General features: G+C 45.3%; 4 protein-coding genes and 1 pseudogene across 9 annotated transcripts; 2 read left to right on the top strand and 3 right to left on the bottom strand.

Moving 5' to 3' along the window:
* Window positions 1-32,224: 32,224 nt before the first annotated feature.
* On the top strand, window positions 32,225-41,617 carry LOC100276977 (uncharacterized). Of its 4 annotated transcripts, XR_004855378.1 has the most exons (5): window positions 32,225-32,602; window positions 32,689-32,795; window positions 33,378-33,447; window positions 33,819-33,870; window positions 41,321-41,617. XR_004855378.1 is itself a non-coding variant. In XM_020546510.3 (4 exons), exons 1-3 carry the CDS (start codon window positions 32,466-32,468, stop codon window positions 33,836-33,838), a joined length of 264 nt encoding a protein of 87 aa, XP_020402099.1. In that variant the 5' UTR covers window positions 32,237-32,465; the 3' UTR covers window positions 33,839-33,870; window positions 41,321-41,617. The 4 variants fall into 4 exon arrangements, 2 of the variants coding, with proteins under 2 accessions (XP_020402099.1, XP_008661549.1); XR_002266242.3 differs by lacking the exon at window positions 33,819-33,870 and having other exon boundaries at window positions 32,230-32,602; XM_020546510.3 differs by lacking the exon at window positions 33,378-33,447 and having other exon boundaries at window positions 32,237-32,602.
* A 7,769-nt stretch (window positions 41,618-49,386) lies between these two features.
* On the bottom strand, window positions 49,387-49,995 carry LOC109941526 (heparanase-like protein 3). Its single transcript, XM_020542578.1, has 2 exons — window positions 49,961-49,995; window positions 49,387-49,833 (listed from the first exon to the last, which is right to left on the bottom strand). The coding sequence occupies exons 1-2, from the start codon at window positions 49,993-49,995 to the stop codon at window positions 49,491-49,493; spliced, it is 378 nt and encodes a 125-aa protein (XP_020398167.1). The 3' UTR covers window positions 49,387-49,490.
* Window positions 49,964-52,354, bottom strand: LOC103645024 (uncharacterized). The gene is made up of 2 exons (XM_020546509.1): window positions 52,324-52,354; window positions 49,964-50,575 (listed from the first exon to the last, which is right to left on the bottom strand). The coding sequence occupies exons 1-2, from the start codon at window positions 52,351-52,353 to the stop codon at window positions 50,024-50,026; spliced, it is 582 nt and encodes a 193-aa protein (XP_020402098.1). The 5' UTR covers window position 52,354; the 3' UTR covers window positions 49,964-50,023.
* Window positions 50,138-51,563, top strand: LOC100272527 (uncharacterized; annotated as a pseudogene). The gene is made up of 2 exons (NR_145986.1): window positions 50,138-50,568; window positions 50,681-51,563. The product of NR_145986.1 is annotated as an uncharacterized protein (transcript).
* A 1,952-nt stretch (window positions 52,355-54,306) lies between the features above and the next one.
* On the bottom strand, window positions 54,307-57,318 carry LOC100193780 (B3 domain-containing protein). Of its 2 annotated transcripts, NM_001138866.1 has the most exons (5): window positions 57,132-57,188; window positions 56,928-57,050; window positions 55,810-56,248; window positions 55,370-55,602; window positions 54,344-54,944 (listed from the first exon to the last, which is right to left on the bottom strand). In NM_001138866.1, the coding sequence occupies exons 1-5, from the start codon at window positions 57,156-57,158 to the stop codon at window positions 54,669-54,671; spliced, it is 1,098 nt and encodes a 365-aa protein (NP_001132338.1). In that variant the 5' UTR covers window positions 57,159-57,188; the 3' UTR covers window positions 54,344-54,668. The 2 variants fall into 2 exon arrangements, with proteins under 2 accessions (XP_035818760.1, NP_001132338.1); XM_035962867.1 differs by having other exon boundaries at window positions 54,307-54,944; window positions 56,928-57,318.
* Window positions 57,319-70,877: the final 13,559 nt, after the last annotated feature.

Here is a 70,877-nt window from a genome sequence, read left to right as displayed (position 1 = left end):
CGATTCAAAGGGATCATCCCGTCGACCAGATATTGGGTGATATTAGCAAGGGAGTAACTACTCGTTCAAGATTAGTAAATTTTTGTGAGCATTACTCTTTTGTCTCTTCTATTGAGCCTTTCATGGTAGAAGAGGCCTTGCTAGATCCGGACTGGGTGTTGGCCATGCAGGAGGAACTCAACAATTTCAAGCGCAATGAAGTTTGGACACTGGTGCCTCGCCCCAAGCAAAATGTTGTGGGAACCAAGTGGGTGTTCCGCAACAAACAGGACGAGCACGGGGTGGTGACAAGGAACAAGGCTCGGCTTGTGGCAAAAGGTTATGCCCAAGTCGCAGGTTTGGACTTTGAGGAGACATTCGCTCCTGTGGCTAGGCTAGAATCAATTCGTATCTTGTTAGCATATGCCGCTCACCATTCTTTCAGGTTGTACCAAATGGATGTGAAGAGCGCTTTCCTCAACGGGCCAATCAAAGAGGAGGTGTACGTGGAGCAACCCCCTGGCTTCGAGGATGAACGGTACCCCGACCACGTGTGTAAGCTTTCTAAGGCGCTCTATGGACTTAAGCAAGCCCCAAGAGCATGGTATGAATGTCTTAGAGACTTTTTAATTGCTAATGCTTTCAAGGTCGGGAAAGCCGATCCAACTCTTTTTACTAAGACTTGCAATGGTGATCTTTTTGTATGCCAAATTTATGTCGATGACATAATATTTGGTTCTACTAATCAAAAGTCTTGTGAAGAGTTTAGCAGGGTGATGACGCAGAAATTCGAGATGTCGATGATGGGCGAGTTGAACTACTTCCTTGGGTTCCAAGTGAAGCAACTCAAGGACGGCACCTTTATCTCCCAAACGAAGTACACACAAGATTTGCTAAAGAGATTTGGGATGAAGGACGCCAAGCCCGCAAAGACGCCGATGGGTACCGACGGACACACCGACCTCAACAAAGGTGGTAAGTCCGTTGACCAAAAAGCATACCGGTCCATGATAGGTTCTTTGCTTTATTTATGTGCTAGTAGACCGGATATTATGCTTAGCGTATGCATGTGTGCTAGATTTCAATCCGATCCTAAGGAGTGTCACTTAGTGGCTGTGAAGCGAATTCTTCGATATTTAGTTGCTACGCCTTGCTTCGGGATCTGGTATCCAAAGGGGTCTAACTTTGACTTGATTGGGTACTCAGATTCCGACTATGCTGGATGTAAGGTCGATAGGAAGAGTACATCAGGGACGTGCCAATTCTTAGGAAGGTCCCTGGTGTCATGGAACTCTAAGAAACAAACCTCCGTTGCCCTATCCACCGCTGAGGCCGAGTACGTTGCCGCAGGACAATGTTGCGCGCAACTACTTTGGATGAGGCAAACCCTCCGGGACTTTGGCTACAATCTGAGCAAAGTCCCACTCCTATGTGACAATGAGAGTGCTATCCGAATAGCGGAAAATCCTGTTGAGCACAGCCGCACAAAGCACATTGACATCCGACATCACTTTTTGAGAGACCACCAGCAAAAGGGAGATATCGAAGTGTTTCATGTTAGCACCGAGAACCAGCTAGCCGATATCTTTACCAAGCCTCTAGATGAGAAGACCTTTTGCAGGCTATGTAGTGAGCTCAATATCTTAGATTCGCGGAACTTGGATTGAAATGTAGCATACATGTGTTTATGCCTTTGATCATGTTCATTCTGCATTTTGTTGCCTATTGTGGTGCTCAAGTTGTACAAACACTCCCTGGACCTCACAAGTCCTTTTTGCAAGTGATGCACATATTTAGGGGGAGCTGTGCTACAACTTGACCCTTTGAGACTAACCATGTACTTGAGTTTGGTTGTTTTAGTCTTCAAGGAGGATTGAAAGGGAAAAGGTGGACTTGGACCATGCAAGACTTCCACTGCACTCCGATGCAAAGAGTAACTTTCCAAGTTCATCTTCATACTCTTATTGCCTTTGTGTTCTCATTTGATGATTTTGGTGAGGCAATGGGGTTAAAGGGCCAAGATTGATCCCGTTTTGGTGCTTGATGCCAAAGGGGGAGAAAATAAAGGCCAAAGCAATAGATGGATCAGATACCAGTTGAGAAATTTTGAAAATAGTAGATTAGAGTTTTTGATAGTAGATTAGAGAAAATAAAGGCCAAAGCAATAGATGGATCAGATACCACTTGAGAAATTTTGAAAATACTAGATTAGAGTTTTTGATAGTAGATTAGAGTTTTTGGTTTATCAAAACTCTTTTATTGTCTCTTATGTCAAAAGTTGGCCTCTTGTGGGGAGAAGTGTTAATTGTGGGAAAAAGGTGGAGTTTTTGAAATCCTTGATCAAATTTCTTTGGAAAACCTCTCTTTATGTCGTAACATGTGTGGTTGACTTAGAGATAGAAATTTAAGTTTGATTTGCAAAAACAAACCAAGTGGTGGTATAGAGTGATCCATATATGTCAATTTGAATCAAAACAATTTGAGTTCTTATTTGAAGTGATTTTGTACTTGTTCTACTTGTTTTATGTTGTGTTGGCATAAATCACCAAAAAGGGGGAGATTGAAAGGGAAATGTGCCCTTGGGCCATTTCTAAGTATTTTGGTGATTTAGTGCCCAACACAAGTGCCTAATTGTAAAAAGGTGGACAAAGTACAAATCAAGGATAAAGGTATGTTTCTCAGACTTAGTACATTGTTTTATGGACTAATGTATTGTGTCTAAGTGCTGGAAACAGGAGAAATCCAATTGGAAATGTCTTGGCTCGAGCAGCCAAGAATCTGCTGAGTCTGGGAGCACCGGACTGTCCGGTGGTGCACCGGACAGTGTCCGGTGCGCCAGGCTGGTTCGAGCGAACTGGTCGCTCTCGGGAATTCACCGGCGACGTACGACTATAATTCACCGGACTGTCCGGTGTGCACCGGACTGTCCGGTGAGCCAACGGTCGGCCGCGCGATCTGCGCGGGACACGTGGCCGAGCCAACGGCTAGAAGGGGGCACCGGACTGTCCGGTGTGCACCGGACATGTCCGGTGCGCCAACGGCTCCAGGTCTGCCAACGGTCGGCTTCGCCATTTAAGGAAAGAAATCTGGCACCAGACAGTGTCCGGTGTGCACCGGACTGTCCGGTGCGCCAGACGACAGAAGGCAAGAATTGCCTTCCCTGATTGCTCTCAACGGCTCCTAGCTGCCTTGGGGCTATAAAAGGGACCCCTAGGCGCATGGAGGAAAACACCAAGCATCTCCTAAGCATTCCTAAGCACCAAGACATCGATTCCGCGCCTTTGATTCTTTGCAATAGCGATTAGAGCTCTAGTTGAGTGGTGAACTCGTTGAGTTGTGTTGTGAGCTCTCGTTGCGACTTGTGTGCGTGGTGTTGCTGTGATTTCTTGTCTTGAGTGCGTTGCTAATCCCTCCTTTGCTCTGTGTTCTTTGTGAATTTCAAGTGTAAGGGCGAGAGGCTCCAAATTTGTGGAGATTCCTCGCAAACGGGATTGAGTAAAGCAAACAAAACACTGTAGTATTCAAGTGGGTCTTTGGACCGCTTGAGAGGGGTTGATTGCAACCCTCGTCCGTTGGGACGCCACAACGTGGAGTAGGCAAGCGTTGGTCTTGGCCGAACCACGGGATAACCACCGTGCCATCTCTGTGATTGATCTTTGTTGGTTATTGTGTTTTGTTGAGGATTCCTCTTTAGCCACTTGGCAATTATTGTGCTAACAATTAACCAAGTTTTGTGGCTTAAGTTTTGAAGTGTTACAGGGTCACCTATTCACCCCCCCCCCTCTAGGTGCTCTCACCCCTCTCTATTTATCCAGGAGCTGCGCCTCCTTTGTTTTTCGAGTTTTGTTTTACATCTAGCTTTAGCTACCCCAGAACACGCACCAATACGTGCTGTCCTCTGTGATTCAGAACTCCACCTCGAGTGATATTAAGATTGCTCGCATCTTTTTCTTGTTCGTTCTTCGATTGCGCACAGGAAACGATCTTCGTGATCAGGCCGATCTCGCATCAGCAAGGTCGGTAACCATTGGGAGTTGGTTCAGCGATTGCATTGGCGCTTCGGGTTCGCTCGTCATAGTCGGATCACGAGGGTCTACTTCCACCAAATCGGAATTATCTCCACTCACCGAAAGATCGGGCACTCCAGCTCTATCAATTTCCTCAATTCCTTAGTCCAAGTAAATATTGCATCCTGTGAACTACAAACACAAACACTAGAAAACTTATTAGTTCACGGATTATGTTGTTCATCAAACACCAAAACTCAATTAGCCAAATGGCCCAGGGTCCATTTTCCTTACAATCTCCCCCTTTTTGGTGATTGATGATAACACAACCAAAGCAAGCAAATAATACAAGTATTTGAATGAAAATATGCAATCTACTTGCTAGGATGCATGTGTGTCCCTACAATGTGATATTATGGACTTAAGCCTCCCCCTAACTCCATAATTCACTTACTTCCTATTTTAGGACCAAATAACCAAAACCACTTAAAAACCATTTGTAGATATAAAATTTTTAAATTTGTGGTGTTTGGTGTTTGATATAGTTTTCATTGCTTTGGTCCCAAAACTTGTCCCCCTTTGGCATCATCCACCGAAAAGGAAGACATTAAAAGCATGTAGGATGTAAATAAAAGCTTGCCCTCATTAAGAATCTTATCAGATGTTACCACTTTGAAGAATACTAAATTAGACCACATGGATGGTACGAGTTGAAATGATTACTCCCCCTAAATGAGTGTTCTCTTTAGAAAGAAAATTCTCCCCTTTTTTGAGATGAAGAAATACTCCCCCTGACAGAGATCCTCTACTTAGGAAAAAGCATGTGAAAAATAGAGGTGCAAGACATGATTTGAAAAGACTAACTTCCCTTATGCATAGGTAACAGAATGAGTTAACTACTTATGCATTTTTAGCAACATGGAAGCATATGATATGAAATATAGTCTAATCAAACATTGGAGAAGACATGTAAATGATACTAGATGTAGTCTCAAAAGATACCAACTGAAGGTCAGTGGCGAGCTTGAGAGACATGAGAGTTCTTGGAGATTTTGCAGTGGAAGATTGTTGTCTTTCTCCGGGGACCTTATTTTCCTTACAATGAGACTATCACAAGAAATAGACTTGAAAAGGTGTTAGTCTCAAAGTATTAGATTATAGAGTAACCTCCCCATGAAAGTGTGCATACAAGTTTTGAATACTTGCAGGAGACATGCACTTTGATTTGATATCAAGAGGGGCAAATTATCTATAATCCGAACTTTGGCACATATAAGTTAAATGATACAACTTGTAGAAATCAAAATTTTCAATTGATGCATCATTTACTATGGATTGATATAGAAGCTATGTGCCGTGCTTAAGTAAACATTTTAAGCCATGTAGGTTTGCTTAAGTGTATGAATTGAAAACAAGCAATCCTACCATATGATTTACCTAGTATGCATAATTTAAAACAAAGGTAACTAACAAATGTAATACTAGGCCAGAAAGGTAAACTAGATACAAGGTAAATAGATACGCATATCTAAAAACAAGAAATACAATAAATCTAGTTACCTTAGTCATGGGTAAGACTGGGCGTTCGGGTTACCCGTTTAATTCGGGTCGGGTAGTTCGGGTTTTGTTAAATTCGGGTAATGGAAATTGTTACCCGATAGCAGCCAAGAAAAAACGCTACCCGCAAGTTCGGGTACCCGCAAGTTCGGGTTCGGGTTCGGGTATACCCAATTTACCCGAAATATATAAAAGCACAACTTGTCTCTTGTTGTCTGAATTTTTCTACTAGAATTTATAGTCTAGACTCCAGACACCCAAAGGCCAAACCGCCAAGGCGCCAAAGCACATTACATGTACGTGAATGAAGATACTTAAGTAGTTGAGTACTTGACAGGTGCTAATAACTTGAGTACTTAACAGGTGCTAACATGAAGATACTTAAAAATGCGACATGCAAATGCAAACCACAAGACCGTGAACACATTATACATTCAGACATTCCAGTGAAACAGTCACAAAAACACAGATCCGCAAGTTGTTCTCCAGGGCTCCATTGGCACTTTGACTGGCTAACACTGGCAGCAACCTAGTTGTAGACCTTCAGAAGCGGCCGATGTCTGGCTCAGGCACCACCACGCGCCACCGAGGACGAGGGACTGGAATACTGGAGATTGGAGTAAGGTGCCTGGCGGTGGCGGGCCTGGCGGCTGGCCGCTGGCTTCTTCTAGGTCTTGCAGGTTACAGCGTCACGCTCACGCCTTGGCTAATTGGCTTGGACCATTGGACGCTTCACGCTCATGGGCCATGGCATATTGGCATTTGTGTTACACGTGATGTCCAAGGCCCACTTCTCCACTCCAACAGACGTCCAGACCACCACGGTCCATGGTGTGCAGTCGCAGCCTCGCAAGCGTAGCAGGCCAGCAGCCAGCCAGCCACACTGTGCAGACTAATATGGGTACTTCGGGTACCGGGTACTACTACCCGAAATACTCAAACTAATTTTGGGTAATAGCATTTACTATCCAGATTAGACTTCGGGTACTGCGAGTTCGGGTATTTCGGGTCCAGGTCTGGGTTTTTTGGGTTCGGGTAACGGGTAGCGGGTAATATGCCCAGTCTTAGTCATGGGTGGGAAATTTGGGTCCAAAATTTTTACTAACCCACTTGGCAAGTAAACTTGATCCAGTATGATGTATCCCATGATATACATCCCAATTTTGCCTAGTCTCCAAATTTCCTGAAGACCTTTGGTCCACTCACTTCCCTTTTAGGATCCAAACCTTCTTGGTGCTTTTCATGGTTGAAATTATTTCCTTTGGCACCCAGATGCGTTTGGCCCCCTTTCCTTTGTTGGCTTGCTTGTTGGCCTTGATTGCTATCACCTTTCCATTCTTTTTCTTCTTGATCAAGTATGGTGTAGCATCCTTTTTATTCACCTTTTTGATATAGGTGTTGGAGATTTTGCTTGATGGCTTTTGCTTGAGCTTTTGCCTTTGTTTATCCCTGGTCAACGCCTTGCATTGGAAAGACTTGTGGCCTTCCATGTGGCATAGCCTACAAATCACAGTTTCTCCCTCTACACGCTTGTTCACTCCCGCAGTGGTGTTATCCTGTGGAGGTCGGATTTGTTTGGCTTTGCCTTTCTTGTCATACAAAGCCTTGCCAAGGCGAGCCACTTCTTGCTTTAATTGTTCATTTTCCTTTGCAACCTCATCCAAACATGTTTCTACAATAATATTCTCAACAAGAACTTGGTTGCAGGGGTTAGAATCATCAATTAAATCAAAGCAGGAAGTAGAAGCATCTTTTTTAATTATTTCAGGTATTTCAACTAAAGATGCTGCTGGGATGCTACCAATGTTTTCTAGCTTAGTAGTTAGCTCATTATTATGTATGCTAAGAATTTCCATTTTCTCTAGCAAATTTTCAATAGCTTCTTGGGAGCTAGCTAACTTAGCCTTAAGTTTTTCATTCTTTTTAATAAGGCTATCATCGGTAGCAGTGGATGGAGCACTAGATTCTAATAGCTCAATTTTAGTTGATAGCTCACTATTTAAGTTTGCAAAAGTTTCAAATTTTTCTAGCAAACCTTTGTAATCATTTTGAGAGCTAACCAACTTATTTTTCAAAGTTTTAAGTTGAGCTTTTTGCTTAGTGCAAACATCCTGGAAAAATTCTACGACTTCTGCAAGCTCATCTAGAGAAGGCTTTCCCTCACCTTCATCATCACTACTGCTATCATCACCAGAGGATGGAATGCTTTTGTTACCTCTTGCCATAAGGCATTTGTGTGATGACCGTGATGAGCGTGATGAGGACCGGTGGTTGCGCGTCCTCGGAGGTTCATCTTCACTTGAAGAATCATCCCAAGTTCTAACACTTGTTAGCGCCTTGCCTTTGCTCCTCTCCTTTTTGGGTCTGGCCATATTTGGACAGTTGTCCCTGAAGTGGCCCTTCTCCCCACATGCGAAGCATCCTCTCTTCCATTGCTTTTTCCTGACAATGTTAAAGAGAAGATCCTCGACCTGCAAGGGCACACCCATTAGATTAATCTTGCGGATCATCCTCATTACCTTTCTGACGCGTCGGATTGTTTCTTCGTCCTCGAAGGATGATGTGCATGGTTGATTATCTTCATCATCATCAGTTTCTTCTTCTTTCTCTTCTTCACTTGAGGAACTTGGAGTGGGAGCCTTCTTTTTGCCCTTCCTTTCATCACATGCAAAAGCATATGGCCTTGAGGAAGTTGGCTCCTCTCCCCGACTCATTTTTCGCGACATCTCAAAGGCCGTGATTTTCCCAATCACAATGGTCGGGGTCATATTGCTCAAGTCCTCCATGTTGTGAAGGATGGTGATGATGCTCCCATATCTTTGTTATGGTAGCAGGGAGATAATCTTCCTCACAATGTTCGCATCACCTAGCTTATTAATGCCAATAGAACTGAGCTCATTGATAATTAGATTCAAACGAGAATACATGTCTCTAACAAGCTCATCATCTTTCATAGTAAAAGAATTATACTCATTTAAGACTAGGCAATGTCTTTGCTCACGGACATTGGATGTGCCGTCATGGAGCTCATGCAATTTTAGCCAAATCTCATTAACAGTTTTCAAGGTAAATACTTGATTAAAAGTATCCATGCTAAGAGATTCATACAAGCAATTTTTGGCTCTAGCATTTAAATGAATTTCTTTTTCCTCACTCGTGGTGGGTGTCTCGGGATTCATGAGGGGTTTCATCCCATCACGAGTGACTCTCCAAACACCTAGATCAACGACCTCTAGGTAACAAGCCATTCTAGCACTATAATATGGGAAGTTAGTGCCGTCAAAGTGTGGTGGCCTATGGGTATCCATCCCTTCCTCTAAAAAGCGATGGCTCTTTTAGCGGTGAAGCTAAAGCGTTTCAAATGAGCCAAACCGGCCTTTGATACCACTTGTAGGAAACGGGTGACTTCTAAGAGGGGGGTGAATTAGGACTTCTCAAACTTTTACTAAACTAGGCCACAATTAAATCCCTAGAGCAAAACCTATGCAAATAATCAAACTAGAAAGTGCAATCTAGGTTTTGTCTAAGTGTTGATATCTCTACCGCAAAGGCTAAGCTTAAATCTACACTAAATAAGTATGAATACAAGATTGAAACTTAAATGCTTAATATAAATGCGGAAACTTAAAGAGCAAAGTAGAGAAGCAAACTCTCGTGGACGACGCCGGTATTTTTACCGAGGTATCCGGAACCACGCAAGGTCCCGACTAATCCTCGTTGGTGCCCCTACGCAAAGGGAAGCCCACGCGAGGGCCAAGCACCACGGTCGAGTAACTCCGTAGAGAGCCGCGGGCCTTCTCCACGCGCAAGTGGTGCTCCGCTTCTGGCTCCTCTTGGACGCTCCCCGCCGTCTCCACTATTGAGCTTTCGGCTGAAACGCCGCGGACCTCATTCCCTCCGGTACATGGTGGCGGCCATGACACAAACGCGGTTGTCACGGTCTCGCAAGACTCTCGCCCCACTTGTTACAATTACAATGACTCACGCGAGAGCCGAGGGGTTGTGTGGTTTTACAAAACTCACTCAACTAACTAGGGTTCACCTAGAGCAAGCGCTAAAGCGATCTAACTAACCTAAGCGCTTCGCAAAGCACCTACGCTAATCACCGAGTGATTCTATTAAGCACTTGAGTGTTTGAGCTCTTGGAAATGTGCACTATATGCCTTGGTATGTTGCTTGGGCTCCCACACTAGAAAATGGCCGGTTGGGGTGGTATTTATAGCCTCCAATCCCCAAACTAGTCGTTGGACAGAAAGCACCAGCTTTCTATCGTCGGGTGCACTGGACAGTCCGGTGCACGCCATGTCAGCCGACCATTGGCGCCTGTAGCAGTCGACCGTTGGATCCGATCGTTACCGTCTGTCCGGTGCACACCGGACAGTCCGGTGCCGACTGTCCGGTGCTCCATCGAACAGACCGGTGTTACAACCAGAGAGCGCCTGTCTATGGCCTCTCTGCGCAGACTGTCCGGTTGTCTCACCAGACAGTCCGGTGCGCACCGGACAGGTACTGTTCACTGTCCGGTGCGCCACCAAGCGCTGGCTGACAGCCCTCTTCAAGGTTTCTTTGTTGATTTCTTTGGGCTTCTTTTGTTCTTGAGTCTTGGACTTCTGTGCATCATTTTATGTCTTCTTTTGAGGTGTTGCTTTCCTCAATTCCTTAGTTCAAGTAAATATTGCATCCTGTGAACTACAAACACAAACACTAGAAAACTTATTAGTTCACGGATTGTGTTGTTCATCAAACACCAAAACTCAATTAGCCAAATGGCCCGGGGTCCATTTTCCTTACACAGCCGGTGGATTTCGTCCTTGATTCGTGGGAGGAGATCTGGACGAAATGTTCTAGCTCTTTGCTTGAAAGGTCTAAACCGGACTTAATGGGCAGCCGATGTTCTACGATCTCTCGGCTCAGTCCCGGCATCTCAGTGTAATTCCAAGCAAAGCAATCCGAATATTCTCTCAATAGGCCGATCATCTCACTTCTAGAATCGGTCTCCAGGGTCTTGTTTATAAAAGTCGGCCTTGGAGTTTTACCATCTCCTATGTCGATCTCCTCCAAAGGGTCGGCCGATGTAAACCCCTATCCTAGTTTATCGAGATCTCTGAATTCCTCTATCATGTCTCCCATAGAGGAATCAAACGATCTTTGTGTGATAGCGGACTCTCCGGTCTCGAGGGTCGGATCATCCGTGATACTGTTTTTATGCTGTGGTAGATGTTCGGCCTTAAAGACCGAACCGTTTTGTGAAAGACTGGACCATTCGGCCTCAGAAGCCGAACTGTCCGTGACCAAGGACTCATGAATTTTGTGTGGACTCATAATTTAAACTTCATTTAGGATTTAGCCGATTCTCCATCGGCTCTAGCATTACAGGGATGAAACCCATTTTATCTATACTTATGAATTGGTAATCAGAAAAATCTACTCCTGTAAGACATGTAGCAGTATCATAAGTCCAGAGTACAGGGGCATCGGCCACAGCGATGCAGGCCGATACATCAGCATGTACTTGTTCTACATCATCGCCTACCCATTATATTAACATTTGATGTAATGTAGAAGGTATGCATTGGTTGGCATGAATCCAATCTCTGCCTAGGATTAGACTATAACTTTCTTCTAAATCGACGACGAAGAATGCAGCAGCAAGGGTCTTAGTCCCGATGGTTAATTCAACGGACGTGACTCCCTTGGCTTTGATCTAACTATCAGTTCCAACACCGCTGAGGGTCATGTTGGTTTTGACAAGTTCGTCATCTTGTTTACCTAATTTTCTGTACAATAAATAAGGCATTAGATTTACAGTCGCCCCTCCATCTACCAACATTTTAGCAATCAGTATCCCATCAATGTGACCGCGCACAAAGAGCGGCTTTAAATGGTTTACCGATTCTTTTGGTTTAGTAAAGGCGGCTTCTTTAGGACCGAAATCAAACTGGGCAACAACAGGTTCATCGTCGCCGACAATAGTACAATCGGCGGAAAATGTAATAATATTTACATCCATACCTGGGCGCTCTAGAGAAGCCTCGTAGTCGACTAGGTCTTCTCCCAGTAGGTCGTCCTCCTCCACTGGTGTTGGTGCATCGTCGGAGGCGTCCTGGCGTGGTGTGGACGGTCCGGACTTAGGGGTCGGACGCTCCGCGCCTGGTGCAGATGGTCCAGCCTTGTTAGCCAAGCTGTCTGCCATACCTGCAGGGTGCTGCACTAGTGTTGTTTTATTTTCTATTTTTGTGGCTGTTTGCTTTTCCTCAACGGCCTTTGGTCTCCATTTCTTTTGTGGTGGCGGGTATTGTGGATGTGTGTCATTGAATATATTTTCCGCCTCCTTTTCCTGGTTTTCTTTTGCTCTTAGGCGTTGTAGTTTTTGCTTTTGGGACCGTGTCAATCCCGCTGGGCACCATCGAGACATGGCGTATTTTGGATCGGCTGTTTTGATGGTAGTCGTATCTTCTTTTTTGGCCGATTCCTCAAAAATCATCAACCCTTCATTATCTTCCTGTATGATGACATCTGCAGTGCCTATTTTAATGATATCCTTTTTATTGTTCTTTCGGTTGCTGCAGGTATATGCCCCCTGCCGGATTGGTCGGCCTCTGAGGCCGAGTACTCCGACAATCTTGTTGGGCCTGTGTCGGGTGACCGGATTGAGCGGCGCTCAATCGGTCTTGTACTGGAGGTGCCAACTTGTTGAATACAAATGTTTGGGGTGCCCCCAAGCGGGGTACTGTGGCATCCCAAATGGAGATGGTGGCATGCCCCACATTTGATTTGGTATGTATGGCGGAGGTATGTATGCGTATGGATATGGCATAGGTGGATATGGGGGTGGAGGTGTCCATGTAGGTATGTTAGGTCTCAATTGTACAGTATGACCTTTCATTTCTTCCGATTGGTGGGGTGGTCCAATCGGCCTTACCTGACGTTGCTCATGAATGGGTGAGTGGGGTCACTTTGCTGGCCGGTCACTGGGGCCGGCCTTCTTTTCACATATTTGGACAACAATTGATCGAAAGTCAGACCAGATTTGACCAGCCGACCAGCTGCTTTAAATGTATTTGTTTTCCACGTACCTATCTCTGGTCGTCGTTGTAGGAAACGGGTGACGCCTAAGAGGGGGGGTGAATTAGGACTTCCAAAACTTTTACTAAACTAGGCCACAATTAAATCCCTAGAGCAAAACCTATGCAAGTAATCAAACTAGAGTGTGCAAACTAGGTTTTGTCTAAGTGTTGCTATCTCTACCGCAAAGGTTAAGTTTCAATCTACACTAAATAAGTATGACTACAAGATTGAAACTTAAATGCTTAATATAAATGTGGAATGTAAAGAGCTAAGTAGAGAAGCAAACTCTCGTGGATGACGCCGGTATTTTTACCGAGGTATCCGGAACCACGCAAGGTCCCGACTAATCCTCGTTGGTGCCCCTACGCAAAGGGAAGCCCACGCGAGGGCCAAGCACCACGGTCGAGTAACTCCGTAGAGAGCCGCGGGCCTTCTCCACACGCAAGTGGTGCTCCGCTTCTGGCTCCTCTCGGACGCTCCCCGCCGTCTCCACTATCGAGCTTCCGGCCGAAACGCCGCGGGCCTCGTTCCCTCCGGTACATGGTGGCGGCCGTGACACAAACGCGGTTGTCACGGTCTCGCAAGACTCTCGCCCCACTCGGTACAATTACAACGACTCACACAAGAGCCGAGGGGTTGTGTGGTTTTACAAAACTCACTCAACTAACTAGGATTCACCTAGAGCAAGCGCTAATGCGGTCTAACTAACCTAAGCACTTCACAAAGCACCTACGCTAATCACCGAGTGATTCTATTAAGCACTTGGGTGTTTGAGCACTTGGAAATGTCTACAATATGCCTTGGTATGTTTCTTGGGCTCCCACACCTTCAAATGGCCGGTTGGGTGAAGTATATATAGGCCCCAACTCAAATATAGCCGTTGGAAAGCAGTTCTGCAGCTTTCTGTGGCGCACCGGACAGGTGCACCGGACTGTCCGGTGGTGCACCGGACATGCCACGTGTACTAGCCGTTAAAAGTAGCCGTTGGAGCTTCCGAAGATGGCGCACCGGACATGGCGCACCGGACGGTCCGGTGTGCACCGGACAGCCCATGTCCGCTTGTCGTATTTTGGCCATAACTTTTAGCTCCGAACTCCGATTTCGATGATCTTGTACTTTTTGGAAAGCTTATGAAATTCTCTACATCCCAGAGTTGAAGCCATATCAGTTTGAGCAAATTTGGCACACCGGACAGGCTAGTGTGCACCGGACATCCCATATGCTACTGCAGTTTTTCAGCAATTCCGACTTCGTATTGTGGGCATAACTTTTAGCTCCGAACTCCGATTTTGATGATCTTGGACTTTTTGGAAAGATTATAAAATTGTCTACATCTCAGAGTTGAAGCCATGTCAGTTTGAACAGATTTGATGTTGTGAAACACTTCCAATTCAGTCAGCCCTTCCTCTCAACTTTATCAACTTCACTTTTGTTTTGTAGCTTTGTATCTCACTTCTACTTCTTGATGTGTTGGACTCTTAGCATATATAAAGTGTCTTCAATATTACTTTGTAATGCCTTCTATGAGTCTTATAATGTCTTCTTTGAGGTGTTGCATCCTCAGAGCCTCAGTGCAATCCACTTTGCATCCTGTGAACTACAACACACAAACACTTGGGAAATACATTAGTTCACGGATTGTGTTGTTCATCAAACACCAAAACTCAATTAGCCAAATGGCCCGGGGTCCATTTTCCTTACAATCTCCCCCTTTTTGGTGATTGATGACAACACAACTAAAGCAAGCAAATATTACAAGTATTTGAATGAAAATATGCAATCTATTTGCTAGGATGCAAGTTTGTCCCCACAATGTGATATTGTGGACTTAAGCCTCCCCCTAACTCCATAATTCACTTACTTCCTATTTTGGACCAAATAACCAAAACCACTAGAAAAACCATTTGTAGATGTAAAATTTAAAATTGGTGGTGTTTGGTGTTTGATATAGTTTTCATTGCTTTGGTCCTTAAACTTCTCCCCCTTTGGCATCAACCACCGAAAAGGAAGACATTAAAAGCATGTAGGAAGTAAAAAAAAGGCTTGCCCTCATCAAGAATCTTATCAAATGATATCACTTAGAAGGATATTAAATTAAACCACATGAATGATACCAGTTGAAAGGAACTCCCCCTAAATGAGTGTTCTCTTTAGAAAGAAGTTTCTCCCCCTTTTTAGAGATGAAGAAATACTCCCCCTGACAGAGATCCTCTACTTAGGAAAAATCATGTGAAAATTAGAGGTGCAAGACATGATTTGAAAAGACTAACTTCCCTTATGCATAGGTAACAGAATATGAGTTAACTACTTATGCATTTTTAGCAACATGGAAGCATATGATATGAAATATAGTCTAATCAAATATTGGAGAAGACATGTAAACGATACTAAATGTAGTCTCAAAAGATACCGATTGAAGATCAATGGCGAGCTTGAGAGACATGAGAGTTCTTGGAGATTTTGCAGTGGAAGATTGTTGTCTTTCTCCGAGGACCTTATTTTCCTTACAATGAGACTATCACAAGAAATAGACTTGAAAAGGTGTTAGTCTCAAAGTGTTAGATTATAGAGTAACCTCCCCCTAAAGGTGTGCATACAAGTTTTGAATACTTGTAGGAGACATGCACTTTGATTTGATATCAAGAGGGGTAAATTATCCATAATCCTAACTTTGGCACATATAAGTTAAATGATACAACTTGTAGGAATCAAAATTTTCAATTTATGCATCATTTACTATGGAGAGATATAGAAGCTACGTGCCGTGCTTAAATAAACATTTTAAGCCATGTAGGTTTGCTCAAGTATATGAATTTAAAAACAAGCAATCCTACAATATGATTTACCTAGTATGCATGATTTTGAACAAAAGTACATAACAAATGTAATACTAGGCAAGAAAGGTAAACTAGATAAAAGGTAAATACATACGCATATCTAAAATTGAGAAATATAATACAACTAGTTACCTTAGTCATGGGTGGGAAATTTGGGTCAAAAATTTTCACTAACCCACTTGGCAATAAACTTGATCCAATATGATGTATCCCATGATATACATCCAAATTTGCCAAGTCTCCAAATTTCCCGAGGACCTTCGGTCCACTCACTTCCCTTTCGGGATCCAAACCTTTTTGGTGCTTTTCATGGTTGAAATTATTTCCTTTGGCACCCAAATGCGTTTGGCCCCCTTTCCTTTGTTGGCTTGCTTGTTGGCCTTGATTGCTATCACCTTTCCATTCTTTTTCTTCTTGATCAAGTATGGTGTAGCATCCTTTTTGTTCACCTTTTTGATGTAGGTGTTGGAGATTTTGCTTGATGGCTTTTGCTTGAGCTTTTGCCTTTGTTTATCCCCGGTCATCGCCTTGCATTGGAAAGACTTGTGGCCTTCCTTGTGGCATAGCCTACAAATCACAGTTTCTCCCTCCATAGGCTTGTTCACTCCCGCAGTGGTGTTATCCTGTGGAGGTTGGATTTGTTTGGCTTTGCCTTTCTTGTCATACAAAGCCTTGCCAAGGCGAGCCACTTCTTGCTTTAATTGTTCATTTTCCTTTGCAACCTCATCCGAACATGTCTCTACAATAATATTCTCAACAACGACTTGGTTGCAGGGGTTAGAATCATCAATTAAATCAAAGCAGGAAGTAGAAACATCTTTCTTAATTATTTCAGGTATTTCAACTAAAGATGCTGCTGGGGTGCTACCAATGTTTTCTAGCTTAGTAGTTAGCTCATTATTGTGTATGCTAAGAATTTCCATTTTCTCTAGCAAATTTTCAATAGCTTCTTGGGAGCTAGCTAACTTAGCTTTCAGTTTTTCATTCTTTTTAATAAGGCCATCATCGGTAGCAGTGGATGGAGCACTAGATTCTAATAGCTCAATTTTAGTTGATAGCTCACTATTTAAGTTTTCAAAAGTTTCAAATTTTTCTAGCAAACCTTTGTAATCATTTTGAGAGCTAACCAACTTATTTTTCAAAGTTTTAAGTTGAGCCTTTTGCTTAGTGCAAACATCCTGGAAAAATTCTACGGCTTCCGCAAGCTCATCTAGAGAGGCCTTTCCCTCACCTTCATCATCACTACTACTTTCATCACTAGAGGATGGAGTGCTTTTGTTACCTCTTGCCATAAGGCATTTGTGTGATGACCGTGATGATCGTGACGAGGACCGGTGGCTGCGCGTCCTTGGAGGTTCATCTTCACTTGAAGAATCATCCCACGTTCTAACACTTGTTAGCGCCTTGCCTTTGCTCCTCTCCTTTTTGGGTTTGGCCATATTTGGACAGTTGTCCCTGAAGTGGCCCTTCTCCCCACATGCGAAGCATCCTCTCTTTCTTTGCTTTTTCCTGTCAATGTTAAAGAGAAGATCCTCGACCTGCAGGGGCACACCCATTAGATTAATCTTGCGGATCATCCTCATTACCTTTCCGACGCGTCGGATTGTTTCTTCGTCCTCGGAGGATGATGTGCATGGTTGATTATCTTCATCATCATCACTTTCTTCTTCTTCTTCCTCTTCTTCGCTTGAGGAACTTGGAGTGGGAGCCTTCTTTTTGCCCTTCCTTTCATCACATGCAAAAGCATATGGTCTTGAGGAAGTTGGCTCCTCTCCCCAACTCATTTTTCTCGACATCTCAAAAGCCGCGATTTTCCCAATCACGATGGTCGGGGTCATGTTGCTCAAGTCTTCCATGTTGTGTAGGATGGTGATGATGCTCCCGTATCTTTGTTGTGGTAGCAGGGAGATAATCTTCCTCACAATGTCCGCATCACCTAGCTTATTAATCCCAATAGAATTGAGCTCATTGATAATTAGATTCAAACGAGAATACATGTCTCTAACAAGCTCATCATCTTTCATAGCAAAAGAATTATACTCATTTAAGACTAGGCAATGTTTTTGCTCACGGACATTGGATGTGTCGTCATGGAGCTCATGCAATTTTAGCCAAATCTCATTAGCAGTTTTTAGGGTAAATACTTGATTGAAAATATCCATGCTAAGAGATTCATACAGGCAATTTTTGGCTCTAGCATTTAAGTGGATTTCTTTTTCCTCACTCGTGGTGGGTTTCTCGGGATTCTTGAGGGGTTTCATCCCGTCACGAGTGACTCTCCAAACACCTAGATCAACGGCCTCTAGGTAACAAGCCATTCTAGCACTATAATATGGGAAGTTAGTGCCGTCGAAGTGTGGTGGCCTATGGGTATCCATCCCTTCCTCTAAACAAGTGTCGGCTCTTTTGGCGGTGAAGCTAAAGCGTTTCAAATGAGCCAAACCGGGCTCTGATACCACTTGTAGGAAACGGGTGACGCCTAAGAGGGGGGGGGTGAATTAGGACTTCCAAAACTTTTACTAAACTAGGCCACAATTAAATCCCTAGAGCAAAACCTATGCAAGTAATCAAACTAGAGTGTGCAAACTAGGTTTTGTCTAAGTGTTGCTATCTCTACCGCAAAGGTTAAGTTTCAATCTACACTAAATAAGTATGACTACAAGATTGAAACTTAAATGCTTAATATAAATGCGGAATGTAAAGAGCTAAGTAGAGAAGCAAACTTTCGTGGATGACGCCGGTATTTTTACCGAGGTATCCGGAACCACGCAAGGTCCCGACTAATCCTCGTTGGTGCCCCTACGCAAAGGGAAGCCCACGCGAGGGCCAAGCACCACGGTCGAGTAACTCCGTAGAGAGCCGCGGGCCTTCTCCACACGCAAGTGGTGCTCCGCTTCTGGCTCCTCTCGGACGCTCCCCGCCGTCTCCACTATCGAGCTTCCGGCCGAAACGCCGCGGGCCTCGTTCCCTCCGGTACACGGTGGCGGCCGTGACACAAACGCGGTTGTCACGGTCTCGCAAGACTCTCGCCCCACTCGGTACAATTACAACGACTCACACAAGAGCCGAGGGGTTGTGTGGTTTTACAAAACTCACTCAACTAACTAGGATTCACCTAGAGCAAGCGCTAATGCGGTCTAACTAACCTAAGCACTTCACAAAGCACCTACGCTAATCACCGAGTGATTCTATTAAGCACTTGGGTGTTTGAGCACTTGGAAATGTCTACAATATGCCTTGGTATGTTTCTTGGGCTCCCACACCTTCAAATGGCCGGTTGGGTGAAGTATATATAGGCCCCAACTCAAATATAGCCGTTGGAAAGCAGTTCTGCAACTTTCTGTGGCGCACCGGACAGGTGCACCGGACTGTCCGGTGGTGCACCGGACATGCCACGTGTACTAGCTGTTAAAAGTAGCCGTTGGAGCTTCCGAAGATGGCGCACCGGACATGGCGCACCGGACGGTCCGGTGTGCACCGGACAGCCCATGTCCGCTTGTCGTATTTTGGCCATAACTTTTAGCTCCGAACTCCGATTTCGATGATCTTGTACTTTTTGGAAAGCTTATGAAATTCTCTACATTCCAGAGTTGAAGCCATATCAGTTTGAGCAAATTTGGCACACCGGACAGGCTAGTGTGCACCGAACATCCCATATGCTACTGCAGTTTTTCAGCAATTCCGACTCCGTATTGTGGGCATAACTTTTAGCTCCGAACTCCGATTTTGATGATCTTGGACTTTTTGGAAAGCTTATAAAATTGTCTACATCTCAGAGTTGAAGCCATGTCAGTTTGAACAGATTTGATGTTGTGAAACACTTCCAATTCAGTCAGCCCTTCCTCTCAACTTTATCAACTTCACTTTTGTTTTGTAGCTTTGTATCTCACTTCTACTTCTTGATGTGTTGGACTCTTAGCATATATAAAGTGTCTTCAATATTACTTTGTAATGCCTTCTATGAGTCTTATAATATCTTCTTTGAGGTGTTGCATCCTCAGAGCCTCAGTGCAATCCACTTTGCATCCTGTGAACTACAACACACAAACACTTGGGAAATACATTAGTTCACGGATTGTGTTGTTCATCAAACACCAAAACTCAATTAGCCAAATGGCCCGGGGTCCATTTTCCTTACAGTCGTGGTTTGAAGGTACGCGGTCGTTGCGGGTCTTGAGTATGGCCGGACCGTCCACGCCTGTGTGTCAGACCGTCCGAGATGCGCAGCACGGGTTCCTGTTCCTTTGTCTGTGCTTGCCCCTGAAAGGGAAATGTGCCCTTGGGCCATTTCTAAGTATTTTGGTGATTAAGTGCAAACACAGGTGCCAATATGTGAAAATATGCCCATGGATGGACAAGTTGCAAATCACAAGTAAAGGTATGTTTCTAAGCCTTAGTACATTGGTTTTGTGTACTAATATCTTGTCTAAGTGTTTAGAAACAGAAAGAAGAAGAAGAAGAGAAGACTTGGCTGTGTGCAGCCAAGGGGCTGTTTCGGTCTGGGGCACCGGACTGTCCGGTGCACGGACAGTGTCCGGTGCGCCAGGCTGCCTCGGCCGAAGAGGCCGCTCTCGGTTTTTTCTCCGGCGACTTCGGCTAAAATTCACCGGACTGTCCGGTGTGCACCGGACTGTCCGGTGAGCCAACGGTCGGCCGGGCCAACGGTCGGCCGCGTGATCGGCGCGCGACACGTGGCCGAGCCAACGGTCGGAAGGAAGCACCGGACTGTCCGGTGTGCACCGGACTGTCCGGTGCGCCAGATCTGCAACGGTCGGCAACGGTCGGCTTCGCCATTTAAGGAAACAAATCGGGCACCGGACAGTGTCCGGTGTGCACCGGACTGTCCGGTGCGCCCGACGATAGAAGGCAAGGATAGCCTTCCAGATGTGTTCTCAACGGCTCCTAGCTGCCTTGGGGCTATAAAAGGGACCCCTAGGCGCATGGAGGAGTACACCAAGCATTCCAACAACTCTTCTAAGCACCAAGACATCAATCTCACGCATTCGTTCATTGTGATAGCATATAGAGCTCTTGTGGAGTTGTGAACTCTTTGTGTTGCGTTGCGAGCTCTTGTTGCGACTTGTGTGCGTGTTGTTGCTCTGATTTTCGAGTCTTGTGTGCGTTGCTCATTCCCACCTTACTCCGTATTTCTTTGTGAACTCAATTGTAAGGGCGAGAGACTCCAAGTTGTGGAGATTCCTCGCAAACGGGAAAAGATCAAAGGAAAGAAAAACACCGTGGTATTCAAGTTGATCATTGGATCACTTGAGAGGAGTTGAGTGCAACTCTCGTCCGTTGGGACGCCACAACGTGGAGTAGGCAAGTTTTGTACTTGGCCGAACCACGGGATAACCACCGTGTCAACTCTGTGATTGCTTTCTTGTGGTTATTGTGTTTTTGACTCCTCTCTAGCCACTTGGCATAACTGTGCTAACGCCTAATCAAGTTTTGTGGCTATAAGTTTTGAAGTTTTACAGGATCACCTATTCACCCCCCCCCCCCCTCTAGGTGCTCTCAATTGGTATCGGAGCCGTTCTCTTCAAGAAAGGGACTAACCGCCCAAAGAGATGGATCCTAAGGGGAAGGGAATTGTGATCAACGACAAGGAGAAGGAGTCCTTCGTCAACGAGCCAAGGGATGACAAGTCCAATGACTCGGGCTCGGGCCACAAGCGAAGAGATGGGAAGAAGAAGAAGACAAGACGCATCAAGGAGATCGTCTACTACGACAGCGATGAGTCCTCTTCTTCCCAAAAGGACGACGACTACAACAAACAAAGGAAACCGGTTAATTCTAACTTTTCTTTTGACTACTCTCGAATTCCGCAAAGTTCAAATTCACATTTGCTTTCCATTCCACTCGGCAAGCCCCCACACTTTGATGGGGAGGACTACGGATTTTGGAGCCACAAAATGCGTAGTCACCTATTCTCTCTCCATCCTAGCATATGGGAGATTGTAGATAGTGGAATGCACTTTAATAGTTCGGATAGTCCTATATTCATTAATGAGCAAATCCATAAGAATGCACAAGCTACTACTGTTCTTCTAGCCTCATTGTGCAGGGATGAATATAATAAAGTGAGTGGCTTGGATAACGCCAAGCAAATCTGGGATACCCTCAAGATCTCTCATGAGGGAAATGATGCTACCTTGCTCACCAAAATGGAGTTGGTGGAGGGCGAGCTTGGACGGTTCGCGATGATAAGAGGCGAGGAGCCAACTCAAACATACAACCGGCTCAAGACCCTTGTCAACAAGATAAGGAGCTATGGAAGCACGCGATGGACGGACCACGACGTCGTCCGCCTAATGCTAAGGTCCTTTACTGTTCTTGATCCGCATTTGGTGAATAATATTCGTGAGAATCCCAGGTACACCAAAATGTCGCCCGAAGAAATTCTTGGAAAATTTGTAAGCGGGCGGATGATGATCAAGGAGGCAAGGTACGTCGATGACGCGTTGAACGGTCCAATCCACGAGCCTCAACCCATTGCTCTCAAGGCATCAAGGAGCAAGGAGGCACTACCAAGCAAGGTGGCGCAAATTGAGGCGGCCGGGCTTAATGATGAAGAAATGGCTCTCATCATTAAGCGCTTCAAGACGGTGCTAAAGGGTCGCAATGGACAGCCGAGCAAGACTAAGACCAAGGGGAAGCGATCATGCTTCAAATGCGGTAAGCTTGGTCATTTTATTGCTAACTGTCCTGATAATGAAAGTGACCAGGAAAAGGGGAACAAAAGGGAGAAGAAGAAGCACTACAAAAAGGCAAAGGGCGAGGCGCATCTAGGCAAGGAGTGGGACTCGGATTGCTCCTCTTCCGACTCCGACAATGAAGGACTCGCCGCCACCGCCTTCAACAAATCAACCCTCTTCCCCAACGAGCGCCACACATGCCTTATGGCAAGGGAGAAGAAGGTATGTACTCGCAACTCTACCTATGCTTCTTCAAGTGAGGACGAATCTAGTGATGAGGATGAAGTAGATTATTCATGTTTGTTCAAGGGCTTAGATAGATCTAAGATAGACAAAATTAATGAATTAATTGATGCCTTGAATGAAAAGAATATACTTTTAGAAAAGCAAGAGGATTTGTTGTATGAAGAGCATGATAAATTTGTTGAGGCACAAAAATCCTATGCTTTAGAAGTTAAGAGAAATGAAATGCTTTCTTTTGAACTATCTACTTGTCATGAAACCATTTCTACTTTGAAAGGTGTCAACAATGATTTAAATGCTAAATTAGAAGTAGCAAACAAATCCAATTCTTGTGTAGAACATGTTGAAATTTGTACTAGGTGTAAAGACTTTGACATTAATGCTTGTAGTGAACACCTAGTTTCAATTTCCAAGCTTAATGATGAACTGGCTAGTCTTAATGCTCAACTTAAGACTAGCAAGAATGATTTCGATAAGCTAAAATTTGCAAGGGATGCCTACGCAATTGGTAGACACCCCTCAATTAAGGATGGACTTGGCTTCAAGAGAGAAGCTAAGAACTTAACAAGCCATAAGGCTCCCATTCCCGCCAAGGAGAAAGGGAAGGCCCCTATGGCTACTAGTGCTAAAAGGAACCATGCATTTTTGTATCATGATAGAAGACAAACTAGAAATGTAAGTCATGATGCTTATGATTCATATGTTTATGATTCTCATGCCATGTTTGCTCCTAGTTCCTCTTATGTGTATGATAGAAATGTTACTAGGAAAAATGTTATTCCTAAAAGAAATGCTAATCATCATGTGCCTAGAAGGAATGTTATTCATGCTCCTAGGAAAATAGCAAATGAACCTTCTACAATTTATTGTGCTTTAAATGCTTCCTTTGCTATTTGTAGAAAGGATAGGAAAATAGTTGCTAGGAAGATAGGGGCAAAATGCAAGGGAGACAAAACTTGCATTTGGGTCCCTAAAGATATTTGTGCTAACCTTGTAGGACCCAACATGAGTTGGGTACCTAAAACCCAAGCCTAAATTTGCCTTGCAGGTTTATGCATCCGGAGGTTCAAGCTGGATTATCGACAGCGGATGCACAAACCATATGACGGGGGAGAAGAAGATGTTCACCTCCTACGTCAAAAATAAGGATTCCCAAGATTCAATTATATTCGGTGATGGGAATCAAGGCAAGGTAAAAGGGTTAGGTAAAATTGCGATTTCTAATGAGCATTCTATCTCTAATGTATTTTTAGTAGAGAGTCTTGGATATAATTTGCTATCTGTTAGTCAATTATGTCATATGGGGTATAACTGTCTATTTACAAATGTAGATGTGTCTGTCTTTAGAAGAAGTGATGGTTCACTAGCTTTTAAGGGTGTATTAGACGGCAAACTTTATTTAGTTGATTTTGCAAAAGAAGAGGCCGGTCTAGATGCATGCTTAATAGCTAAGACTAGCATGGGCTGGCTGTGGCATCGCCGCTTAGCACATGTGGGGATGAAGAACCTTCACAAGCTTCTAAAGGGAGAACACGTGATAGGGTTGACTAACGTTCAATTCGAAAAAGATAGACCTTGTGCAGCTTGTCAAGCAGGGAAACAGGTGGGAGGAGCACATCACAGCAAGAATGTGATGACCACTTCAAGACCCCTGGAGCTGCTGCATATGGACCTCTTCGGACCCGTCGCCTATCTAAGCATAGGGGGAAGTAAGTATGGTTTAGTTATTGTTGATGATTTTTCCCGCTTCACTTGGGTGTTCTTTTTGCAGGATAAGTCTGAAACCCAAGGGACCCTCAAGCGCTTCCTCAGGAGAGCTCAAAATGAGTTTGAGCTCAAAGTGAAGAAGATAAGGAGCGACAACGGATCCGAGTTCAAGAATCTTCAAGTGGAGGAGTTCCTTGAAGAGGAAGGGATCAAGCACGAGTTCTCCGCTCCCTACACACCACAGCAAAATGGTGTGGTAGAGAGGAAGAACAGGACGCTCATTGATATGGCGAGGACGATGCTAGGAGAGTTCAAGACCCCCGAGTGCTTTTGGACGGAAGCCGTTAACACTGCTTGCCACGCCATCAACAGGGTCTACCTTCATCGCCTCCTCAAGAAGACGTCGTATGAGCTACTAACCGGTAACAAACCCAATGTATCGTACTTTCGTGTATTTGGGAGTAAATGCTACATTCTAGTGAAGAAGGGTAGAAATTCTAAGTTTGCTCCCAAAGCTGTAGAAGGGTTTTTATTAGGTTATGACTCAAATACAAAGGCGTATAGAGTCTTCAACAAATCATCGGGTTTGGTTGAAGTCTCTAGCGACGTTGTATTTGATGAGACTAATGGCTCTCCAAGAGAGCAAGTTGTTGATCTTGATGATGTAGATGAAGAAGACGTTCCAACGGCCGCCATGCGCACCATGGCGATTGGTGATGTGCGACCACAGGAACAACTGGAGCAAGATCAACCTTCTTCCTCAACTATGGTGCAACCCGCAACTCAAGACGATGAACAGGTTCATCAACAGGAAGCGTGTGATCAAGGGGGAGCACAAGATGATCATGTAATGGAGGAAGATGCGCAACCGGCACCTCCAACCCAAGTCCGAGCAGTGATTCAAAGGGATCATCCTGTCGACCAAATTCTGGGTGACATTAGCAAGGGAGTAACTACTCGGTCTCGATTAGTTAATTTTTGTGAACATTACTCTTTTGTCTCTTCTATTGAGCCTTTCAGGGTAGAAGAGGCCTTGCTAGATCCGGACTGGGTGTTGGCCATGCAAGAGGAGCTCAACAACTTCAAGCGCAATGAAGTTTGGACACTGGTGCCTCGTCCGAAGCAAAATGTTGTGGGAACCAAGTGGGTGTTCCGCAACAAACAGGACGAGCACGGGGTGGTGACAAGGAACAAGGCTCGACTTGTGGCAAAAGGTTATGCCCAAGTCGCAGGTTTGGACTTTGAGGAGACTTTTGCTCCTGTGGCCAGGCTAGAGTCAATTCGAATCTTGCTAGCATATGCCGCTCACCATTCTTTCAGGTTGTTCCAAATGGATGTGAAGAGCGCTTTCCTAAACGGGCCAATCAAGGAGGAGGTGTACGTGGAGCAACCCCCTGGCTTCGAGGATGAACGGTACCCCGACCATGTGTGTAAGCTCTCTAAGGCGCTCTATGGACTTAAGCAAGCCCCAAGAGCATGGTATGAATGCCTTAGAGACTTTTTAATTGCTAATGCTTTCAAGGTTGGGAAGGCCGATCCAACTCTTTTTACAAAGACATGCGATGGTGATTTGTTTGTGTGCCAAATTTATGTCGATGACATAATATTTGGTTCTACTAACCAAAAGTCTTGTGAAGAGTTTAGCAGGGTGATGACGCAGAAATTCGAGATGTCGATGATGGGCGAGTTGAACTACTTCCTTGGGTTCCAAGTGAAGCAACTCAAGGACGGCACCTTCATCTCCCAAACGAAGTACACGCAAGATCTGCTAAAGCGGTTTGGGATGAAGGACGCCAAGCCCGCAAAGACTCCGATGGGGACCGACGGACACACCGACCTCAACAAAGGAGGTAAGTCCGTTGATCAAAAAGCATACCGGTCAATGATAGGTTCTTTGCTTTACTTATGTGCTAGTAGACCGGATATTATGCTTAGCGTATGCATGTGTGCTAGATTTCAATCCGATCCTAAGGAGTGTCACTTAGTGGCGGTGAAGCGAATTCTTAGATATTTGGTTGCTACGCCTTGCTTCGGGCTCTGGTATCCAAAGGGGTCTACCTTTGACTTAGTTGGATACTCAGATTCCGACTATGCTGGATGTAAGGTCGATAGGAAGAGCACATCGGGGACGTGCCAATTCTTAGGAAGGTCCCTGGTGTCGTGGAACTCTAAGAAACAAACTTCCGTTGCCCTATCCACCGCTGAGGCCGAGTATGTTGCCGCAGGACAGTGTTGCGCGCAACTACTTTGGATGAGGCAAACTCTCCGGGACTTTGGCTACAATCTGAGCAAAGTCCCACTCCTATGTGATAATGAGAGTGCTATCCGCATGGCAGAAAATCCTGTTGAACACAGCCGCACAAAGCACATAGACATCCGGCATCACTTTTTGAGAGACCACCAGCAAAAGGGGGATATCGAAGTGTTTCATGTTAGCACCGAGAACCAGCTAGCCGATATCTTTACCAAGCCTCTAGATGAGAAGACCTTTTGCAGGTTGCGTAGTGAGCTAAATGTCTTAGATTCGCGGAACCTGGATTGAATTGTAGCATACATGTACTTATGCTTTTGATCATGTTCCTTTTTGCATTTTGTTGCTTATTATGGTGCTCAAGTTGTACAAACACTCCCTGGACCTCACAAGTCCGTTGCAAAGTGATGCACATGTTTAGGGGGAGATGTGTTACAACTTGACCCTTTGAAACTAACCATTTGCTTGAGTTTGCTTGATTTAGTCTCGAAGGTGAATTGAAAGGGAAAGGTGAACTTGGACCATGCAAGACTTCCACTGCACTCCGATGAGAGGGTAACTTATTCCAAGTTCATCTCTATGATCTTATTGCCTTTGTACTCTTCATTGACGATTTTGGTGAGGCAATGAGGTTAGAGGGGCCAAGATTGATCCCGTTTTGGTGCTTGATGCCAAAGGGGGAGAAAATAAAGGCCAAAGTGATAAATGGATCAGCTACCACTTGAGAGATTTTGAAAATAGTAGAATAGAGTTTTTGTGAGTTTTTGTTTTGTCAAAAAACCTTTATTGTCTCTTATTGTCTCTATTTTCAAAAGTTGGCTTCTTGTGGGGAGAAGTGTTGATTATGGGAAAAAGGGGGAGTTTTTGAAATCCGTGGTCAAATTCTTTGAAATGACTCTCTTTATGCTTCAATATGTGTGTTTGACTTAGAGATAGAGGTTTGAGTTTGATTTGCAAAAACAAACCAAGTGGTGGCAAAGGATGATCCATATATGCCAAAATTGAATAAAACTCAAAGTTAGTTTTTATTTGAAGTGATTTTGCACTTGTTCTAGTTGCTTTATGTTGTGTTGGCATAAATCACCAAAAAGGGGGAGATTGAAAGGGAAATGTGCCCTTGGGCCATTTCTAAGTATTTTGGTGATTAAGTGCAAACACAGGTGCCAATATGTGAAAATATGCCCATGGATGGACAAGTTGCAAATCACAAGTAAAGGTATGTTTCTAAGCCTTAGTACATTGGTTTTGTGTACTAATATCTTGTCTAAGTGTTTAGAAACAGAAAGAAGAAGAAGAAGAGAAGACTTGGCTGTGTGCAGCCAAGGGGCTGTTTCGGTCTGGGGCACCGGACTGTCCGGTGGTGCACCGGACAGTGTCCGGTGCGCCAGGCTGCCTCGGCCGAAGAGGCCGCTCTCGGTTTTTTCTCCGGCGACTTCGGCTAAAATTCACCGGACTGTCCGGTGTGCACCGGACTGTCCGGTGAGCCAACGGTCGGCCGGGCCAACGGTCGGCCGCGTGATCGGCGCGCGACACGTGGCCGAGCCAACGGTCGGAAGGAAGCACCGGACTGTCCGGTGTGCACCGGACTGTCCGGTGCGCCAGATCTGCAACGGTCGGCAACGGTCGGCTTCGCCATTTAAGGAAACAAATCGGGCACCGGACAGTGTCCGGTGTGCACCGGACTGTCCGGTGCGCCCGACGACAGAAGGCAAGGATAGCCTTCCAGATGTGTTCTCAACGGCTCCTAGCTGCCTTGGGGCTATAAAAGGGACCCCTAGGCGCATGGAGGAGTACACCAAGCATTCCAACAACTCTTCTAAGCACCAAGACATCAATCTCACGCATTCGTTCATTGTGATAGCATATAGAGCTCTTGTGGAGTTGTGAACTCTTTGTGTTGCATTGCGAGCTCTTGTTGCGACTTGTGTGCGTGTTGTTGCTCTGATTTTCGAGTCTTGTGTGCGTTGCTCATTCCCACCTTACTCCGTATTTCTTTGTGAACTCAATTGTAAGGGCGAGAGACTCCAAGTTGTGGAGATTCCTCGCAAACGGGAAAAGATCAAAGGAAAGAAAAACACCGTGGTATTCAAGTTGATCATTGGATCACTTGAGAGGAGTTGAGTGCAACTCTCGTCCGTTGGGACGCCACAACGTGGAGTAGGCAAGTTTTGTACTTGGCCGAACCACGGGATAACCACCGTGTCAACTCTGTGATTGCTTTCTTGTGGTTATTGTGTTTTTGACTCCTCTCTAGCCACTTGGCATAACTGTGCTAACGCCTAATCAAGTTTTGTGGCTATAAGTTTTGAAGTTTTACAGGATCACCTATTCACCCCCCCCTCTAGGTGCTCTCAGCCCCCCAATGCTAGATGTCATGATGGTCACCTTAAGAGTCTCTCCTCCATCGAGAGTCTTCTCGGCCACCACTTTCCTGCAAGAAATTTCATGATTCCCATCGGCCTCTCTTGTGTTGCCGATGATTTCTTTGTCTTTGCCTTTATCGGCTGTATTTGGCCGAACCAGGACTTTCTTGCCCTCAAAATTGATCATGTTCATCGGAAAGGGCTCCGTGTCCACCTGCATTTCCTGAAATTTCAATCGTCCTTCGTTAATGGCCGATTAGATCTGTCGACGAAATACATTACAATCATTAGTGGCATGAGAAAATGAGTTATGCCACTTGTAGTATGCACGACATTTTAGCTCGTCGACGGATGGAACATTATGATTTATTTTAATGTTGCCATTTTTGAGTAATTCATCAAATATTTTATCACATTTACCAACATTAAATGTAAATTTAACCGCCTCTTGCCGTTTCTTTTGAACCGGCTGTAAGGAGGAACAAGCCGAAGATTTGGCCTGCTTTGGCCAAACCATTTCAACAGCATACACTTCCGTCGATTCGTCATCAGAGCTACTTTGGTCGCACTCTACTATATGCACGTTGTGACGAATTGTTTTACCAGTTTCTTTGCTTCGGCTTTCACAGGCCACAACTCTTTGGTGTAACTGTGCTAGCGTAAAAAATTGGATGCCTTCTAATCTTTCTTTTAAATAATATCGCAGACCATTAAAGGCTAATCCCGCTAGTTGTTTTTCTGCTAAATGAATTTGGAAGCATCAGTTTCTGGTATCTCGGAATCTCCGGATATAGTCATTAACCGATTCGTCCTTCCCCTGTCGCAAGGCCACTAGGTCTACTAAATCTAACTCATAGTCACCAGAGAAAAAGTGATCATGGGATTTTTGTTCTAAACCCCCCATGACGAAATAGAATTAGGAGGTAATGTAGCGTACCGTGTGAACGCGGTTCCTGTTAAAGATAATGAAGATAAACGTACGCGAAATGCTTCCGTGTCGGCCAATTCCCCTAATTGCGCTAAGAACTGGCCTATGTGTTCGCGCGTGCTCTTTCCCTGGTCACCCGAAATTTTTGAGAATTCAGGTATCCTGGTTCCCTGTGGGTATGGGTGGTGATCAAATCGGCTATCATAAGGTTTCCGATATGATTGCCCCCCAGGGATCATGCTTACTCCGAGCTTATCTCGGAATGCTCCAGCTATTTCCTCCCTCACTATATCAATAGCAGCCGGTGCGAGACCACTGGCTCTCTGGTCAAACATAGGTGGGGTTGGCTGGATATTGACATGTTGTCTTCCCCCCATTGGTTTGAGCTATGTGATGCATTGTCGTTTGCCCTATATGGCTCATAGGATTGATCGTTCCTTTCCGGCCTTCTAGGCGGGGCTGGAAAGCTTTCCTGGGCTCTGAATTTTGTATTATTGGGCTGATGCATCGCACAGTGTGATGGAAGTATTGCTGGGACGGGTGAGGATTCGAGTAACAATCCTCCTCAAAAAGGTCATGCGCGGACCGTCCGGACATTGGCCCGGACCGTCCGGACATTGGCCCGGACCGTCCGTGATTATATGCGGACCGTCCGTCGTGGTACGCGGACGGTCCGACTGGGTAGTTTGAATTTTGCTCAAAACGATGTGGCTCGGGCACATGTGTCAGTAATTTGTTAAAAATGGGCCCGGCCGTTGCTGGCCCGGACAGTCCGCGCTCACGTGCGGACGGTCCGGGCATGTGCAGATCGGCTGATTTGCTACCGATTTGCGGTTGCTCAGGGTATGTGTCCATCGGCATCCCATAAAGGGGTTGTGACTGGTCGTGACAACCTGTATGTATTACGTGTGTTACCCCCTAATTCAACATCGTGCGAAGGAAAATTTGCGATATTAGATTTATCAAATGCACGCACTAGTCTCCTATAATCATTTTGCATACCCCCTATGATATTTTGCATTTGTTCACGCTGTTCATCTACATAATTCTTAAGAGATTGCAGCTCGTTTGAATTACTTACATTGGGAATATCTGGTGTGGGTCGGAGCGAAGCTGGATCCGTCGCCCGATGTCGGACGACCTTGTTGTTCCTGTCCACTTTGAAGTTGGCCAAGAACTTTGCTTTTGCCTCCTGGATCATCTGCTCCTTGTGCTCCTCGAACTGGAGCTGTTCGTCAGCCGGCAAGGTCTCCCAAGTTGGCTCTATGATGTTGCTTGGGGAAATATCAGAGCTATCCCTTGAATCGACCATTGAGGGCCGATTTGATGAGTCTATATTTGTTTTCCCCAGCGGAGTCGCCAAAAAGTATGTTGACGCCTTTTGGAGCGCCAAACACTCAACAAAAGCCAGCGGTGGTGCTCTCTGGTCAGGCGCGGACGATCCGCGACACAGGGCCGGACGGTCCGCGACCTGACGCGAGGCTAGGGTTTCCTGCCTGACGGCCGGACGGTCCGCGCGTGCGCAGGGGCGGCGAAAGATCGCTGGCGGCGCCTGGATCTCGCTCCCGGGAGGGACCCCGTCGGGGAGTAGAGATCCTAGGTGGTGTCTAGGCTCGGGTAGACCGACCTAGACTCCTCTAATCGACGTAGAGTCGAAGAGAAGCGGAGGATTTGGGGATTGGAAGACTAAACCTAAACTAGACTAGAACTACTCCTAGGATAAAATGTAAATTGTATTGATTGAAGGTTCGATTCGTTGATCAAATCGGCTGTATACCTCTCTATTTATAGAGGAGGGGGGCTGGACCCGTTACAAACAAATTTTCGAGTTTATCCCGAGATTCTCGCCAACAAACATAGCAAGAAACTCGGAACCCTAATCTGTTCTGCGCCTGCGCGGACCGTCCGGCCCACAGGCGCGGACTGTCCGGACCGTGGACTGTCCGGCCCCAGGGCTGGACCGTCCGGCCTTCTCAATTTGGTGCCCAACAGGTGGTTTATAAACGTGATTGTGATGTGCGTATATGATTGTGAATTGTTATGATTTTAAACATAATAAATTAATTTAGAATGGTATAAATGTTTAAGTCTTAAAATTATATATATAACCTTAAAGATTTTCTATATTTTTTGAGTTTTTAAAATGAAATAGTTGTTGGACTGATATACACTGCTGTGTGTTAGTACAGGTACGACATGATTAAGCACTACACCGTCGTGATTGAGCCGATAGCCAGGAATTAGTGTTGCACGGCATAATACTATTACTAATAGTATTTAACAGTGTGGTGCCTAACAGTGATAGAGTCAGTGCCGTATCTGTTCGGCCATCTATACGGAGGGTCACTTGTTTGGTACGTAGTTGCAACTGATCATCTTGGGTGTAAGAAAAATGGATTGATCATTAAGTTTAGATTTTGTTGTTTGATAAACAACCTGGTTATTTAAACTAATGTCGTTGTTTGCTAGTGTATCACTTATTACTACGACAAGAGGCATATTTCCAAATATTTGTGGCATTCTCTACTCTCATACACCCAGGCATGCACACGTACACACGTTCTTCACTTTTTGGACGAAGTGCAGGAAAACGATATCGCTCCCGCCTGTTCAGCAAAGCCCATTTCTTCGGGCCCAATCAGCGCAGAATCCGGTCCACGACGACTCTTCACCCCACCCTCTCCTCCTCCAACTAGTCAGGCTGCTAGTGCTACCTTTCAAAAAACCCCTACATCCTGCCATACATCCATCCGCCGCCGCCGCCGCCGCCATCTCCTCCCACTCTCTTCCCACTCCGACGAAACCCTATTCAGTATCCATCTCTCCATCCATGGCGTGGCGCGGCCCCGCCACCCGGGCCGTCCTCGCCGCCGTCCGCCGCCCGGCAGCGGCCGCGCGCCTCCACGCCCCGCGCCGCCGCGTCCCGCCCGCCTTCGCCACCACCTCCTCCCCGCTCCCGTCCGCGCGGTAAGTTCAGTACAACGCCCCCTACAGCCGTTCGGCTTGGTGGTGACTTGAGCCCGGTAGCTGGGACCGGCGTGTCGTTTCCGCAGGCCTCTGGCGGCGTTGATGGGGTCCCCGGTGACGGTGGCCGCCGTGATGGCGCGTCTCACGGCGCATCCCGGCGCCAGCGCGCGCGCGTGCTGCGAGCTTTCCCAGGGTACGGTACTTCCGCGCGCTTGCCATCTAAACGAAGTCGTGCTACTGTATCTAATGCCATCTGTTTTTTTTTTCTTTATTGGGGGTGTTTGAATGCACTAGAGCTAATAGTTAGTTGACTAAAATTTTGCTAGTGGGATTAGCTAGCTAAGTATTAGCTAATTTGCTCAATTATTAGCTAGCTTGTTTGGATGTCTTTAGCTAATTTTAGCATCAAACTATTAGCTCTAGTGCATTCAAACACTCCCTATATAATGCTGATTTGTGCTTGTTTTTTGCGAATGTGTGTCGCCTGCAAAGTTCACTTGGGACACTGCATGTTGTATTGACTTGCTTCATGGCTTGAAACAAGTGTGGCTTATAAATTGAACGCAGTTCTAGTTTGAGTGAATCCAGTTCTACCGTTGATTGCATGTTTATTTAGGCACTAGGATCATGAAACCAGTAAACTCTTACCTACTGCTGCCAAATTTCAAGCAATGCAGGGGCGCACTAGGGGCTATATGTTACGCATGCCTTATTTTCTACTCTTAACGAAGTTGAGTGGAGCTGATTTAAGGAGATTAAATTTGGGATTTTATAGGGAGTGGGAAAGATGGTTGATGCTGGAGGCTGCCCAACTTGATGGGGACCTTCCGTCCTAGAATGATGATGTAGGTCCCCCCTTTTCAACCCCCATATTGAATTTCACAAGTATATTTGATTAGCTGTGAGCTTGGAATTGTTTCGGAAAAAGAAAGTAAACTCGCGAATATGCCTAGTATCTGGCCTTCGCTTTTAGCAGTAGCACGCTAGTGCTTGTGTTTTTTATTCATCACAAGCCTCTGTGTGCTGCGTTCTTACTTCTTACCATCATTTCTGAGGCATGGAAGTATGGAACACATATAATGATGTATGATTGTATGTTTATCAATAATCAGTTTTTTAGTGATATATTCTCTTCAGCTAAGTTCGTTACCTAGAGAAACATTTTTACACAACATTGAAACTTCAGTTGATTGTGGGTACGATTGGGATTTGTTAGGAAACGGAAAAGATGGGTGATGCAAGAGAGGCCATCGTAGAGCCTGCCAAAGGTACTGGGTTGGAGCATGTACTCCTTTTGGTAATACTGATTTTTTTCTCATTCATCCTAAACCAAAAATCAGCAGAACTGGGCCTATTAGTAATTCTATTTGAAATATTTAGCATCTTTTAATGTCAGAGAAATATCCTGCAGTACCAACCCCATATAATAGACATGACCTATAGCTATAGGGGTGGATTTAGGATCCGATCATGCCTGGCCTAGGCCAGCTTATTAAATCTACTGTTCTTCCAATATAATTTAGTTTAAAGACAATAAATATAAATAGAAGCATCAAGGTTCAGCTAGGCGCTAGGCGGAATCTAGGCGGTGACCCATTGCCTAGCGCCTAGTCGGGAGTACTCGGTCTTAGGCGCTTCTAGGCGCTTTTCTAGGCGTTTTGGCAATATAGCCATAAATTATATATATATATATATATATTATGTATATAACTATATATACGTATATAACTAATTAACTACTATTGTTTGTGCACCTCATGCTCTCTTTCTTTCCATAGTTTCTTGTTCAGCTGCTGTTGTTTGAATGAATCAGCCTTGGTAGGATCAATAGCACGTGTCCATTTGTCAATTGGCCCTAATTTGTGAGGCTGTGAGCTTCCAACACAAGTGACTTCTTCTGACTCCTCTCCAACCCTAGATACATTCACTTCCTCTCTAAGTTCTAGCTCACGAACAGTCTTCTCCTCCCTCTTCCTTTTTGCAGCCTCTATTGCTTTCTTGCACTTCTCTTTAGCCTCTAGAGCCTGTGGTGTTGCAGACGTGCATTTCTTCACATTCTTTCCAACATGGGCAAGATGCTCCTTCAACCTATAAATCTCTCCCCTCATCTCCTTGTCACAGAACTTACACTTCACCTTGTCTTTGTTGTTAGCATCAACAAGAACACCATATTCCCATCCAACATCATCTGAATTTCTTTTTAGGAGATTCGCTCTAGCTGCTTCAGTTTCAGAAGGTGCAGCTGCAGTTTCTAATGACATCCTTAATCCTTTGATTCCTTTCACTTGTACACCGCAGGTTATCCTTTCTCTTGTACAAGTAGGAAAGCAGGGGAGGTCAAGTTAGCAAAGTTAGCAGAGGAGGAAAGCAGGGGAGCGACTGGTGGAGGGGGATGAGCAGGGAGGGGAGCAGCCGACGGGGGAGAACTCACCGGCGGGGGAGCAGGGAGGGGAGCAGCCGGAGGGGATGAGCGCCGTAGGGGATGAGCAGGGAGGCAAGTTCCGTGTGGAGGAGGGAGACCGAGCGGGAGCAGCGCGCGCGCGCTAAAAATCCCCCCCGCGCGCTAAAAAATTGCCGCGCGCTCGCCGCCCGCTTCGGCGCCTGCACGCTGCCAACTCGCCGCCTAGGCGCGGCTCAGCGCCGCCTAGTCGCTGCGGCCGCCTAGACGCCGCACAGAGCCCTAGGCTACGCGGCAGCCCATCGATTAGCGCCTAGGCGCGCCTAATCGCTGCCTAGTCGGCGCCTAGCCGAACACTGAGAAGCATATGGATTAAGCCCCTGTCCATGGACCAGGTGGCCCGGGGCTTGATCCGCCCCTGATGGCCTATGATTCTTATTCTATGTTTACTATCGCCTTTTTTATTTGCAATAATTTTTTCCAGCTAGAGAATGGTCTTTCCTCCCCCACCCCTTTATTTTCTTCATATTATTATAGTACAAGAAGAGTGTTAACGTATATGTACAGATAGATCATAACGACCACCACCGCACGACACAGTCTTCTGTTGCTAAATCTCTGCACTTCGCGCGCATGGGACCAAGTCCCTTTGTTGCACATCGATAGGATCTATACCTATATATACTGATGATAATGAATGTATGTGTGTGGTTGCTTGCCTAGTCTCTCGTCTTCTACATAGTATCGAGCAGTTGAATTTCTTCCACGATCTCATGCTTCTGCAGCCATGAATCACAACCCCGTTTTTTCTCCAGTCACTGCCCCTCCCTCTTCCAGCGCAACATCTGTTGCCCACCCTCCACCCTCGAGTTCCACCATTGACGCCATCCAGACCATAAACATACGCTCGTATGTCCCTGTTACTTTTGAGCTCAACGAACCCAACTATGTTGACCGGTGCATGTTCTTCGAGTCCGCCGTCAGCAAGTTTGGCATTGATCGTCACATCTCTTCCTCCACCCCGGCCATTGCCATGACGCCGCCTGGTACAAGGTTGATCAATGTCTCGTGAATTGGATCTGCACCACCTGCTCTCAGGATGTTCTTCACATCGTTCGTCAGTGGAAGACAGATGCCTACGCCCTCTGGGCCGCCATTGCCAACCTATACCACGACAACGAGCTACAGCGAGCCGTCTTCTACGAGGTCGAGTTCCACAACTTGTACCAGGGCGACATGTCATCTTCGACTATTGCGCCAAGCTCAAGACCTTGGTTGACAGTATGCTCGACGTCGGCCAATCGGTCTCCGAGCCGAGCCAAGTCCTAAACATGTTGCGCGGCGTCAATCCACAGTATATGCATGCCATTTCGACGATCACATCCCGACAACCTCCTCACACCTTCCTCTCTGCTCGCTCCTATCTTTTGATGGAAGAGCTCTTCGACAAGTAGCGAGCCACAACGATCGCCAAGCACGCCCTGTTCGCGGGGAAAAGCTCTTCATTCCCTCTGGTCGTCGCCAACTCCACCAACCCGTCTACTCGCGGCGGCCACAACACCATTCATCGCCGACGTGGTCGCGTGTCTGGATCTATGGCCCCGTCCAATTCGGGGGGGGGGGGGTCACATCTGGCGTGCCACCACCATTTCCAGCCGGCGCGACCTCGTGCCCCAACTATAACCCTTGGACCGGTGTGGTGCAAGCATGGTCGATGCCGTTCCTCGTGCCAACGTCTGGTGTTCTCGGTCCACGCCCTGGCCTACCACAGAAGCAAGCATTCTACTTCGGATCGGGTGCCGACCTTCAATCTATACCGCCTCCCACAATTGGTCCTGGACAGTACTCGTTCGACACTCAGGCTCTGATGGCGGCTCTGAACGACTCATCGCAGCACACCCATTGCCCACTTTTGACTGGTTCCTCGACTCCGGCGCCTCGTCGCATGTCTCTGGTAACACAATCTCTCCAACATGTTCAACCTCATCCATTTTCTTCCACTATCACCGTCGGCAATGGATCTCGTCTACCTGTTACTCACACTGCTCTATCTTCTATTCCCACCAAACTTCATAATCTTTCCATGCGTTACATTTTAATTTCCCCTGATTTGGTTGAAAACTTGATATCTGTTCGCCAACTGACTTGCGATAATCTCGTCTCTGTGGAATTTGATCCATTCGGTTTTTTCCATTATGGAGCTACACACCAAGACGAAGATTCTGCTCTGTGACAGCCATGACGATCTCTACCCTCTGAAGCTACAACCATCCACCGCATTTCATGTTGTCTCTACTCCGATCGATGCTGGGACATCCCGACCGTGATTGTCTTCTTCAGAGTTTACGTGCCTTCGAGTTCAATTTTACTTGTAATTATACAGATCATCATACTTGTTAGGGATGTCGCCTTGGCAAACATGTTCATCTACCATTTACATCTTCTATGTATGTTAGTTTTTCTCCCTTTCAATTGATACATGCCGATGTGTGGACTTCTCCTATTTTGAGCAACTCTGGCTTTTAATACTATCTTGTCCTTATCGACGATTACACTCATTATACGTGGACGTTCCCGTTGCGTAGCAAGGGTGAGGTTTTCTCTCACATTCGTAGTTTTCATTCATATGTTCAAACCAAACATCGCCTGCTGATCCTCGCCCTCCAAACAGACAATGGCAAGGAGTTTGATAATTTCTCCCTTCGCACATTCTTCAACGCTCATGGCATTTAGTTACGCCTTTCTTGCCCATACAATTCATCTCAAAACAGGAAAGCCTAACGTATCATCCACACACTCAATGACTCCATCCTGACCATGCTCCTGCACTCTCATGCTCCAACATCTTTCTGGGCGAAACTCTTCAAACTGCAACTTATTTAATCAACCGACGTCCATGTCGAGCTACCAGTCCTCTCACACCCTTCGAACTGCTCCTTGGCATGCCCCTCACTTATGACAATCTTCGTGTTTTCGGGTGTATCTGATTTCCAAATCTGACAGCGACAAAGGCAAACAAGCTCTGTGCCCGATCTGCTCCATGCGCCTTCTTAGGCTATCCCGCTGACCATAAGGGCTACAGATGCTTCGATCACCACACACGCAAGGTGATTACCTCGCGGCATGTTGTCTTCTACGAACACCAATTTTCATTTGTCGGACTTCCTTTGTCTCCTCAGTGTGCGCGTCAGCTTCCGTCTACCTCGTTGCCAGGCGCACCTCTAGCCACCTACGACGACTCTGGGAACAATGACCCACCGCACCGTCGTTCAATGCCATCGACCGACGAACCTTCCTTGCCTCACCGTCCATCATCTCCAACACTCCCCAACGTGCATTCGCCACACCCTTTTGTTCTCACTAATTCCACGTAGCATCAACTTTCGCCCTCCCGGTCGGCGGAGCTAGTCGCCACTGGTACGTCTGCGCCCCATCGTTCACATCGGTCACACCGTTGGTGTCTGCAACTTCCTCGTTGCCACCACACCCCAGTACTCTGGCGCTGACGGCTCCCGCTCCCCACCCCATGGTGACCCGGTCTAAAGCGGGCATCTTCCGTCCCAACCCCAAATATGCCATGACGACGCAAGCCGACAACAATGTTTTCAAGTTGTCCAAGTCCAAGTCAGTTTGGAAAAATGTGATTAATCGCCAAGTCGTCTGAGTAATTGTGATTAATCATGATTAATCGCCCAAGTCGGTCAGCTAGAACGACCAACAAGTCGTCCAACTTGAAAACATTGGCCGACAGTGTCTCCCTTTCCCCAATTACAAAATCCGTTCGCTCCGCCTTGGCCGATGCGAACTGGCGACGTGCAATGCAGGCAGAGTTCGATGCTCTCTTGGCTAATCACACTTGGAAGCTGGTTTCCCGGCCACCGCATGCCAACATTGTGTCTGGGAAATGGGTGTTCAAGCACAAATTTTGCCCGGATGGCAGCTTCAACAAATACAAGGCACGATGGGTCGTCCGTGGTTTGACTGGTTTCACACAACAGCCGGGTGTCGACTTCAGCGAGACGTTTGCCCCTGTCATCAAGCCTGGCACAATTCGGATGATGCTCACCATAGCAACCAACAGGCACTGCCCGTTCGACAACTTGATGTCTCCAATGCTTTTCTTCACTGTCACTTGCAGGAACATGTGTTCAGTCACCAACCGGTCGTGTTTGTTAATGTCGCCATGCCAGGCGCAATATGTGCTCTGTCCAAGTCCCTTTACGGACTCAAACAGGCACCTCACGTTGGTTTCATAGATTCGCGCAATTCGTCGTCTCCATTGGATTTCGGCGTCTCCATTGGATTTCGGCCGATGCGCTCTGACTCCTCGTTGTTTGTCTACAAGCGAGGACCTCATCTGGCATACTTATTACTCTACGTCGACGACATGATTCTTACTGCCTCCTCTATTACTATACTCTGCCACACCGTCGACCAGCTCAAGTCCGAATTCGTTGTCATGGATGTGGGCGAGCTCCACTTCTTCCTCAGGATGGAGATTTGACGGTCTGCCACCAAAATTTTCTTCTCTCAGGATAAATATGCTGATGACATCTTGGACCGTGTGGGGACGCTCAACTGCAAGCCATCCCCCTCACGCCCATTGACACCGCTAGCAAGTTATCTGGCTCCCAAGGTGCTCAGGTGGCTGATCCCTCAATGTTTCGGAGTCTCGCTGGAGCACTTCAATATTTGACTTTGACACGATCGGATATTTCGTACGCTGTTTAGCAAGCATGCTTGCACATGCATGATACCTGCGACTGTCACCTTGCTCTCCTGAAAAGGATCTTGCGTTACCTTCGGGGGACGACATCTCTCGGCCTACATCTTCGGGCATCCTTGACAACCTCCATCACCGCCTACACGGACGCCGACTGGGACGGCTGCCCGGATACCCACCGTTCCACTTTCAGGTACTACGTCTTCTTCAGCAAATTGCTGGTTTCATGGTCGAGCAAGCGGTAGGCCACAAACGTCTCGGCGGTTTACATGTCCAGCAACCCCGTACATCACATGCGAACCAAACACATCGAGCTGGATATCCATTTTGTTCGAAACATGTCGCCCTCGGTGATCTTCGCGTTCTCCACATCCCGAGTGGGCACCAGTTTGCCGATGTGATGACCAAAGGCCTTCCTTCGTCGACGTTCTGCAACTTCCGGTCCAGTCTTTGCATCGGGACTCCTCCGGCTAAGACTAGGGGGGGTGTTAACGGATATGTACAGATAAATAGATCATAATGGCCACTACCGCACGACGCAGTCTTCAGCTGCTAAATCGCCGCACTTTTTGCGCAACGCACCAAGTCCCTCTGTTGCACACAGATAGGATCTGTGCCTATATATACTGATGATAATGAATGTATGTGTGGTTCCTTGCCCAGTCTCTCGTCTTCTACAAAGAGGAATACAAACCACTAGCCCATAGGAATCAGTTCAAACATTGCATGGTAAGGAAAAAAACAAATGCACTGCACCATACATTACATAGCTACTACCAAGTCAGGGCCTAAGTTTTTGGCCCTGCTTGGTGCTGCTTTGAGGTTCTCCGCCTCCTTGGCTCTGGCGCCCAAGTCACTCTGCATACTGTTTGTTACTGTATCAAACTGTGGCGGTGTAAAAAACAGCTTCGGCTCTGCCACAACCACAAATGAACTAAGAAGAGAGCTGGAAGAGTTGCGAATTTGGGGCTCCTCGGCACGGGAGCAAGGAGCTCCTCCAATCAGGCCCTTTGTATCCAGGATTCCAGGCAGCAGCTTCCAGAGCCTGCAGTTTGCAACAGGGTCCTGTTCCTACTCCACTGATCTCACCCCACCAAACTACACTAGTGACAGCTCCATAAAAAAAAATGCAATTGTTCTTGTACTTCTATAGCTCCCAATCAGTAACAATAATGGGTATCTAGTGCTTTCTGTGGTTTCTTGTTTACACTTTTGATCAGTTGGCAGTTGGCACCACCAGTCCAAATGTTTTCTATGAGTGTCGCATAACACTTACTAACAATTCCAGTTCTCATAGTTTCAAACTTTCAACTGTTCTTGAATTCATTTTCTAACTTGCTGTCTACTTGGGGTTAGTACTGATTTTGACAGTGCGGTACTTTTTTTGTTGGGCCATCAATCATGTTATCTCCATTTCTTATCTTTTGCCCTGATCAATGCGTCTCTTTTTGCCCCTTGGTGTTTCTTTTTTTTAATACTTGGGTCAGGAAGTTTTTTTTTTCTTCAGATTTGTCCGATCGTTGTTCTTGATGTCTCATTGCAGTGAGCTTTAAATTTCCTAAGCCTTCGCTTACCATATGCTGCTGCTATGTTGCAGGTACTTGAATCTGTTGTGTAGATCCCATCCTTTCGAAAGGATAAATGATGTGTCTTTTGGGGGAATAAAAGCTATTATGGCATTTCTTCCACAGCAAAGTTCGAAGAAATTACCCAACAATAGCTAGTTTCCTCGTTAGGATTTCGAGAAGACTTAATAATTTTAACGTTACATGGCATGGTTTTGGTGTTTAAAACAGCTATTGACGAATAATTTTAATGTTGGTTTCACATGAGTTAAATGATGTTTGCACAAGATGTTGACATTTTTGAATGAAATCATTGGCGACTTAATCTGTGTTGTAATGCTCCTCCTTAGAGATGCACCTACCGTCTCATATCTCTTTTCATGCCAAAAGTTTATTTGTGCATGAGTTGTGGATGATGACATCATTTACCCCATAGATAGGTTCATAGCAAGGGTAGAGGCACACATACGTACGTGGGTACATATTGCACGGCACTTGCAACATGGCACATGCATGAGCTTAGGCCACCAGCGCAAGCCGTCCATCAGCCTTCCTGAGGACATGGACAAGCATCGTCGTCCTCGTGGCGCCTTTGATGAGCTCGAAGACGCAGACGTGGTCCTTGCGCAGCCTGTTTTCACGGACGAACTTGACCCAGCGGCGGCAGTTGAAGCCTCTGGTGTGGCTCGCGTGGTAGTACCTGACGCACCACCTCTCTTCCCTGTTTGGCCTCAGCAGCAGGACCTCATGCGATCTCCCCTCAAGGTGCTCCGCCGCAAATCCATGGTGGACGGTCTGCATTGCAAAAAAGAAAGAAAGAAAGAAAAAGAAATAAATGCGTGCAAATTCATTAAAAAAAGAAAAAAAAAAACAAATGCGTGGAAATCTGTATGCAGCTTCAGACCAGCACAGAAAAAGAACAACCTACGCATGTCCTTTAGTCGAGACTCTAACAACTGAAACATGTGAAACTGACTGACTGACCAGCATGCTGTTCTTGTGCCCAACATGGGTCTTCATGAGGACAGTCACGAACGCCGGATTGCCTGGCTGAACCGACACCAGACTCCGCATCTGATCCCGTTCACCACCAGTCAGGAGGGTGCCGGAAGACCTCGAGTAGTAGTAGCAGCAGTAGCTGGAACCGGCGGCGAGCCTGTCTCCGTCGCCGCCCTGGCCCTGCTCTTCTTCTTCTTCTCCATCGCTCGCCGGCTCCTGTGTGACAGTATGGATGTTGAGATCGCGAACACCGCTCCCGGTGCTCTCCTCCTCTCACGAAGATCGAATTTAGGTAGAGAATTCAGAGTAGGGTATTACAACGACAGAGCGTCGCCTTCCTTCCGGTCGCAGCCGGCCAAATGGTGTCTTCCGACATCACCCTCTCCACGCAGTGTTGCACCCCCTCAAATACCAACAGCGTATCTCTCAGGAAAATTAAGAAACGAAACCACTACTGGGTCCATTTTGGCCCACTCACTCTATCATTGGGCTTTCGAATTCTCTGCGGCCTTCCTTCCAAGTTAGGATCCTCTCGTATTGTGACATTCTCCCCTCCTTGAGACAAGGCTTGTCCCCAAGCCGTAAATTCTGGAAATCGGAGCTTGATTGTAGCCTCATCTTCCCACGTTGCCAACTCTTCCGGCCAGGAGGACCATTTGATTAACAGCTGCGGGACATCTCCAGACGGGCGCCGAATGGTCCTGCGCTGCAAAACATTCTCTGGTTTTTGGGAGGAATCTGAAACAGATGGTAGTGTAGGACTCACCTGGACGTGAGGTCCCAATGCCTTCTTGAGAAGCGAGACATGGAATACTGGATGAATGTGGCAAGATTCTGGCAAGCGTAGTTTGTAAGCAACAGAGCCAACCTTTTCGATCACTGGGTAAGGGCCGAAAAATTTGAATGCCAGTTTGTGGTTCGCGCGACGGACCAAGGATGCCTGAACATAAGGCTGCAGTTTGAGGTAGACCCAGTCACCAATCTGAAAGGTGCGTTCAGTGCGATTTTTGTCAGCCTGTGCCTTCTGACGGAGTTGAGCTCGAACGAGTTGCTGTTGGACCAGTTGAATTACCATCTTTCTTTCATCAAGCCAAGATTGCAAGGAGGGCACTTCGCATGCTGTTCTGAAATCCACCCCAAGATGGCGTGGAGGGTAACCATACAACACTTCAAATGGCGTGAGTTTCAAGGAAGTGTGATAGCTAGTATTGTACCAATACTCGGCTAAGGACAACCATTTCTTCCATTTAGTAGGACAGGCTTGAACGAAACAGCGAAGGTAAGTTTCAAGGCATTGATTGACTCGCTCTGTTTGACCGTCAGATTGGGGATGGTACGCTGTGGTGAATCGTAATTCCACTCTGGCTAACTTGAACAATTCTTTCCATAAAGTACTAGTGAAAATCCGATCACGGTCAGTCACTATAGATGAAGGAAATCCATGCAGCTTAAAAACACTGTCCATGAAGTGTTGAGCCACTCCCATAGCTGTAAACGGGTGACACATGGGAATAAAGTGGCTGTATTTAGAAAATTTGTCTACAACGACCATAATACAGTTTGAGTGATCCGATGTTGGCAAACCTTCAATAAAATCCATCGTGATCATTTTCCAAGCGCCATCTGGAACTGGTAAAGGTTGGAGGAGTCCAGGGTATTTTACTCGTTCAACCTTTGCTTGTTGACAGACTGCACAGTGATTACACCAGTCTTTGATCATCTGTTTCATACCTGTCCATCTAAACATTCTTTTAATCTTCTGGTATGTTACCAAAAATCCTGAATGTCCTCCAATAGGGGTGTCATGGAATGAGGAAAATATTTTCTTCGGAAATTCTGATTGAGCCGGCAGCACCACTCTGTCTTTGAACCAAATCAACCCATTTTGCAATCTGTACTGAGCTGAAGGAGTCTGGGCTGCAAGCATTTTCAGAAGAGGAGCAGTATCAGAGTGGCTCGAGTAAGAATCTGCGACAGTCAACAGCCAGGTAGGTTGCACCGTTGTGATGGAATATAAATGATCACCAGGAAGACGCGATAGAGCATCAGCCACCCGGTTTGTGTGTCCCTGTTTATAGCAGATCTTATATCGCAGACCGAGTAATTTAGTCAAAGCTTTTTGTTGCCACGGGGTCGTCAAACGTTGGTCATCTAGATGAATTAAGCTGCGCTGGTCCGTGCGAATGATAAATTCACTGCAGATGATGTAAGATCTCCAGTGTTCCACTGCCATCAGGATTGCCAAACATTCCTTCTCATAAGTTGACAAGGCTTGATGACAAGGGCCCAAGGCCTTGCTGACAAACGCGATGGGGTGACCTGCTTGATGTAAAACTGCTCCGATGCCCTTATCGCTAGCATCGGTTTCAATCTCAAATTGTTGAGAGAAGTCAGGTAGAGCGAGCACCGGTGCGTTGATCAGCGCTTGTTTCAAGGCATTAAAAGCTTGTTCATGTTCAGAATGCCATACAAACAGCTGTCCCTTTTTTAGCAGATTGGTCAGTGGTCGGCTGAGAATTCCGAAGTTAGCTACAAACTTCCTGTAGTAACCCGCTAGACCCAGAAAGCTTCGTATCTCTTTGGCTGATCGAGGAGATGGCCATGATTTGATGACCGACACTTTTCCAGGATCTGTAGCCACCCCATTTTGGCTAATCACATGACCTAGGTAATGAAGTTGTGTTTTAGCAAAAGAACACTTTGAGAGGTTCACTTTAAAATGATGTTGGTCCAATGTAGCAAACACTGCTCGGAGTTGATGTAAGTGTGTAGTCCAATTTGAGCTGTAAATCAAGATGTCGTCTATGAACACGACCACACATTTTCTGAGAAATGGAGACAATACTGAATTCATGGCTAGTTGGAAAGTTGCTGGACCCCCGGTGACACCATAAGGCATCACTTTATACTCATAGTGACCATTGTGAGTTTGAAAAGCTGTTTTGTGAACATCCTGAGGATCCATTTGAATTTGATGATATCCCGAACTCAAGTCCAAACTTGTAAACCACAAAGCACCCTGAAGCTCATCCAAAAGTTCATCAATTATTGGCAACGGGTACTTGTTTTTCACCGTGAGGGCATTGAGACGTCGGTAATCGACACAGAGTCTCCAATCCCCTGTCTTTTTGCGAGCTAGGATGATAGGAGAAGCAAAGGGACTGCTACTCGGTTGAATCATCCCCGACTTGAGAAGGTCTGCAACCTGTCGCTCAATTTCATCCTTTTGGGCAGGATTATAGCGGTAGGGACGTAACCGGAACGGTGTTGCTCCTTGAATAAGAGGAATGGAATGGCAATGAGATCTGGGAGGAGGAAGTCCACATGGTTTATCAAACAAAGAGGCAAATTCCTGAATTAAACTCTGAATTTCAACTGGGAGCTCATCCTGGGGTGGTGTTCGATCAAGTTGATTGACAGTTTGCAAGTGGAGAACACACCATAATTGTTCTTGTTGCTGTAGATGAAACAGTTGAGGAACTGAGATATGTGTCAGATTGGAATTGTCTGAACGCAATCCCTGTAGCACCACTTCCTTACCATTACTCTGGAATGTCAACCACTTATGTTGCCAGTGAATATGCATGGGACTATGTGAAGATAACCAGTCCATACCCAATATAATATCATAGCAGTTCAAAGGCAGAACTTTGACATCAATATAGAAACAGTGACCTTGCAGTTGTACCTTGCACTGGGGCAATTCATGAGTACAAGAGATAACTTGTCCATTAGCGACACGAACTTGGACAGGTGTCGGTAAAGGAATCAGATTAGGGTGCGAATTAGCCAATCTGTCCGAGATGAAGGAAGACGAACTTCCAGAATCAACCAACATAATCACCTTCTTAGTGAAAATGGAAGCTAGCAATTTAACTGTTTGTGGAGCCTCAGTACCTAGGACAGCATTCACTGACAAAAACATGAAATCTTCTCCAGAATCCTCTTGAAGGGATGATTGCTCATTTTCGGCCTCAATTGAGCCGACCAATTGCCATAGTTCTTCCACCATGTGTAGAGGTACAGTGGGGCTGCACTTGTGGGCTGGATTCCATCTTAAGCCACATTTATAACATAGACCTTTAGCTCGACGGTAAGCCATCAGGGCTGCTGCTTTACTCTGATCAGACTGCTGTTTGGGATAATCTGGCATACCATGCTTCTCAGAACCACCAGTTCGACTGTTCACTTCTGGCATTGACAGGGGTGGCGAAGTGGTATACTGAGAACGATTGGGCTGCTTTGATGCTGCTTGTTCAGGCCCTTTTTGATGGTTAGACTTGATGTGTGGTGTCAACAATTCTTCCTGCAATAAGGCGAGAGAAACAGCAGTATCCAAATCCAAAGGCCGATGAATGAAAACAACTTGTTTAATATCTGAACGTAAGCCATCTACGAAACGATTAACAATTGCCGATATACTGAAAAGGCGGTCATGGGCTAAAATCTGATGCATCAAAGAATCAAACTGGTCCACATACTCAGACACACTATCAAGCTGTCGAATATGGAAGAATTGACGGATAAGGTGGTTGTGATGATCCCGCTCAAAACGAGCACACACTGCAGAACATAATTCTTGCCAGGAAGGGGGGGCGAGCAGTTGAATCAACCGACTGCCACCAAAAGGCTGCTGATCCCACAAAGTGCATGGAGGCTATTTTGACCCAAAGATGATTAGGGATACTAAACACATCAAAATTAGACTCACACTTGGCTTTCCACATCTTAGGGTGATGGCCATCAAATTGGGGAAAGCTAATTTGTGGTAATTATGCAGCTAAGTGGGCGGTGTAAGAAGACAACAAAGGATCTACAAAATGTTCAGCAGCTGGTATAGCAGACTCAGAGTTGGGATGGATCTGGTTAATACCTGTGACCGGAGGTGGGGTCAAGGTGGTGACCACCCCGAACCCATCACCCCGGTGATGTTGAGCAGAACGGTGGCCGTAGCCGTCGTATGCCACCCTGTGGATGTATGGAGGTGTGTTGGATCCGCCAGGTTCTAGAGGAATATTGTCGAACACCTTAGGGGCAGGGTGAACAACATCACGCCTCGTCACCAATTCATCCACCTTGGTCGAGAGGTTGCCCACCTCCATGCGTAGATGAGAAACTTCTGCTTCGATGGTAGGTTTCCATGTGGACAGATCACGTACCGCCGCCGTGTTCTCATCCAGCGCCGACTTGATTGAGTCATTTTGCAGCTGCAGCGCTTGAAGAAGAGCCGTCAAATCCGCGACATGCTTCTCCATGGCTTCGGATTGCTGCTGCCCTCTGGTCTTGTACTGCGGCCGCTTCAGATAATCTGGCAAGTCCGCCAGGATCGAAGAGGAATCTGATACCACTTGTGACAGTATGGATGTTGAGATCGCGAACACCGCTCCCGGTGCTCTCCTCCTCTCACGAAGATCGAATTTAGGTAGAGAATTCAGAGTAGGGTATTACAACGACAGAGCGTCGCCTTCCTTCCGGTTGCAGCCGGCCAAATGGTGTCTTCCGACATCACCCTCTCCACGCAGTGTTGCACCCCCTCAAATACCAACAGCGTATCTCTCAGGAAAATTAAGAAACGAAACCACTACTGGGTCCATTTTGGCCCACTCACTCTATCATTGGGCTTTCGAATTCTCTGCGGCCTTCCTTCCAAGTTAGGATCCTCTGATATTGTGACATCCTGCTTCACACGGCAACTGCTGTCGCTCGGAGTTGGAGGTTCCGGCTCTTCCCCTGTCAAAAGGGTACAAACTTGCATTTGAGCATGAGCGTAATCTGCAGTTCTGCACACGAGATTTAATAGCAGAAACGAATTTTTGCACTCTGCTTTACTGAGAAATTTGCTATTATGGAGATTCTCACGTGTGGCTTCGACGTTTTGGAGACGTAGACGGGGATTAGCTGATATGGAAAAGCAGAGAATAGGCCACTCGCTAAAACGAACAAGAACACTCCATTACTTGGTAACCTCTTTGATTAAAATCATGGACACTCACGTCGTCTACATCCGTTACCTCTCTTCTAGCAGCCGTCGTTCTTTTCTCCTCTTCTCTTCCTGCGCAAATTTATCTGGAATGCAGCAGCCGTCTTCCTCATGCTTGCAACAGCACCGCACGCGCATTCATCAGCTGGTCGCCGAAGAACGAGCGGCAGGCCATGGGCACGCCGCCGGCCATGCCCTCGACGACGGACCCCAGCCAGAGTGCGTGACGAACGCGCCCACGGCCGGGTGCCGCAGCACGGCGGCCTGTGGCGCCCACGGCACGATGAGCCTGGAGTCGGCGGCGGCCTTGGCTCGGTGCGGCGGCAGCATCTGGAGTCTTGTCCTTGATCTGGAGCCTTGTCCCTGCTTCTTCTTCCCTGCTTGTCCTTGATTCGGCGGCAGCATCTGGAGCATCTGGAGCACGCGAGGACCCTTGGCCCCAAGGGGTCTGACTGCCACGAGGCCGCTGTGATCGGTGACACCATCGGTGACCCCCTGAAGGACACCTCCGGCCCGTCCCTCAACATCCTCATCAAGCTCATGGCCGTGGAGTCCCTCGTGTTTGCCCCCTTCTTTGCCACCCAGGGAGTCGGATGCTGAAACCTTTTTTTTTGAACATGATGGCGATGATACATGATGATTGTTGCATTGTACTGGTGGTAAATCACAGTCCGTATTGGCCTGTTCTGTTAGTGCCCATTTCCAATCATCCAATGTCGTGCTCTGCGTTATACGATTGCTGTTTGTACTGTCATAGCTGCTGCCGACAAGTTCATAAAAGAACCTTAAACTTGAAGCCAGATCGAGTTCTCTTATTTTCTCGGTGCTTCACAATATTCTGGCATTTCTTTGGTTCTAGGCAAAGTTGTTCTTAGATGCTTTCCGTTTTTTTCCTGCTCTTTTTCAGAAGTTGATGCTTTCCTTGAGCTCAGCAAATTTGGTTAGTACCGTTCTTACGTCGATTTCAGTGGTGTTTCCAACCATGAACAGAGACAAACGGGAACAAGTTTTTTTCCCTTCCCATCGCTGATCATCATGAATTTCTTTGACCTTTTACAATTCCAGGAGTAAAAAGAAAACAAACTCACCCCCATTGCATTGCATCCCTTCTCTTTCTACAGATGCCTTGCACCTCACTTCACCTCATCTCACCAGATGGAAAGCTTAGCTGTCCATCATCACCAATCACGGCAAACCCATTATGAATCTACCCATCTAAACCGCTACTCTACCCTACACGCCGGGGCACTGAAATGCGGAACGCGAGCGAACACGATGGAGTAGGGCGTGACGGCGATGGGCCGCGCCGCGTCCACCTCGACCGCCTCCAGGGCGGGGATGTTCCCCGCCGCGTCGGTGGCCAACGCCCTGCCGTTCAGCAGCACGACCTGGCTCGTCAGGTCGCCATCCTTGGGGGTGAGGTGGTACTCGTGTCTCACGGCGCCCGCCGCCGCCTCGCCGAGCAGCAGGCCGACGAGGAAGACGAAGAGGACGAGGTCGAGGTCGTGGAGAACGCGACGGGTATGGCTGCCGCGCGAAGTCTTGGTCGGAGGCAGCGGCGCCCGGCTGCCGCGCGAAGGAGAACACGACGGAGATGGAGGAGAAAGCGACGGAGATGGAGAAAGCGACGGGGATGGAGGAGAACTGACGACGACGGCGCTGGGACGGAACCCGGTTTCAACGAGACTAATACTGCTCTGAATCCATTAATAGAGTTGACATGTCCATTTTAGAGTGTTGGCTATGCCCAGCTTTTCTATAATGGAGAAACCCTCGCCTGAGCCTCTATTTCGTTGAAGCCGCACCCGTCGCGTTTCATAATGTCAAATCTCTCTGCTCTACTTGGTTTATCAGTCTCGCCACACTTCTGCTTCGAAGTAGATGCCCCGTGCGTGGACGCCGCCGCCGCAGCGAGGCGCAGCTGCGCTCCCAGGCCTTCCGGTTCCGGACCACGGAACACGCGGCGGCGTGCAGCCTGTCGACGCCCTCCGCCACTGAAACGCCCGTGCACCTTGTTGGCGGCGAAGAAACAGGGCGCCTTCTCGCAGCCGCTGGAGTCCAGGACCAGGACGTCGAAGGAGCAGCCGCTGCCGCTGCCGCCGCCGCCGCCGCGCGTGAAGACCACGAGGTCGTCCTCCTGTAGCTCGTGCGCTCTGGCGAAGTCGCCCCATCCTGACCCGAGGAGCAGCTCGTCGGCGTCGGCGTTCCTTGCGACGTCGACGAGCCACGTCGCGCCGCTCGGCGATTTCAGGCTCAGCGTTTCGGTGAGCTGCCCATTTGGATCGCTCACGAACTTCTCCGGTATGCTCTAATAAGATAAAAATTTGCCTTTAGGATAATGAAATTACTGCATAAGTTTTATAGCAGACTTGACATCCCCCTGGGTGAATCTCATATGGAACACACATTACAGAATGGGTAGAATCCCTCATTACTCCCCTCCAAAAGGCTCCTTCGGGCGGAAGGACATCTCTACCTTAATGGATCATTTTTCATGGGATTGCAATGCCAATGGCTGGGGATGGTAGGACCATTCTTCTCTCGCAGGATGTATGGAACAGCTCTCGGCTCAGGCAGACTTACCCTTGCTTGTACTCTTTTGCTAAAAAGGAAGATTGCTCCCTCGCGGAATATCTTGGCAATCAAAATCTTGAGGAAAATTTCCATTCTCCTTTGTCCCCGGAAGCTCTTGAGGAATATTTGGAATTATGTAACTTTGTTAATTTGATCCAGCATGATGGGAGAGGAAAAGACAAGTGGATTTATGTCTGGGGCAATGACAACTTCAGTTCCACCTGAATTTATAATTTGAACTTTCAATGTGTTCGGCCACCTCCTCCATTTCTCTGGATTTGGAAGTCCAAAGTTTGCAAAAAGCTGAAGGTTTTCATTTGGCTAGTATTCAGGGCAGAATCAACTCAAGGAATTTGCTAAGAAGAAAGGGCTACGATTTACCAAATAATGATCATTGCGGTATGTTATGCGAGATGAACTGCGAATAGACCACTTATCATCTAATATTCGAGCGCCCATTTAGTAGTGAATGCTGGAATTATGTGGGTATACACTGGGAGCATCATTTAGAATTCTTACGGATGATATCTGATGCAAGAGCTACCTATGCAGGACCCTTTTTCTGGAAGTGCTGGCTATCACTGCTTGGGAAATTTGGAGACAACGAAATTCGGCTATCTTCAGAGAATCTGTTCCGTCTTTCAATTCCGGGAGGACCTGAAGCTTCAGATGATCAGATTTAGCGCTGAACTTAAAATGCTTGTCTCATTGTGGCTTTCTTCCCTTTAAGCTCACTATCTCTCTCTTTCTCTTCAGCCCCACCTCTTCTTTTCTTGTGCAGTTTTATCTTATGTTTGTACCTATTCCTTTTTTTTCAATATTACTAAAATCTATAGCTGTGGGGGTTTCCCCTGCAGCCTTTCTTTGTTAATTTATTGTACAAATTTAGTCAACTAATCAAACCTATGATATTTTGGTTTAGGATCATCCAAGAACATCAAGTTTTTTTAGCCCAAGTAGCACACCCTTTCTACTGCCTATTTTTCTCTCTAAGTCTGTAACACTATCCAGCAACAAACCCGCACACGAGCTCTCAACGCACCCACAAGCTTCCATGGCCAAACGATGGAACCTCGAAGAGCCTGGCGGTGGCGGGAGAGTGGATGCTTACAATGCCCCGCGCGAAGTCTCCTGCCATGAGCCTGACGAAACTCGCCCTCTCCCTCACCGTGTGCTCCTGGTAGCAGTGCTCTTGCCACTTCCTGCAGCTCTCGCACCCAAGACGGGGGCCCATCTGCCATGCGACCACGCAACATTTGTCGCAGCTTTTATTATAGGGTTGTTTGGTTTGGTGCCTAAGACGCCACAATGTGCCAAACTTTTCTGCCTAACCTTAGTTCTTCAATTCGAGCGCCTAAGGTTAGGCAGATTGTGGCGCCTTAGGTAGGAAACCAAACATGCCTTACATCTTCCAAAGCTTGTCTGGCTAATGATCTGTTGGGAATCATCGAATGAAGTATGGAGAGGAGAGGGCGTTCTTACCTTGTTCATCCTGCTCCAGTGCTCCTGCATTCTCCGTTCACCTTGATGTTAACGAGGGAGTGCTTTTATGGAGGTGGGAGCAGTTGTTACTAGTTATTACTGTGGGATGGGATTGGACATGACATGCTTGGTGAGAGGCCGATAGACCAACTGTTCATGGACCTTGTCACTGCCGACTGGGGTCAGGCATGGTAGCTGATGCACTATTCTATTTTAGTTTCCATATAGCAATTTAGGGAATAAAACGGAGAAACTAAAAAATTATCTAAAAGAAACAAAACACCTCCTTAATTTCTAAGAGCAATGTTAATAATGTACCTATAGTAGGTTACATGACGTTGACATATCAATGTTAATAATGTACCTATAGTAGATTACATGACGTTGACATATCACATGTAACCAATTAAAATAATAATTATATACTGACCTTTTCATAATACAAGTTGTTGTATATTGAATGCACCTCTTTTTCTCACAAGTATCTTAGGGTCTGTTTGGTAGAGCTCTCACTGATTCTGGTTCTCTATCCGAAGTGATTCTCTGAGAGAAGTGATTCTGTGGCTAAAAGTGATTCTCAAATGAAACCATACGATAAAATCTATGGAAAGTGTAAAAACCCTAGATTGCTTGATGTATTGCATAGAGAAGGGGTTACAATATATAGACTCACATGAACCCCTAACCCTAATGTCAGCAGCCCAACAGTGGTGACGGCACACACAGTCTAACATCCCCCGCAGTCGCAACGGGGCACCACACACGATGAGACTGGAGTAGAGACCGAAGGTAGGAGCCGACGGGTTGAAATCCCCCCACAGTCGCACCGTCGTGATGGAGCAGGGAGCAGGGAGACGCCCATGGTCGCGTCGGTGTCGCCTTTGGGGAGTGGAGCGTGGCCGACGGCCGCCAGGGCTGGCGAGGAGAAGAGCTCGGGGCCGCCATGGCCACACTGGGACCAGATCTGGGGGAGGAAGGGGAGGGCCGACAACTGGGATGGTGTCGCCCTCCGGGAGGGAACTCCTGGGGAGCGACGTTGGAGCAGGGCTGACGGCTGTTGGGGTAGGAGGCTGACGGCTGTGGTGGGTTGGGAGAAAACCTAGGCATGACGGCTGTGGGGGGTTGGAGCAGGGAGGTGGTGGCTGTAGGAGGTGAGAGGAGAAACACTAATCCTTTGATACCATGTAAAAACCCTAGATTGCTTGATGTATTGCATAGAGAAGGGGTTACAATATATAAACTCATATGAAACCCTAACTCTAATGGACCGGCAGCCCAACAGTGGTGTCGGTCCCCACACACATTCTAACAGAATGTCTGACTATGTGGTAGAAATGAATCAGGAGAAACAACTTTTATTTAGCTCTCAGTCACTAGTCTATTTTGAAGACTCTGTGAGTGATTCTCAGAAAACAGTTGTTTTAGCAGGCTCTGCCAAACGGGGCCTTAAGAAGCTCACTTAGCTCACTTGTTTTTTATGGAAGACGGAGTTAGGATCTATGGTTGGAGGCTACTCATTACTTGGTGCAGATAGTCAAAGACTTTTTTTCTCAGACACATGAGTGACGGTTTAGTCATTGGATTGACTATCATTAGAGTGTGTGGTTTATCATCTTTTGTTGTTTTAATTTGTCAGAGTGTGTGGTTTATCATCTTTTGTTGTTTTAATCTGTGAGCAGAGGCTGGAGGACGTTTTAAGGGTCTGTATCACCTCGATGTAATACCTCGATGTAATATACTTAAAACTATGAATAGAATTTTCCTTTATAAAAAAAACACCATAGGTCCCAACTCCGCCTTAAAAAACAGCCCGTTTCCATTCTCTCCTAGTTGCAGCCGGTCTACATCTCATATCACACTTGCTCTAAATAGGAGGGAGGGAGACGGATGGAACTAGGATGCAGTGACTTTGCTCAAACAAGTCACAACGTAAATGTACTCTATTCATAGATCCTAGGGCTACTTAATTGCATGATCGGAGTATTAATTACATTTAATTTATTTAATATCCAACTCAGGTAGACCAACCAACAATCCCTTTTTCCTCCTTGAAATAATACTTCTGAAGTTCAAAAGCACTGCTGTACCAGATGGGAGATCTGAAGCAGGCACAAAAGCATAAGCCAGTGTAACATTTTCCTAGAAACTTCTATATTACACACAAGCCACACCTTGTTCTACTTGCCATGCTGCTGATCAGGAAGCTACCTTACATGACACAAAACCGCAGTTGCATTCCTTGCAAGCATCACTAGGCACTTCCAGTTTGCAATGCTACCCCTGCATAGTACCCCTACACACTACACACTGCATAAACTACAACAGTACAGGTGCACTGCGTCAGATCAGACTACCAGAATGAACCGGCCATTGGCCTTTCTGACGACATGGACGGTCATCGTCACTCTCCTCTCGCCTTTCATCAGTTCGAAGACGCAGATGTCGCCCTCGTGAAGCTTGTTCTCGCGCGTGAACTTGAACAGCGCTAAGTTCTGGAAACACCGGGTGTGGCGTGAGTGATAGTAGCTGACATGCCATTTCTCCTTCCTGTTCGGCCTACGAAGTATGATGTTGTGCGCTCTTTCCCCAAGATGATCAGCAGCAAACTTGCTTGGGATGATCTGCACAATAAAAACCAGCTAGTATAACATTGTGTTGGACAGAGGATAATATGAAGATATTCACAGAGCTCTCTCTTTTTTGAAGCTGATATTCGCAGAATTCTAGTGTGGAGATGAAGGCATCACCATCCATGAAGTAATATAAGCACATATTTACTGTGAAATTTAGTTTTCCTTACAAGCAGTATGCTATGGTTGGTTATATTTAATCTTTGGTGTATAGAGTTAGCTGCTTTTAGGCAGCTGAGTGTTTTCAGTATTGCCGTATTGGACATTGTCAGATTGGCAGGATACAGACTGCAGAAATAGAATCTAACTTACAGTAAGATTGCAGAACAAATCAGAATCTAACTTACAAAGAACTAATATATGCAAATCAATTATCCAACCATTTTCATTTACTTTAGCTATATGAATAAACTCACCAGACAGTTGTTTCTGCGCTGAACATGGTTTTTCCTCAGAAGGGTCACAAATACAGGATTGTTCGGTCGGATGGGAGCCAAACCTATTATTTCTTCCTTTTCCTCGTCTCCTAGTCGATTGGCAGACAACGAATAGTAGTAGTTTGAGTTAGCATACTCATCATCAGTGCCCTCTTTGCCAGTTGCCACATGCCTGACGATGAAGTTGCTGGAGTTTGGTGATTCATATTTACCTGACAAGAAAGATCTACATCATGCATATTGTATATGATGAACTCAAACAGTATTGATGATGCATAGTTTCAAGTATATTCTTTATATACTATACTATCTTTTGAAAGATAAACATATTAAGACATGCAATTCAACCTACTAATTTATTCAGAACAAACAAAAACATGCCTAGTGTTACACTGCAAACTTATAGTACTTTTACTCACTTGGTCTAGCCTTCCCACTGGGTTCCTTCAAAGGCAAGGCGTTACGAGGGGATCGAACCAGCTGGGACGGCGCAACGGTATCCTCAGAATCACTCACAGTCACAGAGTGATGCACACCATGTCGACGCACCACATCATTGAATTGTTTGCCCATGTCCGGACCAAGTCCACTGCCAAACAGGGATGACACTTTCTCACAGCCACTTGCTCCGAAGACTAGGACCTCAAAGGAAGAGTTTCCAGAGCAAGCGAAGAGCAGGAGATCGTTCTCCTCCAGCTCATGAGCCTTGGCGAAATTCTCCCACCCTGACACGAGGAATAGTTTGTCGCCATGCTTCTCTACACCGACGTGCCATGTCTCAGCGCTGCTAGGTGATTTCAGGTGAAACTCTTCGGTGATCTGCCCCTTGAAGTTCTTTGCGAACTTCTCTGGCACGCTCTGAAGATGACATCAGAAAAGTGATTGCTCTTTGCTTGCATGGTTAGTTTTCAGATGACGGTAGTGTAGTAACAAGGCAAATATCGTTTTGTAATCAACTAACTGTAGTAATCTTGTGAACCCTAGAAAAGAACAAATATTTTGACGGAAAAAGAACTGAAGGGAAATTTTCTTTTCTTGTACTATAATAATGGGGTAGTTTAACTGAATTTGCTTTCAGTTATTAGGCCATGTAGAGTTGCTGCCGTATTTTTTGATAAAGAAACTGAAGCTCGGCAAGTGGACATGAGATTAAGATCTTTATATCACTCACAGCATACCTGCAGCACAACAAGTGCTCCTAGGTAAGATTAATATTTAGATCCATACATGATACTTAAGGCAGCAAGAACAGAGTAGTGGGGTTTCAGTAAGTAACATATCCCCAAGGCCTAGTTTGTACTTTTGGATTGGAGTGGTTTGGAAGGATTGGAGAGTGTTTAAATCCATAATAGATCAAAATCCCCCTCAATACCTCTTGATCCACTCCAATCCCCCTTATTCCAAGAGTACCCAAACTAGGCATTACAGGGTTAGCTGAGTATTGCTCAGCACAACCAAAAAATTTGTGGAATTTGAACCGCATGTTTTCTAGGAACAAAGAACAGCATCAGTGGGCTTTGGACAGTTAGAAACTTACAATGCGATGAGCAAAGTCTCCTGTCATGCACCTGAAGAAGCGGATCTTGCTCGCATCCATATGCTCCCAGTAGTAGTGCTCCTGCCAGTCCCTGCATCTCTCACACCCCTTCGCACCAACCATCTGCCAAAATGCAGTCACACAGCAGCACAAATGTTTCGTACGATCACAGAGAGAGAGAGAGAGAGAGAGAGAGAGAGTTACTGAAGGTTGGGCATGTTCTTGTTGCATCCTACTGAGTCTGAGCTTCCGAGGTGAAGCTGCTCCTATTTTCTTAATGTTGATGACGGAAGGGACTACTTATATACATATACAGTAGCACCGCCAAGAACAGTAGAGTAGACGATGGTGTACCAAGAGTTCGAAGACCTCTGTCACTGTGACGTGGGCCACCGCGGAAGGTTCACAATCACCCGTGTTTTATCTCCATCTCTCCTATATATTTGAGGTATCTAAATTTTAAGATAATTTTAAATAGTATTATTACGTTACTAAAACATATTACTATTTTTATAATTTGTATTTTTTACCATGATATATTAAATTTCTATCTTTATTGACCTATAAAAACAATGTAAATTACTAATTGTTTTTTGGGCGGATATAAAACAAAATTTGTACCCCCTTCGTACCAAAATGGTATTCGTTTTAGCCTTTAATTTTTATGTCTATACCTAAATTATATTTAAATGGATGAAGATCAATATATATATATATATATATATATATATATATATATATATATATATATATACATCAAATATTGTATTAACCTATTAATTAATTAAAACAAATTTTTATTTAGGATAGAGGGAGTAAATTTATGGTTTTACTAGGTAAATACCTGTGCGTTGCAACGAGAAAAAATAGTACAACAATAACATATATATGGCCTTAGAATTTTTGATGCTCTTGATCCTAATTGTGCTCTAGACTTTCTTACCAGGTTCATCTGTAAAGTCAAAATTATAGATCAAAATTAGGCGAAACGATCAGCTAAATGGAAAATTTCTTTTCCCAGTAAACTGCATGTTTGCACAAGATAAGATGACAATGCATTATTGTAAGCTACTCTGTCTCTCAGGGACCATTCGTCCTACCAAGAATTTAGTGTGAAGGTACCTAAAGGGATTTTTTGAATAATTGTGTACATAATGCAAAAGCATAGGCTAATACTTCAAAAATGAACTTATAAATTCTGATTTTGTGAAAGGCCCTATGGGACACGAAGCTTAGCCGTTTTATCAATGAACTATGACCGTGAAGCTAGCTTTTATGAGAAGTACCTTGAGAGTGGTATATGAAAGGATCACACAATAAATTACCAGATATAGTAGTAGTGAAAGTCGCTTAGAGGGGGATGAATAAGCAAAACCTGAAATTTATAAACTTAAACACATACTAAGGCTGGGGGTTAGCGTTAGAATTAAATCCTACGCGGAAGATTGTTTCTTTTGCCACGAGTTGCTCAAATGGTGCGGATGACGCTTGGGAGCAAACTCAAATCAATATTGGCAAGGAAACTTTAGAGAGGGGAGAGAGGGCAAACAAATCAAATGGAAATCAACACAAGTGTACACGGTTATTTATTTTACCGAGGTTCGGTTCCAAAGAACCTAATACCCGTTGAGGAGGCCACAAAGGTCGGGTCTATTTCAACCCTTTTCCTCTCTCCCAAACGGTCACTTAGACCGAGTGAGCCTTCTCTTAATCACACGGGTCACTAAGACCCCGCAAGGACCACCACACACTTGGTGTTTCTTGCTTGGCTTTACAAAGCACTCAAGAATTGGAATGAGAAAGGAAGAAGGCAATCCAAGCAACAAGAGCGCAAATGAACACAAAAACTCTCTCCCTCAAGTCACTAATTAGTGGAGTTGATTTTAGGACTTGGAGAGGATTTTGATCTATTGAATGTGTCTTGGACTGGAGTCTTTTGCTCTTGTATTGAATGTTGAATTCAGAACATTTGGTTGGCTTTGAATGAGGTGGTTGTGGGGTATTTATAGCTCCCAACCACTTCCTAGCCGTTGGTAAAGTCTGCTAGCGATGGGCACACCGGACAGTCACTGTTCAATGACCGGTGCTCGCCACGTCAGCACGCCCGTTAGGGTTTGGAGCTGTTGACCGTTGTAGCGCTTTGTCTTTTTACTGCACCGGACAGTCCGGTGACCTCTGACTTCTGCGGCGGCACTGTTCATCTAAGCAGTCGACCGTTGACGCGCAGGGAGTCGTTGCTCCACTGGCTCACTGGACAGTCTGGTGGCACACCGGACAGTCCGGTGAATTATAGTGGACGCGCCCAAAAGAAACCCGAGAGTGGCTGGTTTGCTGGCTACCTGGCCTAGTGCACCGGACACACCGACAGTGTCCGGTGTGCCACTTGGCAGCACACTCTCAGTTTTGCTCCAAATTTGATTGTGACCCCAACTGAATTTCTTTCTTGGTTTGTGTTGAACCTTTTGCACCTGAGATAAGTGACATCTAGACAAACTAGTTAGTCCACGTGGTTTGTATTAGGCGCCAACCACCAAAATCGATTATAGGAAATGATTAAGTCCATTTCCCTTTCAATCTCCCTCTTTTTGGTGATTGATGCCAACACTAACCAAAGCAAATATGAAGTATAGAAATGTAACTAGTTTGCAATTGAGATAGATGTGCATAGGTTACTTGGAATTAAACCAATGAAAGGCTTTATGCATATGAATGGATTTCTTTTCTCTTATGTGACATTTTGGACCGCATTTGCACCACTTATTTGTTTTTTGCAAATCTCTTGGAAAAATCCTTTCAAAATCTGTTGCAAATAGTCAAAGGTATAGGAATACGATTGCAAGAAGCATTTTTAAGATTTGAAATTCCTCCCCCTTTTTCAAATGTTTTTCCTTTGACTAAATAAAAGCTCCCCCTGGATGAATTCTCCCCTTAGCTTTCAAGAGGGTTTTTGAAATGATTTTCCCTTTTTGAAATGGATACCAAAAACCAATTGAAAATTTTCCATACTAATGAGATATCAATTGAAAATTGACTTTAAGACACCAATTGAAAATTCATTTTGAGGCTAACTCAAATACCAATTGAAATAAACATTTGTTAAATTTTTTGAAATGGTGGTGCGGTCCTTTTGCTTTGGGCTTAATACTTTCTCCCCCTTTGGCATTAATCGCCAAAGACGGAGAACTTGAGAGCCCTTTTGCATTTTTCTCCCCCTTTGGGGCCTAACATTTTCTCCCAAATGATAAGATAAATATGAGTGAAAGGTCATATCAATTGAGAGTTAATTGAGTAACGACAAAGGGTAAATGATATCATCAGAGTTGGAGTGGAAGCCTTGTCTTTGCCGAATACTCCATTTCCCTTTCAATGTAAGACTAATCATAGATATATATACTTGAAAACACATTAGTCTTAGCCTTGGCACAAGAAGAATAAGAAATATGCATTTGTACCAAATGAAAGAGACATGATCAAAGTTATATACATGAGCGATGTGTGCAATGTTTCAATCAAAGTTTCGAGAATCAAGTATATTTAGCTCATTCCTAAGTTTGCTAAAAGTCTTCTCATCTAGTGGCTTGGTAAAGATATTGGTTAATTGGTTGTGGGTGCTCACATAAGCAATTTTGATATCCCCCTTTTGTGGTGATCTCTCAAAAAGTGATACCGGATGTCTATGTGCTTAGTGCGGCTGTGTTCAATGGGATTATCCACCATGCGGATTGCACTCTCACTATCACATAGGAGAGGGACTTTGCTCAATTTGTAGCCATAGTCCCTAAGGGTTTGCCTCATCCAAAGTAATTGCGCACAACAATGGCCTGCAGCAATGTACTCAGCTTCGGCGGTAGAAAGAGCTACGGAGTTTTGTTTCTTTGAAGCCCAAGACACCATGGATCTCCCCAGAAACTGACAAGTCTCTGATGTGCTCTTTCTATCTATTTTACATCCGACATAATCGGCATCGAAATACCCAATTAAATCAAAGGTAGATCCCGGTACCAAAGCCCAAACTTAGGAGTGTAAACTAAATATCGCATGATTCTTTTCACGGCCCTAAGGTGAACTTCCTTAGGATTTACATGGAACCTTGCACACATGCATACTGAAAGCATAATATCCGGTTGAGATGAACATAAGTAGAGTACAGAACCTATCATCGACCGGTATACCTTTTGAACTACGGATTTACTTCCCGTGTCGAGGTCGAGATGCCCATTAATTCCCATGGGTGTCTTGATGGGTTTTCCATTCTTCATCCCAAACTTCTTAAGTATGTCTTGAATCTACTTAGTTTGGCTGATGAAGGTGCCCTCTTGTAGTTGCTTGATTTGAAATCTAAGGAAATACTTCAACTCCCCCATCATAGACATCTCAAATTTCTATATCATAATCCTACTAAACTCTTCACAAGTTGACTTGTTCGTAGACCCAAATATAATATCATCAACATAAATTTGGCATATAAACAAGTCCTTTGCAACAGTTTTAGTGAAGAGAGTAGGATCGACCTTTTCGACTTTGAAGCCATTAGTGATAAGAAAGTTTCGCAGGCATTCATACCATGCTCTTGGGGCTTGCTTGAGCCCATAAAGCGCCTTTGCGAGCTTATATACATGGTTAGGATACTCAATATATTCAAAGCTGGGAGGTTGCTCAACATAAACCTCTTCCTTGATAGGGCCATTGAGGAAGACACTTTTCACGTCCATTTGATAAAGTTTAAAGCCATGGAAAGTAGCATAGGCAAGTAATATACGATTTGACTCAAGCCTAGCTACGGGTGCATAGGTTTCATCAAAATCCAAACCTTCGACTTATGAATAACCTTTGGCCACAAGTCGGGCTTTGTTCCTTGTCACCACACCATGCTCATCTTGCTTGTTGCGAAATACCCACTTGGTACCTACAACATTTTGGTTAGGACATGGAACTAAATGCCATATCTCATTCCTCGTGAAGTTGTTGAGCTCCTCTTGCATTGGCACCACCCAATCCGGATCTCTTAATGCATCTTCTACCTTGTATGGCTCTATAGAGGACACAAAAGAGTAATGTTCACAAAAATGTGCAACTCTAGATCTAGTGATTATCCCCTTATGAATGTCACCAAGAATGGAGTTGACGGGGTGATCTCTTTGAATTGTTTGGTGGACTCTTGGGTGTGGCGGCCTTTGATCCATAATTTCTTGTTCATCTTCCTCGTCTTGATCATTTTCATCTCCCCCTTGATCAATGTCCTCCTCTTAAGGTGACTCATCATCTTGATCTTCATCCTCTTCTTCATGAGCCTAATTCTCATTTTGAGTTGTCGAGGATGCTTGTATGGAAGATGACGGTTGATCTTGTGTTTGTGTGGGCTCCTCGGATTCTTTTGGACACACGTCACCAATGGACATGTTCCTTAGCGCGATGCATGGAGCCTCTTCATCATCTAGTTGATCAAGATCAACTTGCTCCACTTGAGAGCCATTAGTCTCATCAAACACAATGTCACAAGAAACTTCAACTAATCTAGTTGAGAGCACCTAGAGGGGGGGTGAATAGGTGATCCTGTAAAATCAAACTCTAAATAGCCACAAAACTTAGATATTATTGAGTTAGCGACTAAGTAGCTTTGAAGCGAGTTCTTGTGAACACAATAATCACAGAGAAAGCAACACAGGAGAGACGCAATTTTTATCTCGTGGTTCGGCCAAGTGATACTTGCCTACTTCCACGTTGTGGCGTCCCAATGGACAAGGGTTGCACTCAACCCCTTTCAAGTGATCTAATGATCAACTTGAATACCACGACTTCCTTCCTTATAGTCTTTCTCCCGTTTGCGAGGAATCTCCACAAGTTGGAATCTCTCGCCCTTACAATAAAGATCACAAAGAAGGCACAAGAGTAAGGCTAGGAGAGCAACACACACAACACACAAATCCACAACACACACACGCAAACAAGCCAAGACTTGAGCTCAAAACGTAGCACAGAGAGTTCACAACTCAAACGGAGCTCAAATCACTAACACAATCAATCAAAAGCGTGGAGGCGGAGTGTGGGAGTCTTAGGATGCTTACTGAATGCTTGGGTGACTCCTCCATGCGCCTAAGGGTCCCTTTTATAGCCCCAAGGCAACTAGGAGCCGTTGGAGGCAGACTTGGAAGGCCATCCTTGCCTTCTGTCGAGTGGCGCACCGGACAGTCTGGTGTGCCACCGGACAGCTACTGTAGCCTGTCCGGTGCATGATTGCCTTCCAAATCGGGCACAACCGACCGTTGCAGCTCCGGGGCCGTTGGAGCACCGGACACTGTCCGGTGCACACCGGACAGTCCGGTGCCCCTTGCCGACCGTTAGAGCTGCCACACGTCGCCCGCAGATTTCGCGGTCGACCATTGGCGCTGGCGACCGTTGGCTCACCGGACAGTCCGGTGCACCACCGGACAGTCCGGTGAATTATAGCCACGTCGCCTTTTCCGTTTCCCGAGAGCGACGAGTTCGCCGCAGATGACTCACCGGACAGTCCGGTGCACCACCGGACAGTCTGATGAATAATAGCCGTACACCGTCGTCAACTCCCGAGAGCGTCCTTTTCACCGGAGACCAGCCTGGCGCACCGGACACTATCCGGTGCACCACCGGACAGTCCAGTGTGCCATACCGAGCTGAAGTTTGGCTGCACAGAGCCAAGTCCTTTTCATTCTTTTTCTTCTTCTTTTGTCACTGTTTCTAGCACTTAGACAAACACAATAGCATTCAAACAACAATGTACTAAGTCTAGAAACATACCTTGTGCCTTGATTTGTACTTCTAACTTTATTTGGCACATAAGAACTTAATCAGACGTGTTGGACATTTAATCACCAAAACATTATAGAAATGGCCCAAAGGCACATTTCCCTTTCAATCTCCCCCTTTTTGGTGATTTATGCCAACACATCAAAAAGCAACCAAAATAAGTGCAACGTTAATGCAAATGAGGACCAAATCATTTTTGCACAAGATTTGACATATTTGGATCATTCTTTGCCACCACTTGGTTTGTTTTTGCAAATCAAATTCATTTTCCTATCTCTAAGTCAGACACGCTTGTTTGGGCACAAAGAGAGATATTTCAAGAGTGAAATAGATCAAGTGTCAAAAACTCCCCCTTTTCCCATAATCAAAATTCTCCCCCACAAGAGACCAAATTCTGCAATAAGAGCATTTTGGACAAATCAAAAATTCTAACTCTATTATTTTTGAAATTCACAAGTGGTAGCTGATCCATTTGCTTTGGCCTCAATTTCTCCCCTTTGGCATTAAGCACCAAAACGGGATCATTATTGACCCTTTAACCCCATTACCTCACCAAAAATGTCAATGAAGAGCAAAAAGGCAATGAGAGCATAAGTATGAAGTTGGAAGTGAGGACACTAATAACAGAGTGCAGTGGAAGTCTTTGCATCGTCCAAGTTCACCTTTCCCTATCAATGCACTTTTGAGACTACATCAAGTATACTCAAACACAAAGGTTAGTCTCAAAGGGTCAAGTTGTAGCATATCTCCCCCTAAATATGTGCACCATTTGCATATGGACTTGTGAGGTCTGGGGAGGTCTTGTACAACTTGAGCACCACTAAAATACAACGAGTAATGAAAATGCTTCAAATTAACATGATCAAAGGCATAGAGCACATGTATGCTATAGATCAATCCAAGTTACACGAATCTAAGACATTTAGCTCACTACGCAACCTGCAAAAAGTTTTCTCATCCAACGGCTTGGTAAAGATATCGGCTAACTGGTTCTCGGTGCTAATATGGTACACCTCGATATCTCCCTTTTGCTGGTGGTCTCTCAGGAAGTGATGCCAGATGTCTATGTGCTTAGTACGGCTGTGTTCAACAGGATTATCCGCCATGCGGATATCACTCTCATTGTCACATAGGAGTGGGACTTTGCTCAGATTGTAGCCAAAGTCCCGGAGGGTTTGCCTCATCCAAAGTAGTTGTGCGCAACATTGTCCTGCGGCAACATACTCGGCCTCAGCGGTGGATAGGGCAACAGATGTTTGTTTCTTTGAACTCCAGGACACCAGGGATCTTCCTAGAAATTAGCACGTCCCTGATGTACTCTTCCTATCAACTTTGCACCCAGCATAATCGGAGTCTGAGTATCCAATGAAGTCAAAGGTAGACCCCTTTGGATACCAGATCCCGAAGCAAGGCGTAGAAACTAATATCTAAGAATTCGCTTAACGGCCACAAGGTGATATTCCTTAGGGTCGGATTGATATCTAGCACACATGCATACACTTAGCATAATGTCCGGTCTACTAGCGCATAAATAAAGCAAGGAACCTATCATGGACCAGTATGCCTTTTGATCAACGGACTTACCTCCTTTGTTGAGGTCAACATGCCCGTCGGTTCCCATCGGTGTCTTCGCGGGCTTGGCGTCCTTCATCCCAAACCGCTTGAGAAGATATTGTGTATACTTTGTTTGGGAGATGAAGGTACCATCATTGAGTTGCTTCACTTGGAACCCAAGGAAGTAAGTTAACTCGCCCATCATAGACATTTCGAATTTCTGCATCATCACCCTGCTAAACTCCTCACAAGACTTTTGGTTAGTAGAACCAAATATTATGTCATCGACATAAATTTGGCACAGAAAGAGATCTCCATCACAAGTCTTTGTAAAAAGAGTGGGATCAGCTTTCCCAACCTTGAAAGCATTAGCAATTAAGAAATCTCTAAGGCATTTATACCATGCTCTTTGTGACACCCCAGGTGTCAGTTTCGTGTTATGTCGGGAGATTTATCTTAATCTCGGATGCTCAGTGAAAATTTCTATTTCCTTATCACATTTATCTCCATTTATCAAGTTACTAATGAATGTTTCACCAAATTTGGAATTATTCGATCTCAAGAACAGCCAAATTTGGAGCATGTTAAAACTTTTATTTCTCGGGGCAAATGCAAATTCGAAAGTCAATATCGTCTCGCAACTCCTGTCCAGACTCATTTATTCGGACTCTCGATAGTTGTTATGTTATCCAATCGGTGTCCGAATCCGCTTTCTCGATAGTCGGTCTACGTCCAAATACGTAATCTGAATCCGCATTCTCCCGGGAATCTTTGTGGTGTCAACCTCTAATTAATTCTTATGCAAATCAGCTTGTTATATTTATGTCATCATTCATCTCTATCTATCAAGTGTATTTTAAAGATTTCTCAAAGTTTGAACCAAATATTCGTATGAAATTATAAAGTATACGCATGCTTGAAACTGCTCGTCCGAACAAATACGAATTTTGAAATTCAACAAAACCTTGTCATCTTTCTCAAACAACTCTATATCAACTCTACAACAAAAGTTATTGAGGGTCCATGCCAAGAAAATATCGAGAAAATACCCCGATTGCCTTAAAAATATAGTTTAAAGCTTTATAATGATGCTACCTTGACCATAGTGAAACTTTAATTTATATTCAAGATACGAGGTTTGACCTTTAATAAAAGTTGTAGAACCTGTGTAATACAACAAATTTTATATTTAAACCAAACCTTGATTCAATATCTAAGTATCTCAAACAGTGCCATCAAGACAGAATACAAATCTGATTTCAGAATTCAAATTCTTCTAAGTCTGGAATCAGTGTCGTTCGGGTTGACGTCTCGCGTTCCTAAATTTTTGTTGAACAAATCAAGTTTTTCCAAATATAAAAGTTGTTAATAATTAATAGGGGCACAACATATTTAAAGATGGCATTCATCCGATTCCGTTTGACATGCTTTGACATTCAGTTTTCATAAGTTTCCACTGATTTATGAGCCACTGACAAACCAGTTTTTGTGGGTCTATAACTCTCTAACCAGTGCTTGAATTACCTCAAGTGCTGTACAAGATTTGTAGAGTGTACATCAAAGAAGATATTTCCTACAGTAACCTTGATCCGATTCTAAGGGGAAAATGACGAAAATGGGCGCCCAAAGTCGCTCTGCCATCACCTGCCACCTGCTGGTGCAGTCTGACATGTCCAGAGCTTGGCTCTATAAATGACAGTCCACCCTCTCCCTTCTCCCACACACCGCTCCCTTTCCTTCTCTGTTCGGCTGAGCAGGGAGCTCCTCTTCTTCCCTGTCCATGGCGCCCTCCCCTCCTCCCCCTTCTTCATCCTCAAGCACAGCAATGGTGGCCGAGCTCCCTCCCTCTCTAATGGTGGTGCTTGCCCCCTCCCTCCCTCCTTTATCCCTATTGCAGCAGCAAGAGCTCACTGCTCCCCTCCTCTCTTCCTCCTCTCTGCCCAAACCGTGGAGCAGCAGCAGCAGGCGAGCTCGCCCCTACATCTTCCCTACCATAGACGCCCAAGAACAACAACCCCCTATGCTGTTACGTGATGTTTAGAGGTAGAAGATGACTACATGTGCCAATGACAAGTGGGCCCAGGACGGATGTGAGTGTGCTGAAAACTTCAGATTTATGTATTGTGTTAAAAAAATCATATCTTGAGTTTGGTAACCCCTAAAATCGTGAAATTTATTTTGTTGGCTTCCTTATCAAATGCTCTAACTATTGGATCTATAGGTTGGCATGTTTTAGTGGAAAAGTTTTATGTAGAAATTCGTATTTAAAAACTGGTTTAGAGAATAAACGAACTTGCTTCTCTCTATAATTTTATTTATTAAAATCCAAAAATGATGAAATTTATTTTGTTAGTTAGATGTTGTCATACTCCATCTAGGAAAAATATAAAAATTACAGGTTGTTCATTGTTTTCTTGGTGTGTTAATTAAAACATGTTAAATAGGAAAAAGATGATTGTTTTGATTGTTATTTTTGGATCTGTAGCTCTATTGCTCCAAATGGGTTGAACTTTTTACAGTAGACTCTTGGTGTGATGCTTGGTGACTGGTAAAAATTGCATGAATTTTGGTGCATATATGATTAAGTTAGTGATTTAACTTGTTTGATGCATATTAAGTATTTTTAAATGGTTTATAAATAATATATGCATGTAAAATAGAAAATAGTGTTCCACTGTCCTTGTATGATATTATAGTAGCCTAAGAAAACTTAATATGGTCATGCATCCACAGGAAATAATTAGTTTTAGATTTAACCTTCTTTCACATGCTTTATTGCATTAACAATTTGTTATTATTGTATTAAATAAAATATAAAACCTGAGCATGTGAAAATTATACATTAGTCATGATTTGTAATTACCTATGCCTCATAAAAATTCCAGACCCAAATTAGATAGTTTCATATGGTGCTAAAATAACACCCATTTTATAATTACAAGACTTAGTAAAAAAATAAGGAGTAAACAAAATCATGCATATTCATGGAATGCTTGAGTTATACCTTAAAACCAATTAGAGGTTAAGTGGTTATGTCATGGTGGCCTAAAGCCAAATATTAGTAGTGCTTCATCGTAGTTTTGTGTGATGTTGGACATGTGTGCCGAAATGCTTTAATTGGTGAATGTGTTTGTTAATTATGTGGTAATTCTAGAGCACGAAGTAACTTGTATAAAATTTGTAAGTCTACTTGTTGGTCATAATTTGATTGTTTTAACTCTAACACATGGTAAAGTGTTAGAATGGTTCAAGTCTCTAGAACGCGGCAATTCTTGAAGTAATTAGGAGCTGAATTTTATTAGTTGCTGTTTTGGGCTGCACGCGCTGTTTTCGTCGTGTTGTTTGTTTAATAAACTAAATCATGTTTTCTGTAGAAAAGCCATATATAAAAGTTGTAGATAACTTTATTATCTTACTTGTGTTAAAATTTGACAGCCATAAGTCTGATCGTTTAGAAGTTGTGCTTTTCACAAATTCAGTAACTGAATCTGTCCAATTTCTGTACAGATTTCAGAGATTGAATTGTTTGCTTCAGTTAATATTACAATCAGTTCATGGTCATTATAAGAAAGTTATAGATTCTTTTCTTATCTTGCTTGTGTTAAAATTCCATAAGCATCGGCCTGATAGTTTAAGAGTTATGAATTTTACAAAACGGTTGTTGTGTTCTGTCCACTGTCAGAACAGATTTCGAAAACTGGATTGTTTGACTTGGTTAAAGATAGAATCGCTTCTTGGTGATTATAAAATTTATGTAGTACTTTTGCTAAGCTTTTCAAAAAGTCTTGGATCACTCTTTTTGGTGATCTGGAGATTTAGTTATGAGTGTTTAAATTGTGAAGTCTAAATCTGTCCAAATCTGTACAACAAAGCGTTCTAGTGTCCAGATTAAGTAAATATTCCCTATTAAAGTATGTTCGTCTGTATGACATTTAGAAGTCACAGTGAATGTACACGTGCCTAAGTAGTTTAATAATAGAGTAACTAAGAAAGGATAAAAGTGAATGTGGTAAATGCTTGTACGTGTGATGTCGTGTTGTGTTGGTTAAATATAGGAAATGTTCGTCGTCTTTCCAGTAATGTTGACTTGTTGTGCCCAATGATGTATAGATAACTAATGCTAGCGTGTGGTTGTTCACAGTGTCTTACAATTAAATGTTAGTTCGCTACCGTGTATTATATATCTTGTGATATCTTTCATTATATTCATACATATGCATCTTGCATCTCATTAAGGACCGAGAGGATGATCGTGCAAGTGATGTGGTGCCAACCACAAGATGCAGTTGGTGGACGACCTGAAGAATGGACTTAACCAGTGGATGCTCGCCAAGCGAGCACCTCCCCTAGCAAACACTACCTAAGTGTTAAATTAAAGGCAAGCTCCGGTTTTATGCATAACCGTTATATATGCTATTTTACTGCACTTAATATTTGTAGGCTTGTACTGTGCACTTAAGTATAGGAGTTGCCTGAAACCATAGTTGCATGAACTCAGGATTCCTTTTTAGATGGATACTAGTATGCTAGGTCGAGTAGCTGCTATGCTAAATCAGGATCTCGGTAGAAGTCGAGTGATTTTTCTAGCACTCGCGCGAGGTTAGGAATTGGTTGTATCCATTTTGATAACAGAATGATGATGGCCTGTGGACACGGATCCATGGGGATACGTTGTCTATAAGACGAAATTGGAATAAGGATTAACGTGCGGATACCTGTGTCAAGCGTTTGAACGTACTAAACACATGTCGGAAAATATGGTAACTGGTAAACCTAGTACCTGAGTGAAGCCGGGCGCGAACTTTATCCCTCACACGACCTGAGACTGGGTCTCCCATTCTAGATATGGTGGGTACAAGTGTGTCGGCGTTTCGAACCCGGGGGGTCCCTGGACCGACGAGTAAATTGTCGCCGCGTGCCCCAGCCCAGATGGGTCGGCGCGAGACGGAGCGCGAAGGGGGGAAGAAGCCGAAGGGAGACAGGCGTAAAAGGGGAAACCCGCGGCCTTCGTGTTTGTCCCGCGCCCAGGTCGGGTGCGCTTGCAGTAGGGGGTTACAAGCGTCCACACGGGAGGGAGCGAGCGGCTTACGCGAGCGCCGTCCCGTCCTTCCCCGCGCGGCCAACCCTCTGTAAGAGGGCCCTGGACCTTCCTTTTATAGGCGTAAGGAAAGGATCCAGGTGTACAATGGGGGGTGTAGTAGTGTGCTAACGTGTCTAGCGGAGGAGAGCTAGTACCCTAAGTACATGCCATCGTGGCAGCCAGAGAGGTTTTGGCACCCGGTTTGTGTGGTGTCGTGGCCATCGGAGGAGCGCTGGAGCCTGGCGGAAGGACAGCTGTCGGGGCTGTCGAGTCCTTGCTGACGTCCCCTTGCTTCCGTAAGGGGGCTGAGAGCCGCCGTCGTCATAGAGCATGCGGGGCGCCATCATTACTTGTTTACCGGGGCGAGCCAGATGGGACGCCGGTCTTGTTCCCCGTAGCCTGAGTTAGCTTGGGGTAGGGTAATGATGGCGCCTCCTGTGACGTGGTCGATCCGAGCCCTGGGTTGGGCGAGGTGGAGGCTCCTCCGAGGTCGAGGTCGAGTCTGTCTTCCAAGGCCGAGGTCGAGTCCGAGC

Source organism: Zea mays, chromosome 1, assembly GCF_902167145.1.
Source record: "Zea mays cultivar B73 chromosome 1, Zm-B73-REFERENCE-NAM-5.0, whole genome shotgun sequence".
Taxonomy (NCBI): Eukaryota; Viridiplantae; Streptophyta; class Magnoliopsida; order Poales; family Poaceae; genus Zea; species Zea mays.
The sequence above is the reverse complement of the archived record's forward strand: the minus strand, read 5'-3'. Positions and strand labels throughout refer to the sequence as shown.

Bases quoted from the DNA above. Each gene is read 5' to 3' on its own strand.
- LOC100276977 (XM_020546510.3), top strand. From the start codon at position 32,466: ATGGCGTGGCGCGGCCCCGCCACCCGGGCCGTCCTCGCCGCCGTCCGC. The intron at 32,603-32,688 runs GTAAGTTCAGTA...TCGTTTCCGCAG, and splicing joins TCCCCGCTCCCGTCCGCGCG to GCCTCTGGCGGCGTTGATGG. The intron at 32,796-33,818 runs GTACGGTACTTC...GGGATTTGTTAG, and splicing joins GTGCTGCGAGCTTTCCCAGG to GAAACGGAAAAGATGGGTGA.
- LOC109941526 (XM_020542578.1), bottom strand. From the start codon at position 49,995: ATGGACATGTCAACTCTATTAATGGATTCAGAGCA. The intron at 49,834-49,960 runs GTATTAGTCTCG...TTCGCGCGGCAG, and splicing joins CTATTAATGGATTCAGAGCA to CCGGGCGCCGCTGCCTCCGA.
- LOC103645024 (XM_020546509.1), bottom strand. From the start codon at position 52,353: ATGCAGGAGCACTGGAGCAGGATGAACAAG. The intron at 50,576-52,323 runs GTAAGAACGCCC...TTATCTTATTAG, and splicing joins ACTGGAGCAGGATGAACAAG to AGCATACCGGAGAAGTTCGT.
- LOC100193780 (XM_035962867.1), bottom strand. From the start codon at position 57,158: ATGCAACAAGAACATGCCCAACCTTCAGTAACTCTCTCTCTCTCTCTC. The intron at 55,603-55,809 runs GTGAGTAAAAGT...CTTTCTTGTCAG, and splicing joins CAGTGGGAAGGCTAGACCAA to GTAAATATGAATCACCAAAC. The intron at 54,945-55,369 runs GTGAGTTTATTC...TTTATTGTGCAG, and splicing joins AGCGCAGAAACAACTGTCTG to ATCATCCCAAGCAAGTTTGC.